Genomic DNA, 72,089 nt, shown 5'->3' on the forward strand with positions numbered 1-72,089 from the left:
AACTCAAATACTAGCATGAGTGGAGTTATTATAGGAAAACTCAACCAAGTATAACCAATAATCCCATGAATTCAACACATCATAAACAGAAATGGTGAAGATAAGTCTCCAACCACTTATTTACCTTTCTATCTATCCATCAATTTGTGGATGGTAGGCTATAGAGGGAGCCAACTTAGTGCACATGGATGTGAATACCACCTGTCAAGACTTACTCATGAACTTTGAATCTCTGCCATGAACAATCACCTGCGGTAATCCATGTAATCTAAAAATCTGCTCCATAAACTGACTAGCCACTTGAGAAGCAGTAAACTGGATCTTAGTTGGAATGAAATGGACTGCCTTGGTGAGTCTATCCACCACCATATATATACTATTCCATCCCTTTTTGGTAGTAGGCAAGCGAGTAATGAAGTCCATGGCAATGTGCGTCCATTTGCTTGTGGAAATAGGTAATGGCTCAGCAACAAGCCACCTAGCTTATGGGTATTGTCCTTATTCTACTAATAAGGTATGCACTTTATGATAAAATCTTTGACATCTTTTCCTAGTCCTTTCCAATAAAAGATTTTACTGATCCTATCATAGGTTTTGAAAATTCCAAGATGTCTAGCTAAAGGTGACGAATGCAACTCCTCCATAATTTTCCATGTGAAAGAAGTAGAGAGAATGACAATCTTGCCATTTAACAAGATTAGGCCATTTTGAAGCTGATAGTGTGAATTATCTTCCATGAGATCTTACTATAGTTTCTAAAGAATATGGCTGAGCTCTTCATCCAAAAGATAAGCTTCTTGTAATTCTTCAATCCAGTCACTATGTAGCTCAATCATAGCTGAAACTTTACAAGCCTACATATGAGAAAGAGAATCAGCCATAGCCATTTCCTTATCTGTAAGCTTGCGACTTTCAAAGGCAATCACTCCATGCTTTTGTAACAAAACAGCCCCTATGCCTCAGCCACTGGCATTACGTTGAATGGTAAACTCCTTCGAAAAATCCGGGCATACTAGAATAGGAGCAGAAGTAAGGAGTTCCTTGAAGCTACTATTTGCAAGTGCATCCCAAAAGAAAGCTTTCTTCTTCAACCTATTAGTCAAAGGAGCTACAGTAGCCACATAATGATTGATAAATCAGTGATAAAATGAAGATAGACCAAGAAACCCTCTAAGTGAAGTAGTTGTAGTAGGTGTTGGCCAATCTTTAACACATTGCACATTCTTGGGGTTAGCATGGATCCCTTTCTCACTGACCATATATGTCCCAAGTACTCCCCTTTAGTCTGCATAAAATAACATTTCTTCTCCTTAACAAAAAGTCTATGATGTCTCAATACATCAAAAACCTTCCTCATGTGTGATAAATGGTCCTGAAGGGTCTTATTGTAAATCAAAATGTCATCAAAGAAGACAGGGACAAACTAAAAGAGGAAAGACTGCAAAATCTTGTTTACGATACTCTGGAAGGTAGCTAGAGCATTTGTAAACCCAAATGGAATCACTAAGAAATGTAGAGCCCTCGATCAGTCCTAAAAGTAGCTTTGATTTCATCACCCTCTTGCATACGGATCTGATGATACCCTGACCTCAAGTCAATCTTTGTAAAGAATCTAGCCCCCTTAAGTTCATTACACATCTTGATTTTCATTGTGATCTTGTTAAGATCCCTGTAATCAATACGCATCTTGAAAGATCCATCTTTCTTTTTAACTAACAAGATGCAATGAATCCCATTTCAAGAAGCTCCTTGATTTGCTTATCTACTTCTTCATGTTCACACTTGGACAATCTGTAAGGTGGCTTATTAATTGGCTTTGAGTTGGGCTCCAAATCAATTGGGTGATCATTTCTCTCTTAGGAGGCAATGAAGTAGGCACTTCAAACAAATCCATGTACTCCTCAAGAAGAGCTTTCAAAGCTGGATGATTTGTTGAATTTGTGGACTGATCTTCGACCACTTTATTCAAGTACAAAACAAAGATCTGTGAGCACCTCTTATACTCCTTGTTAAGTTGTTGAATGATGATAAGCTGAAAATCTGATTTACCAAGAATTCCTTGTAAATAGATGAGTTGTCCATCAAAGATAAATTCCATATATAGCTATGAGAAATCCATAGTAATTTTTCCCAATGTCAGCAACCAATCACAATAGAGTATAATATCTATGGGCCCCATTTCCAAGGTTATCAAGTTTATTTTTGCTTCATAATTTTCAACTAGTCGTAAATAAACCTATGGGCATATTTGAGTGCTGATTTCTTCTTCACCATTGGATACTTGAACTCTTATGGGTTGTTGTAAGTTAGTGGTGGAAAGACAATTCAACTTATCCATAATGAACTTATTCACAAAACTATGTGTAGTGCCACTATCCATCAGGATAAGCACATCCTTCCCATGAATATTACCCTCCATACGAAGTGTATTAGGGCTCTTAGAACCTGTCCAAGCATCCATGGAAATGGAACAACTAGCGGCTGCAAGTGGCTTATCAAGATTTCCTCCTAGATCAAAAGGAACGCTTCCACCTAGATCAAAAGGAAAAGTGTCGGCAAGGTCATAAAAATGTTATTGCTCAACTTCTTCTTCAACATCTTCGTTTTTAGGAGTAGATACAAATGCATTGACCTCATCAATATCATCTTTAGAATCCTCAAAGACTAACATACTATGAACCTTGGCTTTTGCATTTTCGTATACACACTTTGTGACGTGATTAGCTTACTTTTTCCCACATTTGAAGCATAAGCCTTTTTCCTTTCGTTATTTGTAGAGGTCCATAGGAATAGACTTTGGATTTATATTAGCTAAAATAGATTTAGGCTTGTTGTCCCCTTGTTTAAAATCTACTCTTGGATTGTTTGCTATCCTAAAATTGCTTTGAGGACTTGAAGCATTGAAAAATGGATAAGTTGGGACTCTAGGCTCCCACTTGGTGCATGATTGCTGCCATAAACATTGCCAACTTGTCATTGTTTTAAAACAATCCTTGGCTATTCATAACTAGGCTGAAATGGGGACTTCTTTCTATATTTCCTTCCATAGTGCTCCACAAGTGTAATAGCTTTGAAGAGATTGGTAGGGTTTTGTGCCATGGCATCAGCTCATAAAGAACAATCTAAACCATAAATATACTTGTGGAGTTTAGCTACATCACTAATGCTCTCTATATACATCGTAAGATTGAGAAATTGGTTTGTATACTCCTATACACTCAAGCCTCTTTACTTTCATCCATACAATCTCCATGCCAATTTCTCTTTTTCAAGAGGAGAGACAAAGACCTTAGCCATAAGTGTCTCGAATGTATCCCAATTCTCTACAAGTATATTCTCTTTTTTAATGTATCTCCACCAAGTATGTGCAAATACCTCCAAATGCAAAGATGCAAAATGAAATATCAGTTCTGGGGAATATATCAAAGTAAGACTCCAATTTTGAAATCCATTCCTCTAGATTCGATGGTGAAGATGATTGACCATTATACTTTGCCAAAATGATTTTATCCTTCAGCTCTCTTTCATGAACGGGTTGTTGTCTCAAAATGGACTTCTTATGAGTATTAGGCATTGAAACTCCAAAATAAGATGGTACTCTCCCAATAGGTGACCGAGAACTAGTATGAAACCTTCCCATTGGTAGAGGACCTCTAGGAAGTTGGGTATTCAGCCCAAAAGCTTGAAAATTAACACCATTTAAACTGCCCAAATAGTCATCATGCCTTTGTGAAGTCTCACACCTACTTCATATTGACTATTAGGCATACCCCTTCATCCAATGATACCATGACCTTGACCATTTTGGTTAGGTGGCTGAAGTGGGACAAAAGGTTCATTGTTTGAATTTCTCCTTAGCTTCCTTTGTTTCCATTTGCATTTGCATCCATTGGGAGAATTGAGCTATTATTTGAGTATTAGATTCTACTAGTTTGTCAATTGAAGCCTTCGTTTGGATAGTGGAATCCACCAACTTCTCAATGGAAGAGTTCATTTGATTAGTAGACACTACCATTTGCTCCACTCTAGATAACAACTCCATATGCCTTTGGGCATGTCTATTCTCATGTTCACACATGGTATTATTGTGTGCACTGGTTTCACCTTGTATTTGAAGCTCTTTAGAGCCCTCTTGAGGTGTGTTATCCAACATGGAATCTTTGGTTTACTTGCCATAGTAGTGTAGTCTTGCAGTACCCCCTGTTAGAAAATTTGCTATAACTTGAGCTAGGAGACTTCGTTTCCCAAATTTTTTGATCCAAATCAAAGAAACAATGCCCTCTTCAAGATAAGCTATAGCACATCATAACATGTTTAGGATAGAAAATTCTACAATTCAATTTTTGACCCTGTTTTAACCTGTAAGTACCCTATTTCCACCAGTAAGACCAAAATGGTAGTGTCCAATGGCTATCAAACCTTGTAAGAAGTTGGATAGGACCTGTGGGCACCTTGTAGTATGTGCACTTATACTTTAATAATGAAGCCAGTACCTGTAATGATCTGTATATGCCCTGTAGTGTCCTGTAAATCCCCTACTTCACCTTGTTTTGCACTTGAAGGTACTTGAGTCTTTGGAAGTGCTTCAATCTTCAATTCTCCACTCGTTTTACTTGTGTGAGGGATAAAACGGTAGAACATGCTCCCTACACAAGCTCCAAATCACTGGGAGGTGGGCAAAGTTCCCCCCAGGTCAGTTGGTTGCACCCCTTTAGGATCTTTAATGAGAAGGAGGGTCACCTCTCTTTTGTCTCACTATCTCCCCTGACATGCACCTTTTTCCTCTATGGGAATATCAACATGGTAGTGGCATACTATTCTAATTAATCAGCATGATATGCATTACTAAAAATTTCATTCAACTCTTTTCATGAAATGTAAGAGAACTGAAATTTGTCAAAATAGATGGGAAGAGGGTTTTACCAATGCAATCCAGTGGCTCACTGATTGCTAGTACTTACCCTTTACAATATTTCAACCTCTTGGATACAATAATTCAACCAACCAAATCAAGATTATGTATAAAAACATTGTAAAATTTGATATCCATGATGGAATAAGATTGAAATGAATGCTGGGATTCAAAGTAATAGGCTCTAATTAATGGCAAGAGTACTAATCTTTGATTTATTGATCAATTTAGAGAATTAATTAACCAATAATCTCTCATCAACAAGTGAAAAAGCTCAAACATGTGGATTATTGAGAGTTTTCAGAGATTGAACAAGTGGAATACCTTGATTAAACTTAAAGAAGATGGTTGATGCCAACTGCAATCCAAATATTAGAGGAGCCTTCCATAATCCACCATGAATCCATCATAAAGCTTGAAAAGTCCATAAAATTAGGCTATATGAGCTCAAATATGAATGAATCCATGAAGAATCAAAGCCTTGGGCTTGCTTGAACACTTGAATGTCAAAGATTCAAGCTTCTTGAAGAAAAACCCCAAAATAATCCTTCAATATGAGCTTCAAGATCCTCAATAGGCTGAAATCGTTGCAATGCTTGCAATCTTGGGGTCCATCTTGCTTCAAAATGATGGTAGAGGGACTTTGGAGGTTGGGAATAGCCAAAGATTAAAGAAATTGAAGCTTTCCTGTTTGAAGTTATGCCTAAATTAGGATTTTAGAGAGAAAATATGAAGATCAGTGACTTCCAAGGCTTGTTCTTACTGCTAAAGACAAGGGCAAGTAGTAGCTCAATGGTTAGGCAATCCATTAGGAAGATGATTGTGGTTGGATATGGACCATGGTTTATTGTAGAAAATCACTGCAATTTTCGATGTATTTTTTGAGCTGCTCCTTGGTCTCAATGTTGCATCACCTATTAGACATTGGTGCTTTATCATCTGATGCACGAGGACTAAAGAATCATTGCCCCATGGTTAAACATGAAGAAGATGTCACTGGAGAGCAAGATTATTGCATTTCTTGGCAGCCACCATGGAAGCTTCAGCCAAAAGCTTGGGGGAGAGAGAGAGAGAGAGAGAGAGAGAGAGAGAGAGAGAGAGAGAGAGAGAGAGAGAGAGAGAGAGAGAGAGAGAGAGAGAGAGAGAGAGAGAGAGAGAGAGAGAGAGAGAGAGAGAGAGAGAGAGAGAGAGAGATCTAGTTAGTCCCTATTTTACCAAATACCTCCAAAATTTGCATGAAAGTTTGATGACAACTTACTATTTTGGCCTTCCATTGCCATATTTGTCCCAAAGATCTCCAGATATAGTCTTCTTTCAACTGTAGATGTCTTGCAAGCCACTTCTAGTCACTATCCATGTCTCGTATATGTAGCACTTGTTTGAAATTGGTTGTTATGATGAAAATTTGATTGAAAATGAAGAAAAGAAAAGAAAAATTGTTCAAAGACTAATGCTCTGATACCACTTGTGAAGAAGTGGACCAGAGAGAGACAAAGAGAAAGGAGTACAAAAGAGAGAGGAGTGAAGGAGAGAGAGAGAAAGAGAGTGACGAGGAGAGAAAAAGAGAGAAATAGGTGAGAAGCCATAGAAGCTGTGAGCAAGGTAATGAGGTAAGAGATAGTAATGTATTAATGTTTCCAAAAGATGAGAAAAATTACATGTCTCTCCCTTTTATACCTATGCCAATGTGACATGGTATTACTATTATTTTCACACCAAACAACTATTCTTCCCAACTTCTTACAATTTGTTTATATTCACCTTTCATGGTGGTGATTGGTGATTGGGGTTCATGTTGAGGAAATAAGAATACTCTTTGTCTTTATGACTGTTGCTTCACATGATTACTCTTCCTCTTTGTGGCCACTGCCTAGCATATGTATGGCTTTCTCTTTCTGGCTGCTATGTGGCATCTGCATGTCTCTTGATGATGTTGACTTTTTTGTGTTTCATATCAAGCTTTATGGTAATACATATTCGATAAGACTTATCATAGTTGACAAAGCATATCTTGCATAATCAACCATATAGCATCATGAAAGCATTGGTGATCGGGATTCAACTTATCATTCAATGTTTGAAAGCTTATCATTGTTGAAGCTAATGAAAGCATTTGTTTGTTATTTGAAATCTTGAAGTTGATCAAAGCGTGCCTATCATTTGAAACCTTATCTTCATTGAAGGAGGAACATGAAGTTGCAAACTAAACAATGACAGTGTTTTTCTATAAATTATCTTTCACTCATACAATTTCCATTGCAAAGCTTAAGGGGTATGTCTTTCAATTATTGTTGGTAGTGTATCGATTTGCCTAATATTTTGTATTCAATTCTTGTTTTACAAATCCAAACACAATTATTAATAAACATTTATTTATGTATTCATTATTTATTATTTATGTCATATTTTCATTATTTACATTTTGGATAATTAAAGTTTATTTATGTTAACTTTATTTATGATGAATGTGTAAAAATTGTATCAAAATTTTATATAATAAAGGTTTATTAAATTATTGCAATATGTGTTTATTATGCTGTCATGTAATATTTATTTTTCTATTGAGTGTATATGTGTGCGCCCACACATGCATTTATGCTTGCATCTCTGTGTGTGTGTGTGTGTGTGTGTGTGTGTGTGTGTGTGTGTGCATATGAATAAGTGACAATTGTTTGTACGCGAGAAAAGTAAGGCAACAAAGCTTTAGCATGTAGTACTAGTTGACAACCATGGAAATTTCTATGCGGAGGGAAAGAGAGTGAAGTTTAATAACAAGTGGGATTGTTTGTCTATAAGAAAAGGAAGGTAACCAAGTGGGATTGTTTCATTTGGGTAAAATGTACACCAATATGTGTTTTAACATGTAGCAATGACATGTAAAGGTATATGAGAGAGAGAGAGAGAGAGAGAGAGAGAGAGAGAGAGAGAGAGAGAGAGAGAGAGAGAGAGAGAGAGAGAGAGAGAGAGAGAGAGAGAGATCCTATTGGCATAGGCATGCTCTCGAGGAAGTTCACTCTTATCTTGTTATACGAAGCATGGTGCAGATCCCATTGGCCTAGGCATGCTCTCGAGGAAGTCGACTTTTATCTTGTTGTGCAAAGCATGGATCCAAACATGAAATATGAGAGAGAGAGAGAGAGAGAGAGAGAGAGAGAGAGAGAGAGAGAGAGAGATCCCATTAGCCTAGGCATGCTCATGAGGAAGTTCACCTTTACGTGGTTGTGTGAAGCATGCATTAGGATGCAAAACACACTCTTTTATTGTAACTCCATATGCTTGACGCGGCCTAGGTGCCTAGTGATCATTTCTAGTGCTTTGTGCAGCCTAAGCACGAAACACCTAATGACCTTTCAGTGTTCAGCTAGAAGAAAATAAATTATGAAACTGTCCAAAACATATATGATACCTATGGCAGACCAGAATTTTCAAGGAGCCATAAGAAACCATGGGAGAGCCTGCAAACATCGAAGATGGCTCAGCCAGTCGCTATACAAGCTCAGCGTCCGATCATGGTAGCCCACTACAGTATGCAGCTAGCATTGCCTCCATTCGAGAGGCAGAGGAGCGCATTCGACCCTTTGTGCATTTTACCCCCGTTCTTACATCCACCTCGTTGAACAAGCTGTCAGGTCGGGCGCTTTACTTCAAGTGCGAGCTGTTTCAGAAGGGGTAAGTGCTCTCCCTGCACGTCCAGTTATCTGCTTCGGTTTTCTGGTTGTGCTTGTGAACATGGAGGTGTGGGGTTGCTTCATGGATCACTGAATTCTGTCTGCTCCGTTATTGCAACGATGCATGCAGATATTGTCTCTGAAGCAGAACGAATTGGACATCTGTGTCGGTCCTATTCTTGTAATGATGCACACACATGTTGTCTCTGAAGCAGAATGAATTGTACATCTGTTCTATTATACAATGATGCAAATACATGCTGTTTCTGAAGCAGAACAGAATCGAACATCCGTGTCGCTCCTATTCTTGTAACGATGCACACACGTGTTGTCTCTGAAGCAGAATGAATCGTACATCTGCTCTATTACTGCAAGGATACATGTTGTCTCTGAAGCAGAATGGATCGCACATCTGCTCCATCATTCCAATGATGCATAAACATATTGTTTATGAAGCAGAACGAATTGCATGTTCCAAGAAAACATGTGTTCTCATATTCCGTGGTTGAGTTTTGTTTTTTATTTATTCAAACAGAGCGCTAACAGTGCCTAGGAAAATGAGCAGTGAGTGCTATACCCATGTGGATCCATGCGTGTACCACATCCATCCACAAATGCCCTGTTACTGCTCTTGAGCAAGAGCTTTATGTACTCCCTCTACAATCAGTGTCATTGATGTCTTATTGTTTGCTTTCTGTACTGCCTTATGTTTGTCTAACAATAACATTAATTTGTGCATTTTTGATATTTTTGTTTGCTGTATCTACAGGGGAGCTTTCAAATTCAGAGGAGCTTCCAATGCCATATTTTCACTTTCTGAAGAGTTAGCAAGTAAAGGTGTCCTCACTCACAGCAGGTGTTTCTTGTATAAATTCATCTCTGCTACTTTCTTATTGTGAATAAAGTTTGGCCATATCAAGGCGTAGGAGTTTCTTGGCAGCTGATCAAAAGTTTTGAGTAAAGAAGTTAAGTGAGAAACTTGAGTGAAGCATCCCCTTTTTGCATAGAATTCACTTTGAGCTTATCCAAGCAGGCTTTGCTTGTTATTAGTGGAAACCATGCAGCAGCAGTGGCTCTGGCAGCACAAATGAGAGGAATTCCAGCCTATGTGGTGATGCCTAGGAATGCCCCCAAATGTAAGGTTGAGAATGTAAAACGCTATGGGGGTATTGTACTGTTTTGTGACCTGATGATTGAGTCTAGAGAGGAGACAGCTCGGAATGTGCAGCAGCAAAGGGGGGCAGTGTTGATTCATCCTTTCAATGATGGGCGTATAATAAGGCAAGATAGCTGGTTTGACCTATGTTGCTGTGTTGTACATAATGCAATTGGTTATGTAAGTAGCAGCGGCTTTTTTAAGAGTTACTTATTTACTACCACAATGGGACAGTGGGCAAGGCACCATTGCGCTGGAACTCTTGCAGCAAGTACCACAGCTTGATGCCATCATTGTCCCCATAAGCGGTAAGTCTTATTTTACAAATTTCTTCTTCTTCCTCTTTATTTGAACAGTGTTGGATGCTGTTGTATAATGAGTCATTTTCCTTGCTCTAAATAATCTTTATTGTTAACTTGTTTGAAAAATTAATCTTGTACATTTGATACAAAGATGACAACTTCTATTGAGCATGAAAAAGACACATTTCTGTGGAGTTAGAGATGAAGATACTAGTACGTGAAGATGTGGGACCAGTCCTCTATTGACTCAAGTTCTCCATGCTTTTATTTGTATTTGGAATAACCCCGTCCCCCTTACAGCTACTTTCCATTAGAACATATATTAAAAAAAATACTGAATAATGAGTAGGTTGTGCCTGGAGCAAGGATGGGGCTTGATGAACTCAAGCTGGGACAATTTCAAAAGCAAGTTTGCACAGATTGTATCCCAAACAGAGCCTACAATTCTGTTGATGGAGCAAAGAGGGCGTGCAGGCTGGAGGGAATTCTATGAAATCACCATATGTATACAAGCCAATGAAGCGTTAAATTGGAAAAAGCTGAATCCGTTGAAGTTAATGGACCCATAATTGTTTGACCTACCATTTGGCAATGCTATCATGGTGCACACTAGTTTTCTTGTCCACATAGAAACACGTGATGGGGATGGCCAAAAGCAAGAGATGGTGATGTAGGAGTATCTATCTTTTGATACCGTGCTATCTAGGCACGGTACCTTCGTTTAACCACAGACCTTATTTTCTTGACTAAACATCTCAAACTTAGGCAAATGGGAGCTTTAGTAGTCTTTCATGGTTACCACAACCATCTTCCTCTCTAGGCTAGGGTTGTCCACATCCGACAGACGGGTCGACTTGTCGGAGCTGTCCAGTCTAGTCTGACTTGTCCAATCATGTCCGAAGGTGTTTGATGGCTTCACTACGCCGGTCATGCGTCCAAGGTCAATAATTTTTTGGTGACTGTTTTTTGCACTTTTTCCTCCCGTTTTCTCCAACAGCTCTCTCTTCTCTACCACCTAGTCTCCTCCAACAGTTCTCCTCCTCTCTCTCTCTCTCTCTCTCTCACACACACACACATTTCTACCTCTCTCTCTCTCATGACATACACAATGTGACAATGCAGCCACCTCTCATCCACACACATACATCCAAATTTTCTCTCTCTCTCTCTCTCTCTCTCTCTCTCTCTCTCTCTCTCTCTTTGTCTCCCCCTCCCCCTCCCCCTCTCTCCCCCCTCTCTCTCTCTCTCTTTCTCGTCTCATCAACTCTAAACCCTAAAACTATCTCCCTCTCTCCCATCTCATTCATCCTTGCTCTTATCTTCTCACTCGACTCGAGCTTCCCACACTCTCTTTTGCACTTACTTTTGAGTAAAGTCTCTAAATTTATATTTTAAGTCCGAATATTAAGTATAGCTTTTAAATTGTATGTATTTTTTTTTTCATCGGACATAGCATTAGACGTAGGTCCAAGATTTATATGTCGGATTAGCACCGTACTAGTATCAGACGGTACTAATCGGACTCCATTGGGCGTGACAACCTTTCTCTAGGCCTAAGCATTGTTGGATATTTATCTCCTCTCAGTCTCCTTGATTGAGTCGTTTGTTGGCCTACTTAAAAAGAAAACACCATGTAAGCCTTTAGAAAATAACTCAGTGTTTGAACTTATCCGTCAACACACATTAGTACATATATGTCATGTGGGATAATCCCTTGTAGATCTTGGGTGTTGATGCCAAAAAAGGAGGATGGAAGCCACAACTCGTCATGGTGTATGGATGTCCACTTAGTGGAGGGAGCAAAAAAGTAGTCCTCCGATGAATGATTGCAATGGACGGTGACCTTGTTTGAATCCCCCTATGAAGACAGAGAATCCAAAGACATGAATTATGGCCTCCAAGGATTTCATCAAGAGTGGTGAAGAAGGCATTTGGCATTGGGGCTGTTGTGGAGGAAACAAAATGCAGTCCTTTGAGTAGGTATTAGGGGTGGCCTTCCAATGTTGGGTAGAAGAGGGATGGGTATCACAAATGATGTCCTCAATACTCGTGGAATTTGTATCCATGGAGTCATATGAGGGAGTGGGAAGGTGTAACTCCTATGGAGCAAAAGGTGGCATAAAATTTCATTCCATATTGATTAGCTCTTTAAAACAGCCCCAAAACATGTACACCCAAAGTTTCATTAAATGGGGAGTGTTTCTAGAGAGTTTTTGCGTCCCATATGCAAAATCCTAATTTGGGAGGATCCTTGTGCATCTATAAATAGACAAGCTGCCCACCATTCAGCCCGATCATTGTGTGCAGGTTTCTCACTTGTACGTGCAGACCTCAGCCATCAGCCAGCTTCTTGCTGCTGTCCAGCCCTTGCCGACTGTAGCTCGACATATTCCAGCCCCAGTGTTCAATCTATTGCTGTCGCCTTGCTGCCTGGACCTTCTCCTCAGTTGTGCTTGTAAACCTGCCATTGCCAGTTGTTTTCCTCTCTTTGGAACCTTCCCGATCTGCACTTACACCTCCTGCTTTGGTGGATTGGTTGCTGCCCCTCTTTGACACCTGCTGCAGCTGCATTTTGCTGTCCAACAGGCTGCCTTCATCAGTACACCACTCCTACAGCTGTTTCTCTGCTGTCTACAGCTCCCATGCAAAGTTTTCATCTTCCAATCGACAGTACACCTCTGCGTTTACTAGTTTCTAGTCTCTTGACTGCTGCATTTTGGTGACTAGCTTGCTGCCGTTCACTCTTTAGCATTCCTACAGCTTTGACTAGTGGTTGCAACACTTGGGATTCGACTTCTATGGATGTCATCACTCACCACTCTACCCTTGAGTGTTCTGTACACTCTTACCTTCATTTATTGCATCGATTCATTCACTTCAAAGTTCTCTTCTCTTTGTGTTAGTGTTTTTGCCTTGAGTTTTGAGTCCGTGTTTTGCGTTTATTGCATTACTATTTGAGTTATTGTGTTTTATTTGTGTTTATATATTCTTGTTTTATTTGTGCAAACCCTAGTATAACTTCACATGGTATCAAAGTTGATGCTCTTTTAAAGAGTATCTTGTGGTATTGTGGAGGGGTTTGTGTTGTGAGAGTGTGCAACGGAAGAAGGAACTTGAACACAAAGGAAGAGAGTGACAATTTGTAAGAAAAGAAGAAAAGAAACGTACGCTGAACAAGGAACACATGCTAAATACAGGACTGATCAGTCCTTGCATGCAGCCCACAACATCAGAGAGGGTACCAGATTAGGCTGATGATGATGGCAGCACTAAAGATGGAGGAAGATGATAGAGTTAGAGAGTGCACTTGCCAAGGAAGGACGCAAGATGATGATATATGTGACTCCCAAGTGGAAAATGGCTATAAATAGGCACATATCCCAAAAACTGGTCGACTTGAAATCTGGGGCCAAAAATATGGCCAAGCAGCATTTAATGTTGGTAAAAATGCCAGAAATTCTCAGACAAAACTTGAAAAGGGTGGATAATGTCCGGCAAGTAAGGTAGGTTGAAGAATGCAAAAACTACTTAAGAAATGCACATAAAATCCCAACTAGAGGAGAAAATGCACTGAAATGCAATAAACAAGTGCTCTAGAATGAGCTACCTTCTTACTCGAAACAAATAATAGATAGATCAGAGCTCCTAAAGTCTTCATCTGACTTAGATTGAGCCTTACAGGCCAGAGATGACAAAGCATGACAAACATGACTCCTAACACTCCCTCTTAGATCCTAGATGTGGCGGAAGGCGAAGGGAGAAACAAATCCTGGGGTGGTAAGAGGAACGCCGATGTTGATGAAGTTCGTCGATGAAGATTGCCTTCGAAGAAGCTTCTCATGATCCTAGGAAACCCCCACTAAAACACTAGGGGCCAATAAATCCATAGCCACATCATTGAGATTGTCCCCCTTTGAAAGGGATGGGGGGTACGAGGAAACCATCAGAGGAGAGGGTGGATGATGGGAAGAAACATATGGAAAAGATGGTGCACGAGCGGGAATAAGTATAGCAATAGACAATAAGTATAGCAATAAGTATAGCGGGAAGAAACATATGGAAAAGATGGTGCACGAGCGGGAATAAGTATAGCAATAGACAATTGCCTCGGAGGACCCTGCATAAGAGGAGGAGAATGGAGCCTATAAAGCCTATCCTCCTACCAACTTGTCGCGAGAACAGCCCTTGTAGTAGAATTCTCAATACAAACGGCTTGCTCGGTGAAGGCAACCTGGGTACCAAGCCTAGTAAGGCCATAAATTGAGAGGAGTGGAAAGCCCAAGTCCGGAACATAAGGACTTGTGAAAGGGAGCTCAACGTGCAGTCGGAAAATAAAGGCAAAATCCCAACACTACGAATAGGCATCGATACAATGCCACCAACAATGATTGAACCCTCAGAAGGGCTTAGTTCCCCCTACAACAAATTACCTCGTGGAGTCATATGACTATAAGCTCCACTATCAACCAGCCAAGGCCTCTTAGAAGATGAGGCAACCACTGAAGAAGGCTTCTCAATAGTATGAAGAAACACTCACTCATGGGTAACCGTTGGAGTAGAGGCAGAAGGTTTGAATGCACTAGCTCCATCCTTCGCTCCCAGACAAAGGTGAGGGTACTTCTTTCAACATTTTTTCTCTGGATGTGTCCCCTTTCCACAGTATGGGCATTTAGACTTCTTCGAGGCAGAGTCAGGACCCGAAGAACTCTCTTATCTTTTAGCTTTTGACTTTCCTTTCTTCTTCGTTTCCCCTCTCGAACTTGCAACAAAAGCTTTGGTAGAGATGGATCCATTGGCTACCTCTTTGGCGTGCTTGTCATGCTTCAAAACAAGCGGGCAAGCTCCTCTCATAGAAGCTTCTCACAGGTGATTGATGTAAGAAGGCTGGTGTAGAAGACATCAAATTGGGGAGATGGCAGTTGAGTCAAAAGAATCATAGCCATATCCTCTGAAGAGATCATCCTACCAAGGGACATAAGCTCATCCCTCATATCCTCCAACTTGTTGATATGATCCTTCATGGAAGGAGAGTCATCAACACTGAGCAATCATAACTTCTTCTCGAGAGTAATTCGATGAGCAAATGTCTTGTGACGGTACAAAGAAGCAATCTTTGTCCACACTTCCGTTGCTTTTTGCAACGTGTGCACATGCACTAGGACAAAATCTTGTAAGCTCATAATCAAGAAAGATTGGGCTCTAGAGTTGAGCCAATCCCATAAGGCTGCATGATCCATCAATGATCCAATGGTGGGATCCTCCATTGGACGGGAAATAGGGTGGGTAACAAACTCCCAAAGATCAAAGGTATTAAGAATACACACCACCTTACATGACCACACAGTTGAAACCATCAAACCGGTCTTCTTTGGGCAAATAAGGAAGTACTGGCACTTGTATAGAGGGTGCCATGAATGGCATATGAGGGCCAATAGAATGGGTCTTTTTTGAAACATGGAGAGAACGGGGAGGAGAGGGACCCCATACAAACGGGCTAGGTAACCTTCGGTTGTCACGTGAACTAGCACGAAAATCTCTTGGTCTTTCAGAGAAAGGAACATAGATCTTATTCTCTAAGTCAGCAAAGAATTGGTGATAAGACATCTTCGATATCCTGCAAGACAATCACAAAAAAATCTGCATTTTGGTAGTAGACAGGCTTGAAATAGGAGGGAACGGCTACAGGATCACAAGGAAGGCGATGTAGAGGGTCCGCTTGGGGGAGATAGAGTGTCGCTTGCACAAGGACTATGTGCGTTGCTGAGGAGAGCTGTTGCCTAACTGAGGAAACTTGCCGCCTTCAGCAGGAGAGAAAGTGGGCAGCAAAACATGTACCTGTTACAAGAAAAGCGGATGCCTCAAAGCAAAAAGTTGCGTTTTTAGCAAAACGTTGCTGTGGCAAGGCTGCCTGGCAATTTGAGATGGTCTCCTCCATGAGAGGTTAGCTCTGTGTCTCTCTTAGATAGTAATACCATGCTCTGATAACATGTGAGTGCGCAAGAGAATAAGGAACTCAAACACAAAGGAAGAGAGAGAGACAATTTGCAAGAGAAGAAAAGAAGCCTGCACTGACAAGGAACAAATGTTGAATATAGGAGGATTGATCAATCCTTGCACGTAGCTCACAGCGTTAGTGAGGGGACCAAATCAGGCTGAACCGAAGATGGAGGAAGATGGAGTTGGAGAGTGTATCTACCAAGGAGGGAAGGTGACATATGTGATTGCCAAGTGGGAAATGCCTATAAATAGACAAATATCCCAAAAACTGGCCAACTTGAAATTTGGGGTAAAAATTATGTCCAACCAGCATTTAATGTTGGTAAAAATGCCAGAAATACTCAAAAAAATCCTGAAAAGGGTGGACGATGTCTCTGGTAGATGAGCTAGGTGGAACAATGCAAAAATTGGATGGGAAATGCACATAAAATCTTGATTGGCGGAGAAAACACTTTGAAATGTGATAAATTGAGTGCTCTAGAATGAACTACCTCCTTTGTCAAAACAATTGATAAATAGATCAGGGCTCGTAAAGTCCTCCTTTGTCAAAACAAGTGATAAATAGATCAAGGCTCGTAAAGTCTCCATTTGACTCAGACAGAGGCTCATAGGTAGGAGAGGACAAGGCATGACAAACATGAGTGCTAACATATGCAAGATACACATAGGACACGTAACCATTTCACAATGTCTCATACTCCTTCTTAGGATCCTACTATGTCTTGACCCTTATCAGGCTTCTCCATTACTGGAGGCCTTGAGGAGGCATTATGGACTTCATGAGAAAGATGGTGCTTCACATTTACTTGCACTTTCTTCTCCTTTTCCTGACTTCATGACAAATGAGGAGTTTGAAGAACTCATGTGCAACAAGTATGGTCCAACTTATCTCCCTTCTAGCTTTTCTACTACATCTGGACTGGTTGGTGAGGTTGGCCACCTTTGTGATTTGTGAGTTTCAACTAGCTATGGAGGAGAGAGAAACAAGAGTGAATAGTAGATGGTGTGAGCTCAAGAGAGTATATTAGCTCAAGATTACGCGACACAATGAAAGCACAAGGTATCTAACTCTAGAGTCTAGTGTCACTACATTTAAAGTCCTAGGCATTGCTCACCATTGGTAAATCCTAACACCCTCATGTAGTGCCAATGTGATGAAGTACAAGGATCATCAATTACCCAAGGGTAAAAAATTCAAGGACTTGTGAAAAGCCTCAAACTTTTTATGCGGTAACGTTAGGCTTGATCACAACTATTCGTCACATTTGTGCATTAGCAACTCAAAAATATTGGAATGTAGATTAGTTGGATATTAAAACTAAAAGGTGAGAAGGATTGAAGCTTGCTTGGAAATGAGCTATAGAGGAGAGCAAGAGCAAGAAGAGAGAGAGACATAAATGGGAACTCCAACAACAACGATGTGTGGCCGGGCCTTCCTTTATTCAAATTGTCACTAAAAGAATAAAAAATAAGTGACTGTGACGGGCACTCGTCACTTGCAGTGTGCAGTGGCGGGTACTGTTAGTGTAGTAATACACGGGCAGCTAGGCGGATGCATCTTTACTCCCAACAACCTCCTACTTAAAGGCGAATCTGTCCCAGTGAGAGAGAAAAAGAAAAAACAGTACAATATGTACACTTGTACAACAGGATGAGGAAAAAGACATCGTCTCATCCAATGCCCATCAATCTCCCGAGGAAGGCAAAGCGCTCAGTAGTGAGGCTCTTCGTGAGCAAGTCCGCAGGATTTTGCTCAGTCGGAATCTTGACAAGATCAATAGATTTGTTCTCAACGATCTCGTGAATGAAGTGATACCTTATCAATATGTTTCGTCTTCGCATGGAAGACCGGATTCTTGGCCAACTGAATGGCACTCATAGAATCTGAATGCAGTGTAGGCATAGCATCTGTCATACCAAGGTCTGCAATCAAATGACCTAACCAGATAGCCTCCTTGCAAGCCTCTGTGGTTGCAATATACTTGGCCTCTGTAGTAGAAAGGGCCATACACTTTTGCACCTTGGACATCCAAGAGATAGCCCCTCCAGCATAAGTGAACGCATAGCCAGAAGTGGACTTACTACTATTTTCATGCCCTGCATAATCAGAGTCAGTGTATCCCACGACTCCTGTATCCTGGCTACCATAACAAAGACACATATCTACTATGCCCTTCAGGTACCTCATGATACCCTTCACAGCATCCCAATGTTTCTTGCCAGGTGTAGCCATATAACGTGTCACAACCCCAACTGCAAAAGCAATATTTGGACGGGTGGCTATAATGGCATACATAAGACTGCCCACGGCTGATGTATAGGGAATCTTGGCCATCTCGGCCCTTTGCTGGCCCTTTGCTCATCTGTCTGCGGACAATCGGCCTGTGAAACCTTCACATGAGAAGGTAATGGACAGCCAATAGGCTTAACATCCTGCATACGGAAGCGCTCAAGGACTTTATGAATGTACTCCCTCTGTGACAGATAGAGTAGTCCCTGAGATCTATCGCGTGCAATGCGCATACCAAGTATATGAGAGGCGTGTCTCAGATCTTTCATCTCAAAGCTCTTGTTGAGCTGAGCCTTAAGAGCATCTAGCTCCTCATGAGCTGTCCCTGCTAAAAGCATGTCATCCACATAGAGTACTAAAAATAGTAAATAACTGTCACGGGCTTTCTTCGTGTACAAGCATGGATCCATAGCACTGTGGCTGTAGCCTTGTGACTGCATGAACGCATCAAACTTATGGTACCATTTCCTAGGTGCTTGCTTCAAGCCATATAGACTCTTCTTGAGCTTGCACACTAGGTATTCCCTGCCAGGGTTTGCAAAGCCCTTAGGCTACTCCATGTAAATCTCATCATGCAAGTCCCCATGTAGAAAAGCCGTCTTGACATCCATCTGGTACAAGTCCAGGTCAAGCTGTGCAACCAAGGCCAAGACTAAGCGTAGGGTGGTCATCTTGACCGCAGGAGAAAAGACTTCATCTAAGTCAACACCGTGCTCCTGTTTAAAACCCTTAGCAACCAATCGAGCCTTGTATGTCGGCTTGGGGCGTCTAGGGGTACTTTTCAGCTTGTACATCCGCTTGCATGACAAAGCCTTCTTACCCTGAGGCAAGGAAATCAAATCCCAAGTTTTATTCTTATGCAATGAGTCAAGCTCAGATTGCATAGTCCTCTCCCAAGAGTGACAATCACCCCTGCGTATAGCCTCATCATAAGTGAGAGGCTGTCCTGCATTTGTAAGCAGTACATAATTTATAGAGGGCGCAAAACGGTCAGGAGGTCATCTATCTTTAGTAGAACGCCTCAATCCAGGCTTTGCTGCCTGACCGACATCCTGTCTAACATCAGCATGTCTAGCATTTGGGCCATGAGCATTAGGTGATGCTGCGCGCTGTCTAGCTGGCCGTGGAGCGGGCTGAACGGGAGCAGGTGGCTCCTCCTGAAAGATAACTCTGTGTACCTCAACCACTTTCTCAGGCTGCATATGCATTTATCCTCATGAAAGATGACATCATGGCTGCAGATCACGTTCCGCGTCTGCGGATCCCATAGACGGTAACCCATCTCTCCTGCATCTCCATAGCCAATGAAAATGCATTTGACACTTTTAGGATTCAGCTTATTGCGTTTGTCCTTGGGCACATGGCAGAATGCCTCACATCCAAAGACACACAAATGATCACGAGAGGGGGGCTTGTCTGCCCATATCTCCTCTGCAACCTGAAAGTCAATGCAACTTGAAAGTTAATGAGATGCACTGCAGTAGTAATTGCCTCAGCCCAAAAGTGCTGCGGTAAGCCAGCCTGGCTAAGCATGCTACGGACCCTTTCCTGAATGGTCCTATTCATGCGTTCAGCCATACCATTCTGGGGTGGGGTGTAAGGGGTGGTCAATTAACGCTTAATACCCCGCTCATCACAAAACTGCTCAAAAGCACGTGATACATACTCACCCCCATTATTTGGCCTTAGGCATTTGAGCCTTTTCCCAGACTGGTTCTCTGCCAATGCAAGCAAACGTTGAAATGTGTCTATGACATTGGATTTTCTCTTTATGGGATAAGCCCAAACCTTACGCGAGTAATCATCTACGAAAGTAACAAAGTACTTTGCCCCACCAAGTGACTGACAGGGCATGGGCCCATATACATCTGAGTGCACAAGAGCCAAGGGCTCACCCATGCGTTTCTTACTAGACTTTTTATGCGTATTTCTAGTTTGCCTGCCATACAAACAATAATCACAAGAATGAAAATGCGAAGAGTCAATTGACGGAAGATACTGCAAAGTACAGAGCATTTTCATTCCTTTAAGAGACATATGCTCCAAACGAGCATGCCAAAGGGATACATGGGAAATAGAACCCACAGACAAAACATGATCCAATGTAGCTCGTGATACAAATAAGGGATAGAGGTTGCTAGACTTGGTATCTCTTGCAAGTACAAGCCTACCACGAGTAATTTTCCATGCAAAGTCTCCAAAAGATACAAAATACCCTGCATCATCAAGCTGTCCAGCTGACATAAGGCTGCGAGTCAATGTAGGTACATGGTGTACATCATGCAAAACAAAAGAATTGCTAGAAGGAAATTGCAGCCTAACATCTCCTATGCCCACAATGTCAAGAGACCTGTCATCACCAAGACACACAGAACCAGATATGGTACGATAGGTATGAAACCAATCTTGACAGGGTGTCACATGAAAAGATGCACCCGAATCCAAGAGCCAGCACCATAAAAATAGGGAACGGCCGTTCCAGCATGTAGGAATGGCCTAACGCGTTCCAAACCCTCCAAGGAGGTGAAACGGCCAGGGAACATTCCCTACTGTTCCCAAGGTTGTTCCCTGCCGTTCCCTGCCGTTCCCTGTTTGGAACGGCCGTTCCAGGCCTGTTGATTGAAAATTGACGTTTTTTCCGGTTTTTTCTTTTTGCTTGGGTCACGCTTCTTATACACATGTTCATTCATCTCCATTGCCTAATGTGCATACACTAATCTCTCTCTCTCTCTCTCTCTCATTGAAGATTCAAAGTGTCAAGACAATCCACAAGCTAATTAGGAGTACATGCAAAGTTCAAATTTGATGCATTATCAACTCTTGCAAATCACAATCAAATTTCAGCCTATCCTCAATCCCAAGGTATTCATCCATTTATATTGTCTAATTTTAAGGGAAATTGGGATAATTGGAGCAATTCAAGGCAATTAGGAGCTATGGGGATAATCGAGTCAATTTTGGGACATTTGGGTAAATTTCAAGCATTGAGGCGTATTGGGGCAATTAGAGGGACATTCTTTGGGGCAATTTGGGTCATGCAAGGCATATTTGGGGCACTTAAGACATGCGCTGTTCCCCCCCTTCCTGTTCCCCGACCTTGGACATTCCCCCTGTTCCAGGGGGTCCCATTCCCATTCCCGTTCCCCATTCCAGGTAACTATGGCCAGCACTGCGTATACATATTCTTGGTTGATGAGGATAAAGAATTGTGAGGTGTCTGAAAAGAAGGAAAAGAGAAATAGTAAGGATACGGAGGGGGATAGGGTGGATAGGCAAGTACAGGCGAAGAGGGACATAGGTGCCTATGGAGAAGGCACGAGGACACTCAAATCTTACATAATTGTTAGTTCAGGCATTGTAGCAAAACTAGATGGTCTACTAGGAATTTCCATATTGGTAAATTGTAGTATCAATTGGTCCACACTTGGGTAAGCAAGGGTGAAGACCCCATGTTGTGAATATCACAAAGGTGTGTAAGGCGGAGGTTGAGCCTTCTCCAAAGATGAGTAAGTACCATCTTGAAAGGACGATGCAAAGGTCCTAAAGGCTATGACTATGTTTGAAGAACCCGGGTATGGTGTGTGGTGTTTGAAAGGGGAATGTAAATGGTGTGGATGGTAATGGTGATGCAACAGAAGAAGTGGATGCAATGGATGGACTTTGAAATTGGGGTATAAATGATATAGATGTGGATGTGGATACGGATGCCATAAATTGATTTTATTGATTTAATGATGGAAAGTGAAATGAAAATCATAGAATATGAAATACCAAACTCATTTTGACTTTGAGAAGCATAATTCAAAGAAGGGAAAGTAGAAGACGAGTTACCAAATCTTTTGTTATGATCATCTCTTTGTGTATTTATATATAAGAATGGATCCTTAAGAGGACTTTTTCCATGATCAACATGTGACACTTTTAACTTCATTATGATCTCCATCAAAATGCTATAATGAAAAAGAGGTAAAAGAGGAAGAAGGGACAAAAGTAGAAACTTGTGCACCTTTCACTGGAGTAGATGGAAGAGTTTGAAAGAAAGGGACATGCTCTAAATCTCTTTCTCCAATAAGGGGGCCTATTTGTAATGGAGGTCTTGACGGCGCTACAACATTGTTAGATTTATGCGCAACATTTGATGAGAAAGAATCATATATATCTTCATTGAGTAGTTGGACAAGGACGTGTCTCTCTAGGGTTGTGAGAAGTATCTTCAGCCATGCTCAATTCTTAGCATAGGCTCCTTTGGGGATTGAGTTGGTGTGGAAGTGTTTGATGTCATCTTTCCTTTGTAGTTCTTGTTTTGAAGATGGAGTTTTCTGATCAAGGGTCTAGATTTCTTTAGTGAGTACCTAGCTCTGATACTATATAAAGAAATGCTCGACTATAGAATACAAACACAATCGTACAGCAAACGCACAGACTGATAAAGAAACATAGTTAGAGTTAGGTTAGTATAAAGACAATGAACACAGAAGATGAAAGAAATTTGAATAATGAATGATATGTAGCAAACACACTATGCAAGGTGAAGTACTAATCCTTGAATTCCCGTGTCTCTAGGATTGGAGCTGAAAAGATAGAAACAGAAGAGTGTCTCATACTCTGATGGATCTTGAAACGCAATAGATAGTCACCAAATATATCTGGCAGCAGCAAACCGGCTTGAAGATAGCTGGATTAGTGTCAGACGGAACATGAAGAGGTTGGATCAGCAAAATGCAGCAATGTTGATGATATGGCAGCTGAGGCACTGCTACAGACAGCAAAATGCAACCTAGATGGCGATGCAGGTAGGTTGGATGATGATGTCAGGTGTTCATATATGCTAGACTGCAGAAAACACAAATTGGCTAGGAGAAAACAGCAGTAAATGCAGGCTGAGTCGCGATTGAACAGGTTGGAAGCAGATCGCCAACTGTAGGGAAGGTCAAAACAGCATTTGCCAACAGTTTAGGAGTGTCTAGAAGTTGGCGCCAACAGCAAACAGTAGTAGGCAACAACTTGAACTGAGATATCCTCCTTGCGGGGTGTAAACAGTGTCACGATAGAGTTTTGGCACCAAAAATGTGCAAAAATGAGATTAAGGTGGAGTATGGGCACTCTATCTATTTACAGATGGTTGGGTCCTCCCCAAATTAGGGTTTGGCTTATGAGACACCGACTCTCTAGGAATACATTTCTTTTTAATGGAAGTTTGGTAATTTAATTAATTAGGCTTGTTTTGGGGCTCTTTAATGTGGCTAATCAGAATGTAATGAATTTTTAGCTCAACACAGTGATCTTATATGTACTATAACTGCATAATAAACTTGCAATGTTTGTGTAGGTGGTGGCTTAATTTCAGGCATTGCATTGGCTGCCAAAGCATTGAAGCCCAGTATCCAGATTTTTGCAGCTGAACCCAAAGGAGCTGATGATGCAGCAAAATCTAAAGCAACAGGAGAACTAGTCACTCTTTCACGTACAAATACTATTGCAGATGGTTTGAGGGCTTGGCTGGGATCTTTAACATGGTATGCTGCTAGAAAGCCCTCAGTTTGTGCTTAGTGGTTACAAGTTAGTCTCACACACTGAAGTGCTTTGTGCTTGACCAGGCCAATAGTCCGTGATATGGTAGATGAAGTGATCACAGTTGAGGAGGAGGAAATTGTGGGAGCCATGCAGATGTTCTATGAAAGATTAAAAGTGGCTGTAGAGCCAAGTGGAGCGGTGGGATTGGCTGCAGTGTTATCGGAGCAGTTTCAGTCCAGGCATAAGTGTGAACATGTTGGTATTGTGGTTTCGGGGGGTAACGTCGATCTTAGTTTGCTTGGTGATTTATTTAGTGGTATCTTACCAACTTAATCATCTGATGCATACCATTGGGATGAGAAACTGTATTTGATGGGCATTGCTAAATATTTTAGCTAGGCATTGGGAGAGAAGAGGAAGGTTCCCCCATCTGTTGCTATCCCCTGTCTCTCTCTAGCTATGACAAGGGTTTTCATCCTGGACTTTCAAACCTGGATTGCTTCTTATACAAAAAAAAAACATGAACAAAGGTTCAAAGTATAACAGTTCACCCATGCAACTCTGAGATTCTATAACTAGTGATGCACTTCAGGACTGGCTTCTTATGTATCATTTTCATGAGTATGTTTTCTTTTGGGTTTTATGTCTAGCAATGCAAGTCTCATTGACAAATAACTTATGCATTCTTACTAATCCTCACTTTTCTAAGGGATGGATAGTCAGACATTGATTTTTTTGATCGAAGAACAATCATTTGATCAATGAATGGGGCAGATTCTATGTAGTTCGTCCTAATGACATGTATTTTCACTAATCTTATCCACTTGCTGTTGTTGATAAGTTGTGATCTATAAGTGGTCAGCTCTCTAGAAAAAGTAATGTCTAGACATGACTTTTTCTTTTCTTGGAGAACAGTTTTCTCGAGCAATATGTAGGAATCCTCTCTTACCTAGACCAGCTAGAGCATTTAATAGATGAAGAAAGACACAAAAATAGTTTTCTTGCCAAAGATGTTGGAGACCAAAGATCAGGTACCTACATTTCCGAGGCAAATATATTTTTAGGTTGCAAAACTTTTCTTATTAAGATGTTACCAATGAAATTAGACATGTCAAAAGCTCATGTGCAGTCCAAAGTATCTCTTATAATTTAAGGTTTTTAACTTGTGCGAGTGCTAGCACTGGTACCTTATGAGCCAATGAAAAATTAACATGACTATTACAATTTACTCTGATTATGATTGTTAAGAATGTGGAGATATATGTATTGTTTTCTGTGGAGAATGCAGTGATGTTTCTAGGCCGGGTGTGACAGATGAAACAAATTACATTGGGTGGATGCAGGAAATTGAGTTTTACATAAGTGAAAAATGATCAGTACCATACTTGATGAATGGTGAAGAGAGGCCATTACATGCTGAGGAATCCACAAAATGGGGACGTGCTCTCCTTTGGCAAGGTGGATGAGTTTGGTTCGACGGCTGTTGGTCAATATAGGCTCCTCTAAGAAGGATAACAGTCTAAGGACAAGCGTTTGTTAAACTTACCATAGGGTTAGGTAGGAAAAGAGTAGGTCAGTGGAGCACCACCCATAACAATTGATAGCTAAGGGGCTGGCCTTTTTGCAAGGTTTGAGGATTGAACCTTTGGTTTGATAAGATGGGAAGCATTCACCATAATGTTTCCTTCAAGTCAACAAGTTGTATAGATGTGAATATATTATGCTTGGATTCTTCAAGGACGTGGGAATAACACACCAAAGTTGATCGTTCAAGTTACAAAAAACACATTTTGCTATTGTTTGCATTGCTCATACTTGGTTAGCATTTGTCCTCTAGGAGGTCATAGTTGGGTAAAGCCATCAGCCATCAGCCATCAATTGCATGTGTAGTGTAGCACAAGTGATGTTTTATATCTTGACCCCCTACAATTGCTAACTGGAAACAATAATGTCGTGGCTGCTCAATTTGTTCAGGAGGAAAACTTGATTGAGATGCAATGCATTAGGTGAATATATCTTTAAACTAGCAAAGGTTAATCCCACTTAGGCTAGTGATACTAGTGATATAGGTCATGTTGATCTTGCACATGGAAGTGTGGAGAAGTAGTGGCATCATCAATGCATGCAAAACCATATAAAATGCTACCCTTAGATCCTAGATAGATTGTGAGCTAGCATACTATTCGAAAGTCTATACATTGATATCAAAATATATATAGCTTTTGTTACAATCACAACGAAATGTACACACAATTATAATTGGTGCAATTCCTTCAATAAGGCATTACATTCATAATGCATCAAACTAAAAATACATCCTATTGATTTTTTGCTTCAATTCAATGGGACTATGAAAGAACTTTACAATATTTGCTTTTAGAAATAAATGACAGCCATTGTTATCAAACTATTTCACTTGAAAGCAATCATAAGTATATTTAATGTGAATAAGCGTTTAGATTTAGGTGACTTTGTGTAAGATGGACAACCACAATTATTGCAACCAATCTATGTTCAACGAGTAACCTCTCAATGCAAGAAAATTAGGTTTAGCTTATAAAAACTCAAATAATAATGATGTTTGTCGAAACAAAGGCTATAAAAGTTTTTAAATTAAAAAAAGTCAAAAAGTTTACCTCACTTGATTTAAACAAATGTAGTACTAGAAGGTGTAGGTCATGTTGATCCTACACATGGAAGTGTGGAGAAGTAGTGGCATCATCAATGCATGCAAAACCATATCATCAATGCATGCAAAACCATATAAAATGTTACCCTTAGATCCTAAATAGATTGCAAGCTAGCATACTATTCCAAAGTTTATACATTGATATAAAAGTGTATATAGCTTTTGTTACAATCACAACAAAATGTACACACAATTATAATCGGTGCAATTCCTTCAATAAGGCATTACATTCATAATGCATCGAACTAAAAATGCATCCTATTGATTTCTTTGCTTCAATTCGATGGAACTATGAAAGACCTTTACAATATTTACTCTTAGAAATAAAAGACAACCATTATTATCAAACTATTTCAGTTGAAAGCAATCACAAGTATATGTTTTGTGAATAAGCGTTTAGATTCAGATGACTTTGTGTAGGATAAACAACCACAATTATTGCAACCAATCTATGTTCAATGAGTAACCTCTCAATGCAAGAAAATTAGGTTTAGCTTATAAAAACTCAAACAATAATGATGTTTGTCGAAACAAAGGCTATAAAAGTTTTTTTTTTCCAAAAGTTCAAAAGCTTACCTAGCTTGTTTTAAACAAATGTAGTATTAGAATGTATGGGACCATTGGGATTTCTTCATGAGGTGATGACCATTGAGGTCATGAAACATGTAGTTCTTCACAAGGCAACTTGAAAGGAAACTCTTGGTTGCAAGGCTACTTGGTTCCTCACATGCGTTTCACCATCAATGTTGACTTATTTGGAATACGTCATATTCTTTTGTATGATCTTTGAACCATGGCTAATAATAATGAGTTTGTAAATTGCAAGTTGTCTTTATACTTTTGGGATATTCTATTTTGGCAACTATGTAGATATCATAAAAGGGAAGCTAGTTTTATCTGTTACACAAGTGTGTACAAAATGCTAAAATGACTTGGGCAAGTTGGGAGGAAAGTGGGTGGATGGTTGCCCAAATGTTTGAACCTTACGATGGGTGGATTGGATTAGTTTGATTTTTTTTTTTTTTTTTTTGCATCTTCTTATATCAATTTACGTGTAATGGTATAGCTTGAGTCTAATATGTTAAATAAATTACTTTTAAGCCTTTTTGGTGGTTGTCTTGTCTCAATGATAAAAAAACTATCAACATCTTTGAACCAAGTGCAGGGATTTATTCCTACCTAGCATGTTCAAGGGGGTGGAATTGTTTCTAGGTCGACTACGTTTCCTTTGTGAGATATGATCAATTCCTTTTGGTTAGATAAAACCCTATGCTTTAGAATGGATTGAGTGGATGTTAACTAGAGTATAATGTATTTGATTGATTGTTACAAGGTTTTCAACATGTCATAAAATGAAGATCTTAAATTCCTTAGCGAATAATGGAATTGATTGATTATTAAAGGGTGGTTCAATAGACTATAAGCTAGAGGATAATGGATTTGATTTACTCTCAAAGGGTGTCTAATAGACTATATACTAGATTTCAATACTAAAGGATTTTTGATAGCTTATAATTAGTTTGATGGACTACTATAGGGATTTTGGGAGGTTATAATGAATATGATTGGCTATTAAAGGGTTTCCTTTGGAGTAAAATGGATTTGATTGACTATCAAAGGGTTTGCAATAGATTATAAGATAAAGGACCTTACATGATTTCTCCATAGTTTCTTCTTCCATTACCTAAATCCCTTACCTTGCGGCAAGTATGCATCAAAACTTTTGTATTGATCCATACCTTAATAGCTTCCATATAACCACTTTAGTTACGAAGGGAAATTTAGCTACTAATTTCATACCTTCTTGCTTTCCCTCGGTGTATTCCTTGTTGATTAAAAGTTACTCCTCTATTAGTTACAATCACTTTGAGCATTAATTCAATATAGACCCTTGGTCAAAATTCCAAAATTTCATCCTTATGTACCTTGATCAAACTACCTATTAATCATCATTCTCTATAATGCAAGATATATAAGCATAATTGACAAAAAATGTTCTTTATGAAGGACAAGGTGCAAATCTTTCCATGTTTTAAATAAAATCTACTTTTGTATGCATTGAATTGACTTAAAGGAAGTTCCTCATATGATGCAAGTTAATGTTTAAGACAAGTACGAGCGAAAACAAGACATCATGTTACTTCTTAGAGATGTTTATCACCCTTACAAATTTTAAATTTCTAACTTTTCCTTCCTCGAAATGAGGTAGTAGTTTGTCTTCCACACGCACGCACACACACGCACACACACACACACACACACACACACACACACACACACACACACACACACACACACACACACACACACACACACACACACACACACACACACACACACACACACACACACACACACACACACACACACACACACACACACACACACACACACACACACACACACACACACACACATATGCACAAAGTCAATCCCCTTGTTTGTTGTATACAATGGATCATTTTCCACTTAATGTGATGCACATTTCTCTAATTTACAATTTGATTATGATGAACATGTTTTTTGTGAATCTTCTTTCAGAGTCTATCATGATATTTTGGTGGCCATGTTGTGAATTGATAGATGAATAACACTATATCGATTGTGAAATTCTTTGCTCTAGATAGTTGTGGTAAGTGTCTTAGAAAGTAGTGCTTCATTGGTTGAGAAGTTTCTCTCTTACATTGGATACACACTTTCAAATAGTGTATCTTGATTGTTATGGAAAGCACCACCTCATAAGATTCAAAGCTGCAACTTTGATCCCATAGAAAATAAGTAAAGAGAAGCACATGAACCAAAACCATTGAAGACACTCTTATCATTGCAAGTCCAAAAGAGGCAACAAGAAGAAGAAGATGCCACACATTAAGATTATTACTTTCTAGGATTTTAATTAGTCATATATGGTGTTTCCTTGTTTGTATTGTGTAAAGCACCAAGGAAAAGGTAAGTTATTGGATGGAAGAGAAAGGAAAGGAGATTGTTGAAAGATTTCATTTAATTTGTGTAAATCACATATATACACACACAAGCAGATGCAACAATGAATTGTCTATGCCCACAATGAAAGAACTTTAAAAGGTAACAAGCATGATATATTTCAACTTTAGTTGGTGTTAGTTTGACCATATGATTGCATAACATATATTTCCAACAATTCCTCAAAATGACAAAATATAATAAGTACACCTTTCTACTTAACAAGGTGGATTGTTTTGGTCACCTTGTGAAAGAGTTTGAGAAGAGGATTGGAAGATGACTTCTTCAAGCTAGATTTTTTTGTTTTGGGTTGGTTGTTGGCCTTGTTTGGAGGATGATTTTCGATGCTCGACTTTGATCTTGCCTCGTCAAGAACGAGGGATGCCAACTCATGATGTGAGATGGGCTTATTAAATGGAATTTGGCGTGGCACAGGGAGATCATGGATTGGCATGAGAGATGGTGTTGCTTTAGTAGTGATGGCACCACTGTGGGGACCAACATGAGGTGCAACGTTGTCACATTGCATTTTGTAAAGGAATTGGGCCATTTGGTTGCTTAGGCTCCAGAGTTCAAAGGAATCAAGGAGGTTGCTAGTTGCTTCCCATGATGGATGAGCCATGCCATTAGCATAAAAATAAGCAGCATAGGCGCTTGTAGGAGTTGTTCCCAGGGGCCAGGCATCAGCGCCAAAGCGGGGCTTGGGTCTACCGGGGGCTTGGGCAGGGAAGCTCTTGAGGTAATGATGGTGGGCAGCATGGAGGACTGAGGTGGTGGTGGTGGTGGATGTAGACTTGACTAAGGAGGTGTGGGAAGGTGGGTGAGGATGGAGGGGGGACTCCTTGTCATGGTGATTCTGTTGCTGATCTCTGTCTTGGGGACGGTGGTGATGATGGAGGGTTGCACCTGCATGAGAAGACATGAGCAGCTTGTTGTTCTGGCCTTTGGAGCTACTGCCTCTCGATGGGATGTTCATCTCTCTCTCTCGTCACTTAACTGCTGAGTACACAGAATAAGAGCTCTCTCTCTCTCTCTCTCTCTCTCTCTCTCGCCCCTTACTTAACAGCTGAATACACAGAGTTTCTAGCTAGCTATCCCGTCACTTAACTGCTGAGTACACAGAATAAGAGCTCTCTCTCTCTCTCTCGCCCCTTGCTTAACAGCTGAATACACAGAGTTTCTAGCTAGCTATCCCGTCACTTAACTGCTGAGTACACAGAATAAGAGCTCTCTCTCTCTCTCTATCGCCCCTTACTTAACAGCTGAATACACAGAGTTTCTAGCTAGCTCCCTCTATCCCGTCACTCAACTGCCCAGTACACAGCAGACCTCTCTCTCTCTCTCTCTCTCTCTCTCTCTCTCTCATACTAGCCGTGATGGGCTTTTGTTTCTCTCCCATGGGCCTTGCTGCCACATGACGACTCCTGTTGCTTACCGTAGCACCAACCAGCTTTCCAGCTCTCTTTCTGTCGCCCTCTCGAAAAAATACATAATGAAAAAGAAAAGTAAAGAACATATTCGACTCGCTAAGCTGCCAAGCCTTACGTTGTCATGTCCAATTGTTTGGGACTTGTCCTTTCCAAAACTCACAAAATGGGAGGTTCCACATCACCTTTTTCCATGTCAATTATTTTTGATGACACCTTTAACTCAAAATTTTGGAGGGATTTTCTAATCACATTATAATCGGTCAGCCCATAAAAACTTCTCATTAGACCTTACTTGTAATAGTATGCCTTTCCTAATAACCAACTTTAACAAATTCTACAAAGACTTTACATTAGAACATTTGTACAAAAGGAGAGAGCTACGTGAATGTTTGATTAACTTGGACACTGAAGCCTCCAAACCACAGGCCCTTGTGTTGCCCACATCCTCTACAGTTAAACATTAGAACATTATAACAATTTATGTTTTTCCTAATAACCAACTTTAACAAATTCTACAAAGACTACATTAGAACATTCGTACAAAAGGAGAGAGTTGTGTGAATGTTTGATTAACTTGGACACAGAAGCCTCCACACCTCAAGCCCTTGTGTTGCCCACATCCTCTATGGTTATACATGTCAACCTCATGTTTGCATCCATTTTTAGACCAAACATTACCTCAAATAATTAATTACTGGTCTTGTAAGTATCCAAACCTAAAGTTTCACAAGCTGTAATGCTACTTTGTACTATGGCTTGAACCCAAAACATAACCTTAGCATTCATGTCCAAACTTAGGGCTCTTACCTCCCCCCCTCAACTAACTAAACCCTTAGGATCAATATCCAAAGTTAGGTTTTTCAACTTTCTCTTAGCTAAATAAGACAAACTAACCAATCACCATGACAAGCATCTTTGTCAAGTCTCTAGATGAAGCCTACAAGGTAGACGAACTACCTTCTTTGATATGCTTAAAAAGTAAAAATGTCAATTTATCTTTGTGTAGGTACTTGGATATTGTGGGTTCTTTTGTTGAAATTGAAACACTTGCTAAACTCATCTTCACATGGCTTGCTTCAAATTCTAGCATCAAGGGTGGACCCCAAGTCTTCTTGCTTCATCATTTTAAAGTTGAGACTTCCCTACAAACAAGATGATGTGCTACTCTATCTCACTTTATGCACAAGCTTTCGTAAATCATACAAGCATGGAAAAATCTAGCTCAATGTCAAATTTGAGCCTCAAAGTACTACTAGAATATAAAAAATTTGCCAATTTTAGACAATAAACTTTTAGTGTGTACAAAATGCAAGGATGATAAGGCTTTCTCATAATATATGTAATACGTATGCAATAACACAATACTATGCTTGCCAACAATTGTAATGTTTAAAGTGCACAAGATTCTTTATGTGATCTTCCATACTTCTAATGTGACTTTTGATTGGTCACTTTGGAAGGGTGAATCTTTCCACTCTTGAACATTTTTGCGCCTTTTTGCATATATTGAAGCAAAGTCAAATATATATGAACGTAGAAAGCTCATATAGATATAAATATATGAAAGCTCAAAGCTCATATGGATAGAGTATCTTGATATGTTGAATATGCACTCGATCCTAGGTTGAGGCAAGTTTCTCCCTACCCACATATAACATAGTTTACACTTCACGACTAAAGGTTAGATTTGAAATAGAATATGCAATTATTGGGATGCATTTAGTACACAAATAGCAATCATTGGGATGAATTTAGTACATAAATAACAAAATATGTAGAACAAGGTGTTCATTAAGGATAGATTTACAAGAAGACATGTTCTCAAACCTTAGTTTTTTTCCATTGAACAAGCATTGAACCAATAAAAATTTGAGAAACAATGTATGAGAAGCATAATCTCTATAGTGACTTTGGTTGATCTACAATTGTGATTTAAAATTCCAATTGATGATGAAGATGTGCCTTAGATATCATGTTGCTAGTATTGTTCTTGTTTTATCAACACTAGTGCACATAATATCTTAGGGACTAGCCCCAGTTCTTGTAAGATTTTGTCATATTTAGGCACACTCATCTTTCTTTGTGCTTCATGCAATACACGTGCCACATGGGTTTGAAATATTTTCAAATGGAATTGTTGGTTCTCTTTTTGTGGCACGTGTAACTACAACTATCTCTAAATCTAGTAGATTGGAGGCAAGCTCCTAATTCTCTTGTTGGTTGTCTAGGTGGTATTAGCCTTGACAGGGGATGAACTGGGACAATCCTTAGTAGTGTGGCCTTCTCCTTTGCATCGATTTTGCAGGGGACCTTGTAATCCATGGATCCTTTAGGGTTTGGAAAATTTAGGGAGATGTGACCCTTCTCTCTCCGTATCTGTAGCACTCCACTTCTGATCTTTGCCCACCACCATACTATCTTCCTCTGCAACTTTAGGTGAGGAATCTCGGACCAAAAGTAGGGCCAAAATTTTTAGGCTTTGGTTCAATAACGTGGGTTGCTATCTTGGATTCTCGTAGGTTGAATCTTGCTTTCTCATCTTTCTTTCTCCTTTCATACATCTCCTTCAGAGAGAAGATATCCTCTATGTGGTTCTTTCTTAGGCAATAATAATTGAAACCTCCAGAGATAGTTGGATTTTGAGTACATTCAATGACTAAATATCTTGCTTGATGGCACTTTCCACACCATGTATTTAATCACATTACATCTCTTTCTGCTTCTACAGTGTTAGATATGTTAGTAGTATCTACTTTCAGTGTCTGCAACTATTATGTAATCACATCAGTTATGGTTGTTTGAGGCACTATTGTTTATGACCACTATGGATTCGATGCATTGTATTGCAGATAGTTTGCATCTAAGGATAGGGATAGGAAATAGTCCATGGGACTACATTTGATGGGTATACCATTCATGGCATTGGAGGAGATAGGACTCCTCTTTCGAAGGTCATAGAAAACCTTGCTTCAACTTCATCATAAAATCTTGCACATTCCATTGTAGCTTGCAGGTTGACTAATATTCTTAGCTCTACAAACTTATGAACTTTTGGTTGTAGGCCTCTAAGAAAAACTCCCCTTTGGATGCCTTCATCCAAGTTATGGTTGGTCTATCTTTTTGGATTCTATTTTGGAGATATATGGTTCCACCTGTTCTCAAGAGGATTGACTTAAATTCATGAACTCATTTTGCATTCACTTTTCAAAACCTTCATGCCAAAATTTGGTGAGAAAGGCCACGTTCCATGTGTTGAAAGCTCATGCTACTTGTCTCTCATATCATTGAAACATTGCACCTTTGAAAGTGGCAAGGAATATTGCCAACCAATACTTGGGGATTCTAGCATTGTTGGTTACACACCCTACCATGAACTTGACTACATGAAAATTAGACTTTTCATTGTATTCTCCCTTAAAGATTGGCAACAACAAGACCACATTCACTAGCTTGTCATCAACATTTCCAGGATGGATTTGGATTGGAAGGGGACCTTGGTTAGCCATTGGGACTTTTATAAAGAGTATTGCAAGGGTGTCAAAGGAGGCTTTTGCTACTAGCTTGTTCTTGACTTTGGTTTTTACATTCTCTATTCTCACATACCTTTGTATTTGTTCTAGTGCTTGCCTCTTTATCACATCATTTATTTGGGAGTTGGCTCCACCAATTTTTCTATGCTCAATAGAAGGGGATTAGAGGGGCTTCAGTCTTTGGAGTACTCTCTTGCCAACATTTCTTCTACCACTTTTTTTTCAACATATTTGAATTCTGCTTTCATGCCAATATATCGAGGAAGATATTTAGTTTTGAAGGTATCAAAATTCACTATTCTAAGGATCAACATAGTGCCATTGTCTTAATAGTACCAACTGTGAAGAGTCTCAATAGTGTATGTTGTAAAAAACACTATGTCTACCAACTTTCAATGCGTTGCCAATTGAAAAAACATATTAGGAGAAATATGGACTCTCTTTTTTGCCCCTTAAGGGGCTTCTCTCACCACACTCTCAATAAAATATTATAATAAGATATCTTCTACAATCAAGTAAATCTCGTATTTATATTTTTAATAGAATTTATATATTACTTTATACCCAAACTATAAGATAAGGTCACTTTTTCTCGAAATCCTCATAACTAAAAAAACACAATTCTATTTTCTCCAAAAATGAAGCCAATCATTGATATATGAATCTTTAATATCCTCATGACTTTTTAACATTAAAATATGTTAGAATGATTATTATTCTCCCTTCTTAAAAGGGCGAAAGTTAAAAAACGGTATAAGTTAACGTACACATCATATTTTAAGATTTTTAAAACACAAACACATCTTTTTGACTCAAGAGTTTCTTTGTAAATTTTTATATCTTTTGGATAAGTATATGCCAAATTTTAGGCATTTTTTTCTTCCCTCTAAAAGATCTAGTTTTATCCCAAATTTTGTACATTCTTCTCTTTTCCTCCAGAATATGGTTTCTTGCATATGAATTCTTTCAAAGCAGCATTGAGGAGTGATTTTGATGCCATTTGCTGAAATCAAATAATCTCCATCTATATCACTCTCTACACTACTACAAGCAATCTTCCTTTTCAACAGTCTATACTACAAACAATGAAGTGATAGTGGAGGTATCTTTATTTTTTAATCTTTGTGTGATGTTATTATTCTTTACAATTGTTGTGTAATTCTTAAGCAATAATTCATGTAGAGAGAGAGAGAGAGAGAGAGAGAGAGAGAGAGAGTTCTGGATAGAGTAGAAGATAAGATTAGAGGCTAATTAGGGTCTATTATAACTAAAAATCAAGTGAAAGAGTCAAGATCTAATTAGGTAAAAAAGAATATAGATATCATGAATCAAAGGGGTATGATTTTGTAATTTGAATGTTAATCCAAGTTAAAATTATCATACATTTTTCTTTAGAGAACATAAATGCACGACAACGTACTAAGAGAAATAGAGATATATTCACTTCCAATTGGAGGATGAATATGTACCATTGTTCAAAAGAATTGTGAAAAGGGATGATACAATAGAATACATGATGAACATGAAAGAAATGCATGGAAAGAAAATGTGGGTCTTTGGGTTAATGGGTGCATTTATCCTCCCGATCCAGTAACTCAAAAGCCACTTGTAAAGTTTGTTTGTGAAGGCAATGAAGGATTGTATGGATACACATGTAGACTTATAACACAAGTATTAGCAAGGGCTCATCAAGCCTTAACAAATATGTAGACAAGATTACAAGGGTATGTAGAGTCTTTGATTGAAAAAGATAGATTGTTGGCTAAGAAGGATAGGGAGAATTGAAGTCTACAACAAGCAATGTCTATCATTGAAGATGCTATGCATGCTACACATGTACAGAATATGGAGTTACAATTAAAAATTATGGAGTTGGAGAATGAGAATAGAAACATAAACAGAAGCTCATCAAAACTTTGGAGATTGGACCCGCTTTAAAAACCAAAGAAGCATGTTAGCACATCCGATTAGTTGAACCAATTCACCAATTAACCAAAGGAAGTGGACAATATCATAGACGGATATATGCTCAATTTGCTACAACGAGGAATGTGTTTCCTTATGCAGAGAATGACACTATAGCTAAAGTCCTTTGCAAGGACATGGCAAAAAATGCATTGGAAAGTTGCAAATTCAGGGATATTGTGGATGATATTGCAAGTGGATGTAAGCAACTTATTTACTGCTATAGATGCTCAGGGATTATGAGACAAGGTGGGAATGAGTTTTGAGTCATAGAGTATCCTCTATCAACAATCGGATATAGATTTTAAGTAGGTCTTCAAAACTAAGTGAGTAGTGCCTCTGCAAAACCATTTCACATGAACAAGACTCGAAAATAACTAAATGAGAAAGTTTTAGACCTAATTGGTGAGTCTACACATTTGGAATACACACACATACTGAACTATGGTTCCAAAGAAGTTACCTTTGTATTGAATGCATATAATAACTTTGTATTAGATATATGTAGGGTGTAGGTGGCTATGGTCAAGTTCTACAATATATCAATGGAAGAATGTAGAGGCGTCCTCAAACTTGAGAAGAGTGAGAGTATCAAAGGGGAAAAAACTTGTACATGTGAGTATACCACTTATGAATTGAGCATTGGATCTTGATATTAATAAAAACCATCCTTTATTCTTTAGTGTGCAATCAAAGAATGAAATATGGTAGATTGCATCATTTGAAGTACCAAAGGAGGACCATGAAGTACTCAAAGTATTTTTAAACCTCACCAATATATCCAATGTTACTCAACACTAAAATAATGGAGCAACTTTACATGTCAAAGGATTTGGGGATTTATATGTCAAAGCAACACTAAAATAATGGAGCAACTTTACAGTGTTATTCAACTTTACACTAAAATGCTTTGTTAGTCCCAAGGCTAGGAAGTTTGTATCACCACCTTGAGATGAGGAAGGCAATATACTTGTGAAACAACCAGAGAAGTATGAAGCATGGAAAAAGTTGTACCTTACGGTTCTAGATTGGAGAAATGGGAGACAAACGAGGATTGTAAAGAAAGAAGTGTGGATACACCTAGACAGATTAGCAACTCTCTTATAAAAGTTGAGGTCTAGGGATAGTGATGCTGATACATTTAAAGAGATAGTTGCTAAATTTCACAACTCTATGGTGGAGGCATGGGCTTCAAACAACATAACACAGTACATGGTCAATATTGTCACCATTACAAAAATATATCATCATTGTGAATTAGTTTGTGTTTCTAATCTCTCTTTCTTATGCAACACATAATTGAGGCACATGGTCCATATTTTGCAGGTCAAGGAAGTTTAGTAGTATGGTCAAGTCAAGGCATGGAACGATCTCATTGGCACGCTTGCAAAAGGCAACTGATCATGGAGGTGGCATTGATGATTCCAATTCTATGAGGCAATTATTCCAATGGTGATAGGAGATTAGAGATATGATACGAGGAAAAAAAATAGTCCAAAACCTCTCAAGCAGAATTTGTAAGTAGGTCAATATATGAAGTGAGAAAAGCAAGATATGAAAACAACATAGCTAGACAACGCCATGAAGATTGGTTGGCAACCCAAGAGAGAGATGGCAAGAAATGGAGACCTAGATAAAGGGTATAATTTGGATGCAATTAGAGTCCAAGAGAGAGTACAAGTACTAAGGATATGACTCATCAATACTCCTATTTTAAACATGAGATATCTTAAACACTTCTATCTTAAGCTTTGGATAGTTTGTCTATTTGAATTTGACTAAAAAAACATTTTATAAATTTTTTTAAAAATTTAAGAGGTTTGAATTGTGTTTTTTAAAGTTTTGATATTGATTGCTCTATCTTTTGGGTCTATAAATCTTAAACCACACTTCTTGGGAGAAGGGACAATGTAACAATGCGTGTCTTAGAAAGTGAAGTTTAAGATTATCTCTACTTGAGTTCTTTATTTGACTTTACATATAAGATATTGTTAGAACTTTCAAAAAATTAAATTTAAATTATAAAAAATAGATATTAAAATCTTAAGACAAAGATTTGAAAATTCCAAACCTTGAAACATTCACTAGCCTAGAGAGAGGGGCATGAGGAGGGGTGGTAGGAGTTAGAGACAAGGAGATGAGAAAATCTCATAAGATTGCCAACTGGATTATTCCCAAACCACCATTCTCTAGGTTGGTGCGAGAAATACTACAATATTTGTAGTCACGGCATCATCACAAGGTCTTTTCAAGGAACCATGCAAGGAATGTGGGGCGATGGTTAAGCCAAGCCTTGCTTGCTCTCCAAGAGGCAATATAAGGCTACTTGATTGATCTCATGAGTGATGGTCAACTTCTAGTCATTCATACTTGATGTATCAGTAAAGCCCATAGATTTGATTCTCGTTCATTGGATTCACAACAACAAAGATGCAGTCAACAACATGCTTTGAGAAGCTACCTTGTAAATGAATCTATGGTTAGCTCAAGTCTGGTTATAGATTTTATGGACCTTAGTTTTTGGTTATCCTTCTAGTAGAATTTCAACTATTTAATAGCAGTGGCCTTCAAAATGGAGCTAAATGTTTCCTAGCTCTAGTTGTACTTGGTATAATGTACTCTGTCTATTGTTTATTTTGTGGTTTCATAATGCTATATTTGATATGTGATATTCTATTTTGTCCATGATTTCCATTGTGTAAATTTTTAAGTTTTCAAAATTGCAAGTATTTTCGTTGAGATAAATTTAATATGCACACACCTACATGTCAGTGAATGGTTGTACTTGGATTGATGCACTATACCTTTACTGTATTTTGTAATTTGGCAATACTATATTCAATATATAATATTCCATTTTTCCCATGATTCGTATTTTGTGAAATTTTAAGTTTTCACTGTCGCACATAGTTTGGTCAAGAATACATATAATATGTAAGTACATACACTCGATGAATTTTTTTTGTTCTTAATGAAGTATAATCTAGTTAATGTATATTTCAAAAAAGATTAAACTATTAATTTTATAAATTAAAATTTGGTGAAATTTTACCGATATGATGGGTATCATAAGAACTCACAAAAAATAAAAAATTAGCCCTATCACAAGCCTCTAGGACACCTGGCCCATAGAGGCTCGTGTGTGGGGCCTTGAATCTAGGAAATCAAGGCCCCACATGTGATCCTCTGGCTAGATATGATCCTCTGGCTAGATGTCCTAGAGGCTTCTGATGGGGCCAAATTTTTTTTGGGTCATTGATGTATCCTAGAAGAGTCCACAAGTAAAGTTGTAAGTCAATTTGATCACTAGTCATATTTTTTTAAAATCTTGATATATTGATTCAAGTTTATGAATTTTTAAAAAGTTTGGCTATAAGTTGAAAGTTTCACCTCATTTTATACATTTGAGTTTTGTGTTTCAAGTTCTCAGTCTCGGAAGATATGGCACACACCAAGCAAGTGGCCTAGAGATTCCCCCCCAGAACTCCCACATAGAGGCAACCACCCCCTGCTCCACTATCACCACCACCACGGCACCATTGCAAGCGTTGATGGAAGCCAGGCACTGTGGCTCTTCGAGAGATCTGCCATTATCAGAAGACCATGCACCTCTTGATATCAAAGGCTACATTCCAAATGGTGGTGTGGGAGACAATGCATAACATACTGATTAGAAACAATAGGAGGCCATTTCTCGATAGTTCAAGTGTGGATTGACTTGATTAGTGGATTGCGCAGGCCCTCCTTGCACTACAGGAAGCTATTGAAGCCTTCCTCATTGACTTGTTAAGAGACTCAGTCTATGCTATTGTAGTGTATGCAACAATAGGGGTCTACTAGTGGAGAGCAACAACAATAGGGGTCTACTAGTGAAACATCTAGCTTCTTCTGAAGCGATTTTGTAAAAACCTGCTTGTATTGGATCCTTTGTAAATTGTTATGAATATGAATATAAAATTTTTGGTGCATATTATTTTTATTTAGTCTCTTATTATTTATTTATTTTATTTATTTAAGTTATCCTTATGTACCTTTGGATAAACAAATATTGTGTACAAATTTAATAAAGCATTGTGTGCTAAATTTAAATAACGAATCATGTTGTGCATAAATCTGACAAATAAGCATTATATTTAAATAAAAACAATAACAAATAACACATATCACAAACTACATTGTATGCAAATCCAACAACATCAATTTTATTAATACAAGAGAAGATTACAAATTGCGTTACATTGCAAAAGAGGCATTATTAGGTAGTAAGTACATCTAATTTTTCCTAGGCTTCTTGGAGCTATGCTCCCCATGGTCAAAGTTGCTCTTTATCATATGCAACAATACATTTTGCCCTGGAAGTTCCTGCCTAATGGCAGTGGGGTCTTCAAATCTGGCAATCATGCAACGGAACAGTACCATGGAGAAAAGTGGGCTAGACCTAGTACTTGTGAACAAGTAGAGTAGCTTCGAATTTTGAAGCAACACTACTTTCTCCAAGATGGAGTTAGTCGGGATGGTTTTGAAGGGGCCAAACTTTGTCAGTGCCCTCAGCTTCAGGAAGTTCTCAGTGAAAGTAGAAGAACATGTCTTATGAAATACTACTATGTTGCTGACAAGCTAGCCAATATACTTCTTCAATGCCGAGTCCTGTACCCTTCCTTGGCCACTAGATTGCCTACCTTGCCTAGATGAAAGCTCGTCTATATAGATAATATCATGTGCCATAGAAGTTCTATATCAGACTCACTATGCATGGATAGTGCTAAAGATATATACTTTAGTTTTATGTGCAACTTCACCCATAGGGCCTCTAGGGCACGTGGACCCACCATATGAATTTTGATTGGGTTGGACCCCTACAAGAGCCCAAGTCTAGAGGCTTGGGGCTGGGATTCAGGTCCCCAGATGTGTGAGCCTCTAGCCAGGGCTCCTGCATGGATCTGATCTTGGTCGAAATTCATATGGTGGGTCCACAAGCCTTGGAGACCCTATGGGTGAAGTTGCACTAAAAATAAAAAACATTACCTTCTCTACATTATCTATTTGCCCGTGCTGTAATGGAGCATCCAGATCTACTCCTGCAATTGGGCTACCCTCTTGGGAAGGTATCATATAGTTGGATTGAGGACCAAAAAGGCTTTCTTGCAAGTGCTCAAAGTCCTTGTCAGAGATGTCATACTTTGGCACCACATCCTCAATTTTCTTTTGGATGCTCCCAATGGCAAAGATGTTAGCAACGCTCATGCCATCATATTGAGCTACCTCATCCATATGTGGTGGGGCATCTTGTACATCAAAATCTATAAAATTATCTAGTGCATCATGCATCACGATACAATATAGTTCTTCTTCTCTTATCTCCAAAATCTCCAACACATCTTGGATGAATAGGTATTCAACTCCCTCAATGGTGACATCATGGAGAGAAGCAAGGGGTGTCTCATTGCTCAGCATCTCAATAGGGTAGGAAGGTGGGTGTACAATAGCTAAGCTCTGTGCTGCCTCTTCGCTTGGATTGAGAAGCAACTTCCTCAGGCTCCCTCTCCAAATACTGTAGTTGTGGCTAGCAGGATGCGTCGATGTCTTCCTCATTGTCCTCTTGCACATCAGTGCAAAAAACGTAGATGGAAAAGGCTACATCACGCTCGATGAGATCCATCGTGGTGTGGTCTTGGGACAAGGTGGGTACATCTCTAGCATGGAGTTGTTGCCCCACATGCACCAGAGCTTGATTTATGACCTTTTCATGGCTCAATTTGGCATGTACACTATACAAAAAATCTATAGAAATCCACCTAAGAGCAAAGTTTGGAATGGAGCAAGTGAGAGGATTCACCGTGTCACAAAATGATACTACTATGCTAGAGCTAGGATCTATCCTGGAAAGTGAGCTCTCTAGATTCAAGGTCATGCAAAAACTCAGGTAAATTTGTTCTCCTATAGGCACATAGCATGTGGAGCTAATCTATGTGGCAAAGGAAGGAGTACTAGCCATGGCAGAGAGAGAGAGAAGGAAGGAGAGAACAAGTATAGAGAAGTAAAAAATGAAAGTGAAAATGAGTTTGGAGATCTAGCTTTTCTATATCAAGGGTTTTAAATAAAAGTTCTTATAAAGTTTTTAACCTTAAAGTTTCAAATTAAGACCCTAACCATAGATATTTTATTTCAATAATTTAAAGCAACAATTAAAATTACTCAAATAGACAAACGCTTCATTACACTTCATTATATCCTCAAATATGTTTGGATCATTGAGTATGTTCAAGTCTAACTAGAGAAATATTGAAATTTTTTTAGAAAAAAATCTAAAAGATATTCAAAATCCCTTTAGATCAAATTCTTAGGAGAGCCTTGATTTACTCACTTTGTTTCATGTGTTTAACTTACTTTTCCTAGCAGAAATGTTAATGAGCTCATTGACAAAACTTTACCAGAACTTTGACTCTTTGGGATGGCAGATGTATCACATCAAGTGATTATAAATATTTTAATAGATATCAATCATGAATAAGAAATCTAAAACTTGTTGTGTGATGCATAGTTTTTCCATACACCAACCATATAGCAACAAACACCTTATTAGCAAATCAACTCAAGCAACATGGTTATAAATTACTATTGTCACTCAATAGACCAGTATAGGTTTGTTAAATAGTGAACTAACACAAAATAATTGATTCCATTTAACAACAACTAGAAATTTAAATGCTTCCAACACTTTTCATTCCTTACAACAATAGAGAGAGTGCTCAAAGAAATGAGTAGAAGAGATGAGCTCCAATATATCATTATGCAAAGACAATATTCCAAAGGCTATAAACTTTAGTCTACAATTTAATCGTGATTTTAATCAGTGTGATTGACTAATTACAACATATATACTCACATGCTTGGATCACAACAAACCAAAATGATCAAAATTAAAAGTACACAGAAGTTTAAAAAAAGTTTGTATTCTCTCTTTATAAGAATTTTTACAAGGATTCTACTATCTCATGGATGTGTGGAGAAGCACATTGCTTACATGTCAGGGATTGTTCACTACGAGTCCTAACTTTTCTAGTATCTAACTTGAAATAGAAGTTGCACAAGGGCTCATTAGACATTAATTGAAGCTCTTGTCTCAGAAAATAAATGGGATAGTGACTCTCAACAACCACATCTATGAGAGCTATATGTGTCTCAGCTCAGGTATCTTGATCATCTAAGCTGATCCACTCCCCTCCACAAAAGTCACTAGCTTCTATATCAAAATAGAATGTACATAGTTTGTTTAGCGATTAAATACATGTAATTAAGACAAAAAATATGGTAAGTAAAAGTGACTAACATAACAATTCATCTAAGAAATACCTATATCAATTAAATCAAGGTATACAAATCAATAAGAAAGTTTTTCTTGAATGTAAGATTTGATTGGTTGACCTTGCACTCACTCATCTCATCAAAATGTGTTCTTTTGATCTACCATGGCTTGCCCAATAGCTGACTTAATCTACCATGGGCCAAGATATGACTAAAAGATTCATATTACATGAATTTGGAATCCCAACTTTCTTTATTCATAACTCATAGACTAAAGTCTAGTCACACACACTTAACAATCTAGTCTACTAATTGACTATGCCACTTACTACAGTTGAGTCTCTGACTCATTTATTAGACACACATGACAGATGATGACAGCTAAGACAATGACTATCAAGGTAGAGTCGATGTTGTCAATGATCCTGAGCTTGAATCTCAACAGTCCCCCTCAAGCTCAAACTAATTTGTACTCCAAGTAGCTCTATGAAATGAACAAACTTATCTCTACTAAGTGATTTGGTAAAGATGTCTGCTACATGGTCTTCTATCTTCACATGAAGTAGATCAATTTGTCCAACAAGTACCATTTCCCTAATGAAATGGTAATGAACCTCTATGTGTTTAGATTTTGCATGATAGACATGGTTGCTAGCCAGCATCATGCTACTAAGATTGTCACAATGCAATGTGAGTTTGTTGTCCAATTTAATACCCAAGTTATGTAGCAATTTCACAAGCCAAATTTCTTTGCAAGATGCTAAGGTTGCACCCATGTATTTTTCCTTTGTGCTAGACAATGCAATGGTTGGCTATTTCTTACTAATCCAGCTAATCATATGGCTACCCAAGCTAAAAGTATAACCACTAGCTGATCTTCTATCATAAACACAACCAGCCCAATCAGCATCTGTATAACTTGTCAAGTCAAGTGATTTCCCATGCTCATAAAATAATCCATAGTCAGCAGTGCCTTTGACGTACCGCATGATTCTCTTGAACAACATCTAAATGTGGCTTACGAGGTTTTTGCATGAATAGGCTAATCAATCCCACTGTATAACTCAAGTCAAGATGAGTGATATTGAGGTATATCAAGTTGCCCACCATCTATCTATACATAGTGACATTCTCTATTTCATTCCCAAGTTCAATTGCAAATTTGACATTTTGATCCAATGGTGTTTCCATGGGTTTACATTCCATCATCCCATATTTTTGTAGCATATAATGAGCATACTATTTTTGGAGTATCCATATACCATGAGGTGTAGACACAACCTCAATCCCAAGAAAGTACTTCAATTATCCAAGATCTTTCACCTTGAACTTAGCCTATAACATTGCTTTAATTTTAGCAATCCTATGATCATCATCTCCAATGATGCTCTGATCATCCACATAAACCACCAGAAAGACATAACCATTTTTTTTCTTCTTCATAAATAAGTTGTAGTCTCCCCATGACCCATTTGAAAACCAAGCTGCTGCAAATACTTTGCTAATGCAAGCATTCCATGCTCTCGATGCTTGTTTCAGCCCCTATAAGACATTTTTTAGCGTGCCCACATGTTTGGGATAGTCAAGGTGTACATACCCCTTAGGCTATTCCATATAAATCTCCTCAACCAAGTCACCATTTAGAAATGCATTTTTCACGTCCATTTTCCAAAGCTTCCATCCCTTTGAAGTTGTTAATGCAATTATTGTTCTCACTATTGCCATCTTGGCAACTAGGTTGAAAGTTTCCTCATAGTCCAATCCATATTGTTGTGCATATCCCTTCGCAACTAGTCACGCTTTATACATTTCAAGTGTACCATTTGCCTTACACTTCACTTTGTAAACCCATTTATAGCCAATGGGTGTTAAATACAAGGGATCTAGAGCATGGCAGATGCGGAAGCTATGGAGGTTGAAAGAGGAAAAAGAAACTCATGAAGACATTGACCTTGACTAGGACAAATTGTTACACAAGTGAATTAGGCTCCAAGATTGAGACTTGGACTCATAAACATAATCTTGTGTATTGACAATGACATGACACTTTACTAGAAAGAAAAGAGTACTATCATTGCATTAGAAAAAGAGTGCAAGTACAATGCTTTATATGAATTGAGTGTTGGTACTTTCTCCTACTGTGCATATGGGATTTTGGTCCTGAGCCCTCATTGCTCCTCACAAAGGGACTGAAGTAGATGTGATTGCAAATATCTCAACACCCCTTCTCAATCAGAACCAGAAGTACAAAGCGTATAGAGGCTTTAGTGAAAGCAACACCTACAAAGTGTGGGCACACCATAAACATGGCAAAACACTAGAGGTTGTCGCAGAAAAGGATAAGTATGGGTACCACAAACATGATGGACATCTAGAGGCTATAGCAGGGGCCTCACAAAGTGTACAAAGGCTGTAGTACAAGGCTAAATGAGGAGTTTACAAGTTTATGTCTGAGGCATTAGGGCTAGAAAATACAAAACTAAAAAAGTTTATCTGAATAGAAGGACTGATGAGGTTTGTCCTTCTCCTGGTGGTCTTCTTCTTCTTCTTTTTCTTCTTCCTTTGCTCCGTTTTCTTCTTCTTCTTTGACTGCAACTAGATAGGCCTTTTGGGACCTCTTTTTGGCATGGCAGAACTTCTCAATGTGTCCGATGTCACAGAAGAGTTGATCCTTCTTGCCTTTGTACCTGTTGCCAACATATAATGCATGTTCATCTCTAGAGGTACTTGGTTCTTCCTTAGTTTTTAGCTTATTTTCCTCCTCTAACAGTGATGCCTGGATATCAACAAGTTCATGGTTTGGCATATTAATTAGAGTTGTTGATACATTATTGTATTCAGGAGGCAAACTCTTAAGTAGAACACTAATGCAAACATCTTATTCCATTTTAATATTGATTCCTGCAAGTTGGGTTAGAATTCCTTCCATATAATTTAGATGTGTGGCAAGTGATGTGATGGACTTCATTTCAAGCCTGAAAAACTCAATCAGGAGACCATACTTTGATGATTTTGACTGTGCACCGAACAAAGTGTCAAGTCTCTTCCATGTATCCTCCTGTGAAGTCTCACAGTTATCCGCATGGTGGATATAGCTATCGTCTAGCTCTAGTTTGATAATGGCCTCTCCTTTGTCATCAGCTTTTTGCCAGGTAGATGCTAGGGCAGCATCTCGGGGCTTCTTCTCTTGTCCATTAGTAATGGCCAAGAGACCCTTCTTCATTAAGATGAGTTTGATGCGGGCCTGCCAGGTGTGAAACCCAACTCCTTTGAAGCGAGCAGTTGGAGAGTCTTTTCCCATGTTAGAAGGCTGGAGCAACAGCAAATCAACACTAGATTTTAGCAGCAGAGTAGTTGAGTATAAGTGCTAAGAAGCAGTAGGTGAGTGTCAATGGACGCTATGTCCTTGAATCTTCAACCTTTCAAAAAATCCTTCAAGATCTTTCAAACCTTAGTCTTCATTATTTCCATCAAGAATCAATCTTGAAACTTTGAAATTTTTCAGTAGTAGAGTTGATTTTTAATGTGTCAAAAGACACAAACAATGGTAGTGTGAAAACACACTATGTAGGTACTATGATTAAACTTGCTGTTAAGCTTTGTTGTTTGCTTCAAGTCTGCAAGATCTTTCCTCCTTAGTGATTTGTTGCCCAAATGTATGCTGGTTACTGAGTAAGAACTCTGAATCAAGTGGCAGGAACTCCAATTGACTAAGAATAATTAGAAAATGAAGTGGTTTTGAGCTTGAGCTCAAAAGCTATGGCTTCTCAACTTTAGGGTTTACTGCAGCCACTGGTTTTTTCTTTGCAACAGTCCGACGCATCAATATCTTGATGAGATATTGGTGGGAAGGTGCCTTAGTTGTCAATCTTTGAAAGCCCTATGCTCTTGTCTGACATCGTGATTGTTAACCCTTAGATGAAAAAGGTGGAAAATCTGGAAAAGCTAAAGCAAAAGACAAAGACCAAGGCAAAGTGAAACGGAAGACGAAGGCGCGACATGAAAAATATGGAAACACAAGAAGTCCAAAAAAGTCCTAAATAAAGGAAAAATTCACACAAGAAAAAGCGCAAGTCAATACTTTTGTAAAAGAGCACAAGCGCATCATGATTTAATTTAAAGAGTGCCGGGCTCTCACCCGTGCAATTTGTAAAGGTAGATGGGTGGTAGGAAGGAAGCTAGGAAGATAGGAGCACAATGGGAAAAAGGGCCTAGGCCACAGTCGGCCATGTAAAAAAGGGGTTAAGGGGATGACCGCCTAAAAGGGATTTAGGGTTTTGTATATAAAGTTGAAAAGTGAATGAGAAGCTCATTCTTGTGTGTGGCCAAAAGTGGCTCTCCTTTTCTTCTTCTTCTTCTTGTTCTTGCTCGCTTGAGCTTGTGCTTGAGAGAGGGAGTGTGAGAGTGTGAGGGAGTGAGTGTGTGAGGGTGAGGGACTGGGGAGGAGAAGCTCTCCATCTTCTCCTCTCTTCTTCTCTTCTCTTCTCTTCTCTTGTCTTGGCGGTTGAGCGAAAGCTCCCACATTTTGGTTCCGTTGCCGAGACCAACGGATTCAAGCCTTGAGCGCTTCATACTTCGAATCGAGCATTGAAGTAGGGTTTTCCCCAGACCGGTGCTTGAGGTAGATAAGTAGGAAGCGAGGGAGTTTGAAGAGGTATTCGATCTCATTGGCAAGTAGGTTTTTGTTGTTTTGGACTTGGGAAAGTATGATGGAGTAGTATAGGTATCTTTCTTATGATTTTTTCTTGCATTTAGGAAGGATAGGAGCAAAACATTGGAGCAAACAGTAGGGTTTTCTGTTGCTGTATAACAGGCTGAAACAGGAAAAAGAAGGGCTAAAAATGAAAATTTGGGTTAAATGTTAGTAAGGGAGGCAAGACTAAGGTGAGTACAGGCTTGGGCAAGGTGATAAGGGGCCAAGGGTGGCAAGAAAGGCCACATTGTGCATTGTAGGGTTTCAGGAGAGCAGGAGAGAGGGAGAAAGCTTCGTCGCGTAGATTTGCTTCGATCTGGCCATCCAAGAGTTATTTGCCCAGCCCAGGTAATTCCACACCTTCCCCTACATGAGTAGGTTGGATCTGTAGGTGCTCAGCAGGTAGGAAGCCCTCGATCGCTCGGTGCGACGAATTCTTTGAAGTCCGAAAAAAATCGCATCGCGCTCAGCCCATCCGAGTGACGACGATTCTGGGCCGAGTCCCAGAATCGGCCCTCAGTCCACTACCACTTGAACCACTTAACTCGGATTATTTGACTCGGCCCTCGGCCCACTCGGCCACTTGGCCCTCGGACCATTCGACCATTCGGCCCACTACACTCGGACGCCTTTCACTCGGTCCGTCCGAGTGAAGCATTCAGACCAACTTTGAAATTCGGCCCTTGGCCCTGCTGACTCGGCCCAACCCCACTTGGACAAGTTTACATTCGGCCCTTTCTACTTGGCCCTCGGATGGGCCAAATTGGGGATTTGGCCCCTGCAACTCGGACTTTTTGGGCCAAATTTGGATTTTTTCAAAATTTAACCCGTAGACTTGAAACTGACCGAGAGACCATATAGAGCCGAAACCACATCATAGATCTATCACTGGGCTGAAATCTAGAGCAAGTAGTTAAAAACTTGGTCAAAAACAGTCCTTCAATTCACGCATGGTGTTTACCGTAATGACCTTGCGGGCCGGGGGGGACTGCCCCTCCCGGACCCCTACAGAGGGGGCCCCCTCCGCATCTCCCCCAAGTAGGTTGGAGAGAAAATGTGCATCGTGACAGGTCCTCCAAATTAGACCCTAGTGTAGTAATGGCTTTACATGAGCATGGATTCTCACTTGCAAAAGAGCAACCAAAAGCCCATGCCCGCAAACAGAGACCCTAGAACCTCAATGGGCCAATCTAGCCAACAAGGGGAAAAAGGCCACACTACAAAAACACGTACGTGTTGCATTCGGACTGCATCTGGTCAAAGCGAAAAGCAACACCATCAAGCTACAACAGCGAGGATGACTAGATACGATAGTCCTAACGATAGATGCACCTTGAATAGCACTGCATAGGCGATGCAGGACATCAGTGGAGAATCCACATTTGGTTGTGCAGTTGGGGACTCAAGGGCATTTGTTAGAAGGCTTAAATTTATAAGCCAAGACCAGGAAGATGAAGACATGATACCACCTGCTTATCTTAGGGTCAAACTCACTGTGAAAAGAGAGCACACTATCGATGCTCTGATTGATGAAGGAGCAAATTTTAATATCTTGACCTATGAAGTATGGACCCTACTAGGGCAACCAAAGCTCACACCGACTAATGCAACTCTTAGCTCTTAAGTGGGACACCCACAAGCACTCATAGGGAAGTGCAAAATCCTTGCGAAAATTGAAACTGAAAGCTTGCCTATCTTATTTCATGTTCCTCCAAATAGTGCTAATTGCGGGAAGGAAACCCTCTTAGGAAGACCCTTCAAAAGGGCGACCAAGTGTGAGGCCGACTATGTAGCACAGAGGATACACCTGACACTACTGGGTGTGAGGATAGTCACAACCTTTAGCAAGGGTGACCTCATCGAACCTCGAGGGAAAGGAAAGGAAGGTGCTGACATAACAGTCAAGCATGCTAACGAGAGCAAGGACTTGTTGGAAGAGTTGATAGAAGCATAGGTCGAACAACGAGAAACAAAGAGTGAGGAGGTGCAAGAAGGTGGCATTTTTAAGAAAAACGTAAAGATTATTAAAAGCTTTATAGCATAAAGACTTTCCAATTAGTTTTGATTAAAGCCTTTAAGATTTAGTAAAAACATTAAGCATTAGAAATGCTTATAAAGCTTTTCAAAAGGCATATACAAGTGGTGTAAAAAACTATATAAATGGCTAAAGGGAGGTGCAAGGGGCCATTGTCCATTCTTTGAATGTTAGTTAGTATCTTGTGATAAGAGGGTCCCATACTTGTGTATGGATAATTGTGTATGCAGTTCAAGCTTTGCGACGATTTGATGGTCAGAAGTCAAAGTTTCATGAATCATTTTCCAAAGAGATACGAAGTGTCTATTTATTTTTGAACTCAAGATTTTATGTCTAGATGTTGATCCTCTACTTTGGGGTTGATTTTAGACGTATTTGAGGCTACTAGAGGCACTGTTGGTTATTTGGTTTTGTGTGTGGCTTGTGTGGTGTTCCTAAAACTTTAAATTTTTCCCTTGTTTGTATTGTTCATCAACAAACTCAATTACTTACCAGCACTCCTTAACGTCTCATTATCAACCTATGAATGAGGCTTGTTCTCGATCACCACTCGCTTAACATATTTTTTTTGTGCCCTCGCTGAGGAGTGCCAAAAAAGTTCACTTTGCATATGATTTGTGGATTGATTTCTTGTTTGAGATTGTTTTCCGATGGCTAGTTCTTTTCATGAATTTTATGAAAAGAAAGGAGAGGATCCTCAAGGATTCCTAAAAAAATTGGAGCTTGTATGTATTATCCATTGAATAAATGTCTCAACCTTGAAATTCCAAATTCTAAAATTTCGGCTTTTAGATGAAGGTCGCATTTGGTTTGAGGATTATGAGAAAACTCTCTGAATGAGAAATCCTCCTATTCCTATGGAATATGAAGCGACCAAGTAGGTGTTTCTTGACCGCTTTAAGGAAACTGAAACTTCCCAAGACCTTTGGAGAAAAATAGAAACATGTTAGAAAAAAGAGGACTAGACCATAGAATTCTTTGCCTTAGACTATACGAGACTTTAAGATCGTTGGAATGCATTCCTAGGCCCATAAGAGAGAGCCCCGAAAATATTGAGAAAAAAACATTTTGTTGAAAAATTGCAACGAGAGGTGAGAAAAAAAATTGAAAATTAAGGATCCAAATACTCATGAGGAAGCTGTAAATGATTGCCATAGAAAAGGAGAGAAAAATTGAGAAATTTAGAAAGAGAGAATTATTTAGAACACATGTTCAAAACAAGACCAAAATTGGCAAGGGGGTGAACAAAAAAAATTATAACGAGATAAAATGCTTATTTAGCACCAGAGGTTGAAGATCAATTGTTAGGTCAAATGCAAAATATGAGATTAAGAGCTTTTAGAGGAATACCTTGGGGAAGAGGAAGTGGAGGACTAGTAGGACAAACCAATCAGGAAAACATCGGAAGTGAAAGAGGGGGAAATGGAAGAGGATATTTTGAAAGACCAATGGTGACATGTTTTTTCGAGTTATATCATGTAAGCAAAAAGTGTCCTTATTCGCTTAGAGCAAGAGGGGATATGTATCCTTTACCTCAAAACCTAGCAGACAAAATGATTTTGGGATAGAAATTATAAAAAATGAATCTACATCTCAAGTGCCTAGGTAGACTAAAGAAGAGAAAGGAAAAAGTGCCATAAATTGTATTCTTCTAGAAAATCAGAATGAGGAAAAGAAAATTGTTGATGTAATGCTTGCAATAAAAAGAAGGAGAGATACTAAGAGAGATGAACCTGAAACTAATAAAGCTAGTGAGGAAAGAGGAAGAAAAAGAAAAAGAGGAGATAAGAGAGAGAAGAGAGAGAAGAGAGAAGAAAACAAATCCAGAGTACTTAGAAAATATTATCATGGTGCTGATATTCCATTGGGGGAAGGAGAGAGTGATTATTACCTTAAAAGAGATGTGATGGGTAAGAAAGCTAATATATCTTTTTCCCAATTGAGGGAGTTGTGCCCTAAGATTAGAGGACAATGGAAGAAATTAGTGAATCTGAAGTATAAGGAAAAAAAGAAAGGAGCAGTGAGAGTTTTGAGTGTAGAAGAGTTACCTGATATTTGTCCCATTGTTGATGCTTGGTACAAGAATCAAAACATAGGTGAAGCATATATTGATAGAGGAGCACAAATTAGTGTGATTACTTAGGCTTGTATAGAGAAATTTGGAATTTAAATTGTTGAAGGGTCTAAGTTTTAAATTGGGCTTGCTAATTTTGCTAAAGTCAGGTGCTTAGGTATCATTCAAAATTTGAAAGTGAAGGTTTATGGAGTGTTGATGAAAATTGATTGTCATGTTATGCCAGCAGGGTTGGGAGCTTTTTCGCTTATATTGGGTAGACCTTGGCTTAGGAAAGTAAGAGCAATACAAGATTGGGGAAAAGGAATTATTACAATTTATGACCAAAGAGGAGTAGCAAAGAAATTTGATATGTCATCAAGAAAGGAACTAGTGAATGAGGATGATAGTGAAGAAGAAGAAGAAGAGGAGGAGGAGAGTGATAGTTTTGAAGAAGATGATAGTGAGGAAGAGAGTTTAGAAATTGATTCAGGTCGGGAGGTGTCATCTATTGCAGTGGAGCTAGTTAATTTTGAGAGACATAGGGAGAGACAAGAGAGTCGAGAATCTCTTGATGATAGATTTGATTATTTGAGAGAAGAAGAGAAAATTTAGGAGGATTTTTTTAGTTTTTTAGAAAACCATGAGGGGGAGGGCTTAGAAACTGTAAGGTTCCAAGATGAAGTTGAGGGTTCAAATTTGTTGCCTGATGAGGTTGTTGAGATTTGTAGTGAGTTTGGTAGTGAGTTTTTTTCTCAAGAGAGTTTTGAGGTTATGGGTTTTGACTCATGTTGTGATTTTGATGGTGTTGGTGTTGTTGACTTTGATGAGTCTTGTGAGTTGTTTGATAATGGTTTGAGTATCCATGGAGAGGCTTTTGTTTGTGGTGTTGCTAATGTTGTTTTGACTAGACGTGACCTTTTGCTGCTTGATAGTTGTATGGATGATTGTATGGTTGATATAGGCAACAATGACGAAGAATAAACTTCATCTAATAGTCTTATGGTTTCTTTGAGTTCTCCTAAAGGTTTTGATGATGTTTGTGATGAATTTAATTGGGGTTTCCATGAGAGTGAGATTGATGAGAATGTGAGAGGTAATTTGAGTACGACTATGGAAAGGATTGAAAAGTTAAGGGAAGAGAGATCTAAAACTCAAGGTAAAGAGTTTGAAAGAGATTGTAAGGTTGAAGTTGAAGAAGATTTGACAATTGGGTGTTTGGAAAAGGACCATGACCTTAATGTGTTGCCTATGGTTTCTATTTGTGAAAAGTCTCTTGAGTTTGTTTGTGAGAATGCTATGGAAAGGGTTGACAATTGTGTTTATGGAGTTGAAGAGTTGGAGTCTTGTTTTTTTGAAGAGATGAATTCTTATTGTTTGGATGGATATCTTGAAGAGGTTTCTTGTTTTGATGAGTTTTTTCAGGAGATGTCTCAGTTTAATGTGGATAATGGTGTGGTTAGATGTTTTCTAGTGATGGAAGATGTTTTTCTAGTTTTTTTTGGGATGTTTGAATTTGGAAACATAGAAAGAGTTATAACCTTATTTAAAAACCCTAGATTTGTTATGTTTTCCCTTTGGGAGGATGTGAGGGGTATGTGGATTGTTGTGGATGATGAGATGTTTTGTAGTGTGGGATGTTTTGAGAATTTTGGATTTAAAAATTTCATGGATTTTAAAGAGAAATTTGTGGATAAATTTTGTGTGTTCCCTAAGTAGTTGTTTGAGAGTGATGTGCCATTGATTTTTTTGATTTTTGAGTTTGAAGAACTCAAGGATGGAGTGTTGGACCACTTGATTTTAGATTGGCTCATAAATTTTGCATCGTTCTATGAAAGCAACTGATGCACATGAATGTTTGCAGACTAGGGGGAAGGCTAAATATGACAATACTTTTTAGAAAAACTGAAAACCCCTAAAAAATTGTAGATATGATGGAGTTTTGTTAGCTTACTTGTTTGCGTGATTGTTTGTTTTGTTGTTTCTTCATAGTTGGATTTTATGTGACTGTTTAGGTTAGGATTTGTTTTTGTCATTTTGTTTGATTTTTTGAGTGTGGAAACTTGATAAGCCTTGTTTGAGATTGGTATTTTTTTGGATAGGTTGGAGTTAAAGTTTGATAGAATTTGAACATCATGGAATAGGTATGTTTTCTTATCGAGACTTTTGCATATCACGAGGATTTTGGATTCACGAGCACTTCACGCTGTACTTATTCTATGCACTGCACTCAGGGGTCATTTCATGTTCTTATCAAATATTTCCATGATATGGATTGGGTTGATGCACGTTTTGCACTATCATTGAGCACTAGCATGGCATGGGCTTATTGCAGCTATATCACCGGGAATTCACTAGTAGTAATAAGGAGAAGTCACCTGCATGGAAGAAATATATGAAAATACCCCTTATCTACCCCCTATTTATGGGACCTTACCTTATAAAATGTACCTTCCTTCCCTTAAATAACCCCCTCCCTTACACTCACGTGGTACCATACGGTAAACCCTAGTGGACACCCAAGGAGTTATATACAGTAAATTTTAGAACCGCGTGCACTTGAGAGAGCATCTTCAATGAGCATGCACTGTTTTTGCATGCACAAGAGTTGGGATTTTCATGACCAAGTTAGGAATATCTAGTTGAGTGAGAAAGGTGGTTGAGTGAGTTTGAGGGTCATGAAGGACACTACTAGTTGTGAGAAGGGTTGTTTTCTTGGTCAACACCTTGAGGGCCATCGTTTTTTGAGTGATAGTGAGATTTTGGGTGGGAGGAGCGGAGTTCAATGATTTTTTTTCTTGAGTGTTGAGAGATGAGGTTAAGGATTAATTTTAATCAAGGAACTATGTTTGTATCTTGCATAATGCAAAAGCACATATAAATAGGCTAGGTACTATTTTTCTAGTCCATCCATAAGTTGCAGGTGGAGCATCACTTATTTGGGTGCATGGCATGGATTTGATGTTGCATCTCTTCTCAAATCAAGATTGATTAAGCACGATGTACTTTTTTTTGAAGCATGTTCTCTAGGACACATTGCACAAACGAAACCAGATACATATGGAAAATCTCAATCTTTGAAGACTCAAGGAGGGAAGTTAACATGAGCCAAAGCTATTGATCTTGGAGGAGTTTTTTTGAAAAAAAGGTCGGAGTTGGTTGCATTGGTTACTATATTCAAAATTGGATTTTGAGATTTATGGAAAGCTCTTTGGAGGTGAATGGTGATTATAATGCCAGAGAGAAGGAAGAAGAATGTGATGATAGTGCAAGGGGGGCTGATTTGATATAATTGTCTAGAAGGATTTGATTGTATTATATTTGGGGAGGAGAATCTGAAAGCAGTAAAGAGTATTTTAAGGCTAAAGATTTGACTTGAGATATGTTGTGTGGAGGAGACAAAATGTCGTCATGAAGATAGAAGGAGCTAATCAGATGGAATTTGTTGCCACATCCAATGTTAGGGAGACTACAACATAAATGGAGTGAAGTTTCTTGGCCATATTGTTCACTATCTAATCAAAATAGCTGGGCATTAAAGAGAGCTGACTTGATATATTTTGGATAAAAGATTTATTTGTGAAGTAGCAACAACTTAGCATTCAGGGTGGCATACATCAAATTTCAGGGATGTAGATTGAATATTGGAATACAAAGGAACGTTGGAAAAATTTAGAAGAAGAGAGAGCTTATTTGTATCCTTGACACAAAGATTAATCATGTTACATAGGGGAGTTGGATGGAGTTGGGTGATACCAATGGAAAAGAATTGTACTTATATCAATGAAAGACTTCACCATTATCTAAAGCTAGCTGTGTAATTTTTGAGTGTTGATTTTGGAAGAGATTTATGACATTGTGATCTAGACTATATCCAATTATATGGGGAATGAAGATTTACATGTGCTGGCAAGGCTCATTAGAGAAGAACAACATCAATCTAAATGTCTCTTCGTGTTGAGAGGTTCACATAATTTTAGGGACTACAACAAAGCTTAGTGTTATGAAAGAAGATAACACGGGGTTGTTTTTTATTAAATTGATTTATGAGTAGCCACCAGCTTATCCCACGACACGCATATTTACTTCCAGTAGTTTTTGGAATTATTATTTTTGAATGGATGGAGGACGATAGATTGCAAAAGGGGGATCGAATGATAAAAATGAAGAATTAGCACCAGCTTTGCTTTGGTTATTTTTTTGAGGTGCCATTAATCTTCTTGAGTTGGCTATCAACTTAATGAAAGCCGATTTCAAAGGAGGAGACGTGGAAGGTGGTGTTTTTAAGAAAAATTCTTATTAAAAGCTTTATAGCTTAAAATCTTTCCAATTAGTTTCTATTAAAGCCTTTAAGCTTTAGTAAAAGCATTAAGCGTTAGAAAAGCTTCTAAAGCTTTTCAAAAGGCATATACAACGAGTGGTGTAAAAAACTATATAAATGGCTAAAGAGAGGCACAAGGGGCCCTTGTCCATTCTTTCAATGTTAGTTAGTCTCTTGTGAGAAGAGGGTCCCATACTTGTGTATGGATATTTGTGTATGGAGGTCAAGCCTTTTGACAATTTGATACTGAGAAGTCACAGTTTCGTGTATCATTCCCTAAAGAGGTACAAAGTGTCTATTTATTTTCGAACTCAAGATTTCATGTCTCAGTGTTGTTGATGCTATACTTTGAGGTTGATTTTAGATGTATTTGAGGCTACTAGAGGCACTGTTGGTCGTTTGGTTTCGTGTGTGGCTTGTGTGATGTTTCTAAAACTTTAAAAGTTTTTCGTGTTTGTGTTGTTCATCAACAAAGTCAATTACATACAAGCACTCCTTAACGTCTCGTTATCGGGTCATGAGTGAGGCTTGTTCTCGATCACCACTTGCTTAACAACAACTGAAACATTCTTCTTCCTCTTTCTTCCACTTGCACATGAAAGAACTTAGTCTAAAACATTAGAAAAAACTAATATCAAAGTCCTAGATTATATGTACATGTGATCATTAAGTGTGAGTCCACTAAGAATAGATGATGTGGCAAGCTCGGAGAAGTTACTATATGTATATCCTCTACATTACGTGCATTCAAGGTCTATTTATAAACATCCTTATCTATGAGTTTTTCTTGAATAAAACATGACCCTTTTCTATTCAATTTGTAAATGACCCCTTTATATTACACCCTTTTGTATGTAAAAAATGTATAAAATTGGTATTTTGAAAATACCTTATGTTGAACCCACATGATGCATACACATATTCATGAGTAACTTACCCAAGGTGACAAGATTAATGTGCCATAACCAATATTGGACTATGTGGTGTAGTTCATCTATAGAATCGCTAGTATGTTCTCCATGTCAATCACCTAGAAAGACAATGAGTAAAGTAGTCCCACATCACTAAGGCACGTGTACTGGGTAGTTGGTCATGTGAAACTCGACATCTCAACAAGCAAGACTAATTCAGGAGGTAAAAGGACTAGTGAGCATTCATCTCATTAGAAGAATATTAACCTTGAAAATCCTACTATTAAATACCGGCCTAAACTAAAGTGTTGGAAGAAACTCATGTAGCCTCCTTTAAATCTCTTTAGTTCTCACCACACCCCCCCCTCTAGTTTCTAAAGAGAAAGGATGAGTAACTAAGTAGATAGATATTGACGTTGAAGTGCATGAAATAAATGCAACAAGTAACGATATTGAGAGCAGTGATTTTTGACTCAGTGGAGTGCTTAAAATTTGCCAAAAAACCCAAAGTTCAGGAGAAAATTGAACCTCGTCAAAAAAGGCGGCGGCTACAGTCAATTCGATTTTAAGCGGCAAGTTCGAGACTGGTTTTGAAAGTGCTTCAAGAGATACCAACTGACGGTTGCGGATTTTTCATAATTTTTTCGACTTCCAGATTGGACTTTAGAAAATGCCCATCAGTAGGGGACTTCGAGACGGGCGTGCAAGATTTTCCACATAGTGAATCGGAGTCGGAAAGTCGAAGTGGGGGAGGCCGGACATGCCAAAGTCAATAAATGGTCAACATTAAAACTAATTGGGCATGGATTTTGGAGGGGGCATTGGGCATCATTTAAAAAAACTTTAAAAAAGAAAAAAAAATTTAGAGGGGGAGGGGGCGCCGTTTTGAAACGACGGCCTATAGATTGCCACCCCACTCCATAAGGCGATGATTATGATGATAGAGGGAAGAGAGAGGCAAAGAACAACTGCCCAATGAGATCACACAGATGATTTGCTGCAATTGTTAACTCTCCATCACCTTTCTTCACTTCTCCAATGGTTGCCCGATTGCTGAGTTCCTGTTCTAGTTTTTCTCTCTCCTCCCTCTCTCTCCTCTCTATGAGTTATTCATGCGCACTACCTTGAAGAAGGAATCGGGAAGGAGATTGAAGAAAATGATGATGGAGATTAATGGAGATGCTGAAGATTGATGTGTAGCATGGAATCGAGAGAAATGGAGGTTGCGTCCGCTGGTCATGCAGTCATTCAATCGTCTTGGCTTTCGTAGAAACATGGTATGACTATTTTTTATGAAGGAAATGAAGGTTTTTTGACATTTTATGATGGAAATAATGTTCTTATGCAATAAAAAATTGTTTGAGTGCTAGTTGCATCATGTTTAATTTTTTTAAATCAGAAAGATATGATTTCGTAATGATTTACATGCGCTATTTAAATCCCGCAAAACTTGAAATGCGATTTTTAAGGGTAAAATGATAGTTTTGTCATTTCGAGTGGGTGAAATGTGTTCTTATGGGAAAAAATGGAAAATAAAATTTAATTTCAATATGTTGAAATGATTGGTATGAAAAAAATCAGAAAATAATAGTGATTATTGATAAATAAATGCTAAAAATAAAAAAAATAAGAGAAAAACTAGAAATATTCTTCATAATAATAAGGAAAAATATAATAAGTGTTTGCGAATGCATAGTAGTGGGAAGCATGATATTTAGCCTTGGGTTTTCCTATCTCTTTGTCAAAGTTTGTGATTTATCGCTTTACATACATCAAAACATGACAAAGTGAACCCTTACATATATGCAACAGAAGCAATACCTAAAAGTAGGGGGTGGGGTGTTTGAATGATGCAATTTGGGTGATGTTTATTGCTAATTTTACTAATTCATATCATGATATAGGATTTTTTGTATTTTAGTTAAGAGGATAGTAGCATGGACGTTGTCTTAGTGGCTATCATTACATCGCCGCAACAAGTTAGTAAATGAGCATTGGAAGGCCTGATTGTGCATGTCACGTTTCTGATTAAAAATTATGTTTGAGCACTTTAGGATCATCCACTTTTGTATGTGCATATCAACCATGGTATCAGAATACAAAGAACTGGATGCATAGCACATGCTTTTCGTTATGATGACCTATGCTTGAGTGTGTGAGACGGCCTAAGTTGTAGGTTAGTCGATTGTTTTATTGGGAAATTATTTGGTAATGACACATGGTATCTCCTGGAATACGTTCAAAATGAAAATGTGGAGCCTGTAACGTGTGTACTTTTTGTTAGAGCGATACATCTTGGGGCCAATCCTCGAGGTGTAGGAGAGTCGCAGTGTGGAGCCATGACAATCAGCCGATGGGGTGCCTCCTATGTATGTTCTTCGTGGTATTTATTATCGATATGTATAGGATACTCTATTTTTTGGAGTTTGGGAAAAGGGCCGTTGGACTATATATCAGCTACTACAAATGTATAATTTAAGTATATCTAGTGTACATTTGTGTATTTTAGACACTCCTGGCCCACGAGGGCATGTGGTGGGGTTGTCTATTGTGTGCATGAGGTCCGACTAATGCCATAGCCAATGCTGGTCCATTTTAGGTCCCATCAATATCCTAAAATATATAAGTAGTAGATGTAGAGTAAAACATGTCTTCAACCTATAATTATAGTCAACAAACCACGGGCTACTAATGTACCAAAACTGACCATAAATGGTATATAGGCAATAAATGTAAAGATGCACTACTATTGTCCTAAAAAGGAGGTCACCAATACCAAAAAAAAGTCACATGGTAAAAAATAACTAACTACTATGTAACACAATAGAGTAACAATTCTATTTGCTTGTAAACAAGCCGCCCGGCAAAGAACAAGTGCCGCCCAACCTGGAAATGTGCCAGCCCAGCTAAAGAAGGGTACCTTGCTATATAAAGAATACATGAAATGCAAGGCTTGGTTTTGCAGCAAGTGTGTTGAGGGATGCCTCTAGAATGCGGGCATGTATGGTACCATCAAGCTACTAGAGTGGCCGCCTATAGCCTGTTTGATGCCATTCGAGTGGAGTAATGGTGACTCCTAGCACAACATGTGGGGATGACACCTGGCAAGTTTTATTGCAGACAACATTCTCCTCTTCAAGATCTCTGGCTCTCATGCATGACTATAATACCATATGAGAGTATGCAATGGAAAGAGGAAAGTGAACATGGAGAGAAGAAGGGGACAAAGAGCAAACAAAAAAGAGTCTAGAAGGAACAATGTGAATACAATGGCTTAAGATACAAAGCTACAACCATTAGCCCCAACGTGCAGCTCTACATGATAGTGTGGAGACTAGATAGTAGCAAAAGGGGATGAGAGAATGAGGAGGGATAGTTGATCACGAAGGATCAATGATGGATAATAATAGTGGGAGGACATTCCACCTATATATATATGGGTAAAAAAGTGGTAAATTCCTAAATATAGTCAAATCCCTAAAAATGGCAAAAAGTACCCAAAAGAAATGCACCTCCTAATATCCTCGTTTGACTTAGATTAAGGCTCACATGCAAGAGATGGCTACATAAGACACATGTGATTGCTAACAATTATGAGTTGGACTAAAGCATGATCAAAAGATCACTTGACTTGGAGGTGATTTTATACAAGTCTTACCGGTTGCAATGAAGGGCTCTCATGAGGATATTCTCAATACAACACTATGTTTCTCTCATTTTTGGCAATATATTAGGATGTTAAGGCTTCTTAGAGATATGTAGATGTCAATGGTTAGTAATGTGGTTAGTAATGTGATGGATAAGGAGTTCATTATTTGGATTCAAGGGATAAGGGATGGAGTGAGTCTTATAGAAAATTGTGATAAGTTACATGTTCCATCTAGCATAGTGTCAAAAGGTCACTCTATCAATACCTTCGTTAATAGTGCATACAATGGAGTATCCACTATTAGTTTTGATCATATTTAAGTGAGCATACAATACTTGCATCGCAAACTATAGAGGTGGATGCTTTGAATCATCATGACTACAATTGATGCTAGGAGAGGTTATCCAATACTATAATGTAGATTCAACTATAGAGGAAAATGATAACTCATTTTTGTACTCTCTAGAGTACTTAAATACACTAGATCTTGGAGGTAGATTTCCTCCTCATCTATTATTGCTAAAGATAAATTCACCTATTATTCTCCTTGTAGTGGGTCACTCATGAATATATGTGCATGTAACGTGGATTCAACATAAGAGATTAATAAAATGTCAAATATGTATATTTTTTATATGCTAAAGGGTGTCATATAAAGGGTTATTTACAAATTGAATACAAAAGGGTTGTATTTTATTCAAGAGAAAATCACATATAAGGTTATTTATAAATTATAGGCCTTGAATGCACATGATATAAAGGATATATATATAGTGGACCCCCCCAAGTATTCTCCTTAGAAACTTAAATCTAAAAAAAGATATGTGTAATGGTACATGGTTGATATGTAAGTTGTTTAATAGAAAAGTGATAGATATTGAGATAATAATAGGAGCAAAGCAATTTACTATGAAGCAAAGATAATTTCTTGTTTGACTGTCGTTCATCTATGACAATCAGCAAGTCACAATAACAAACTTTTTTCATTGTTGGTATCTATTCAAAGGCACCAATATTTACACATGGATAATTATATGTTGTATTTCCAAGGGCAAAATCCTTGTGTGGTGTGAAAGTACTGTTAGTAGATGAAAATAAAGGAGATATGAATGTCACAAGAAACATTTTATACAAGGTTGTACTTCAAAAGATTCAATGGTATGTATCACCTTTTTGCAGACATGTATACAAGGATGTACTTCAAAGCTTGAATTATATGTATTACTTTTCTAAAAGATATATCTATTGAAATTTGATGACTCCGTGAAGCCACAGCTTGGCACATATGTCAAATGTTGCTTGTGCTAGGTTTGGTTACCATATACTTCTCTAATAGTAGTGGATTATTTTCCATATTTAAGTATTAACTTGACTTTTGTAGATGTCTATGGGAATATTAGCTAGCTTTTGAATATTAAAAGGAACTACACATAATATTATAAGAAGAATACTCGCAAGAGTGATTAGGTGGTTATACTTTGATGTCAACATAGAGATCATGCTTCCAGGTTTTATTGAGGTCATACATTGTGAGTATATTCAGTGTTTCCAAGTACACACAAGTGAGATTGACTAGGATAAGAGGTCCTGATGATGTCATATTGATAGGATACCAAAGCGGGTGGCCGAAGTATGAATTTAAGGGCATGGGTTGCTTCATGACATTGTAGTAAGCTTTAACAATATCTAGTGAGTGGTTTATGGATGTTAGGCTAGCTATTATTATTTTGGAATGAAACGATCTTTATCAATTGTTTTATGTACCTATTTTTACATTATGATTTTTAAACAACTTGTCTTTGTCAATTGTTAGATGTACCTATTTTTTATTGCAATTTTCTACAATTTTAGGTGCAAGAAAGAGAGAAAAGACTATTGTATCTCATGTGCTATCACCAAGGCAAACAATAGTAGTAGAACTTGTTTTGCATGTTCATGTTGTGTTGGAGGATGAGAAATTTTCCAATGATTTCTCCAAGAAAGGAAAGCTTAATTTTGGCTAGGCCTCTTGGAAAAGTTTTTTGTATTGGCATCAAGACTATTTTTGTAACTTCATAAATTATTCATGTGTGTTTTATAATTGACATTAGAATGGCTCATATCTAACTTTATGGTGCAAAGTTCTTAGTATAATATCCAAAACAAACTATAGTCTCACATTTTACTTCACCTATTGAGTACACAAATAAATCCTCAAAAAGAAGAAAGCTCCATTTTGGTTGGCTTGCTTGGAGAAAGGATTATTTTTTATTAGCATAGAGAGTGTCTGTCTAATGCTTAGATACACTTAGTCTTTATGGTGCATTTCATATACCTTTATTTTATGGTCCATTTTAGCATAGCAATGTTAGTTCTAATTGTAACACTAAAGGGACATATATCATGCAAAGTTAGCATATGATTTCTTGCACTCAAGGATACAAACAAAGAATATGTATATACATTATAGTTGTGTATATGTGTATAGATATAAGTTTACAAGTTCATGCATTAAAGACACTTATATACAAGTCTCTATATACCTGAAAGCAAATGCATGTCTAGCCCTTTATCTTTTGTTCATAGCATAAATGCATACTTTAAAAAGTTTGAATAAATAAAGGTAGGTTTGCAAAAGACCAAAAGATTTTGTGGTAGAGATCTAATACTAGAACATATTATGAATTTAGCATGTTATACATTTTTTTCTTTTCTCTCTCTCTCTCTCTCTCTCTTATTTTAAAATTTTTTCTTTTATATATGTCTCTCCTTTTCTTCTCTCTGTGCTTTTCTTCTCTCTCTCTCTCCTCTCTTTTCCTTCTCTCTTTCTCCTCTTTTTTATTCTCTCTCTCTTTTTAAATTTTATATTTCTGCTTTGCACACCACTGCGTAATCCCCACCCCACACCACTACCTAATCCCCCCACAAATTGTGCAAGCTATGACACAAGCCTTTGCATACTTAAGTACAACACTCCACATGATATCTTACTTGATTGTATGGACTTTTGGTGCATAAACTTTATCCTCACATGTCCTTTCTCTTGATATCAATACCTTAGCTATCAACATTAACTACTAATGTATAGTTATCATATTAATTATCAACATATGATCAACTATGACATATTACTGTTGTCAAAGAGTTTTTTTGTTCATAATATAAATCATAGAATTCTTATGTTTGTAGAAGAACTTTATTAAGATTCACATGAGGAACTTTCATACATAATTTAGTCATTGTTACCCAACAATTGACTTAAATATCACTTAGTTTCATAAGTTCTTTTGTAACTGTCATACAATTTTCAGTTGTACCATGTATATTGACAAAAATTAAGTCTATGGGAACCCACAACTTGATCAACTGGAGGTAATTGATAGTTTCAAGCTAAGTCACATTGGTTCAAAAGGAAAATTTGGTTGGAAATCAAGAGAAGTGCCAAAAGTCCACTAGGTTTGTGTGGGACTTGAAATAATGGTCTTATATGACTTATAAGTGACCTAAATGGTCAAAATGAAGAGTGGGAGTTGAGGAGGATGCAGCCCGCATTTTTCGGCACAAAAAATGGGCCCACATACCTGTGGCAGATGGAGGATGAGCTGTGGGCTATGGTGCATGCTCCAAAGCATGCAAACTCAAGGCAAACTGAAGCTGAAGAAGGAGATACAAACAAGGAAGGTGAGAGCTCTTCTTGCCTGTCCATTTTGGTATGACAAAAATGAGTGGTATGACAATCCATAAAAGGGGGAAACCTAAGAAAGAGTATTCAGCCCGCTCTTATGTACGTCTTTTCTCATTCTTTTACCATATTCATGGTCCAATGAAGCTTGTCTTGTACCCAAGTACTTGAGTGACTTTGGGGGCAAGCAAAGGGGAGGATTTTGAAGGTGTATGGGCTGTTTTGGACTGAAAAAACCAGTCATAAACAGGGCATCCCACTGTTCTTGTCCATTTTGATGAGTAAATAAGTGATCTATGTGGTTGTAAGAGAAGGAATTGACATCTTAACATCAAGGCTTCATTTGTGAATGATTAGAGAAGCTTATTCTTGGGATTATGTGCACTTTTGGAGCTTGATTATGGGCTGAAAATTACTGTTTTAAAACAGGGCTGAAGTAAAAATTATGCTTTGTCAATGCATTTCATGAGTTTTTGATCTATGTCTTGGATGTAATTGAGTCTACCATCAAAATACATGTATCTTGGAGTTGTTATCCATTCATATTCATGAAATAGAAACCGTTTGAGCTTGCATTTGGAATATGCATTTGGATTAAATTTGAGATTATCCCTAAATATATTGGCTTATTATCCGTATATGCATTTGATGTGATCAAGACAAAGTCTTTCATTCCATTCATGTATGCTAAATAAAAGAAAAAGCTTGAGATCTTCTTCTTCAACTAAGTCATCTCAAAAACCCAAATCTTATCAAACCCCAATCTTTTCTCCTTCTCCTAACCTTGAATTCCACACTCCTCTTCTGCTTTAAACCCCGGTGGAAGACCTTCAACCCCTAACACGACGAAAGTGGTAAACTCGACGTGAAGGTCAGCCCCGCCGTGGAAGAGGTAGTATAATGGGAGAATCATCAAGTTCGGGAGGAGATGCCTTGCAACAGTTGGTTTGTCTGATGCAAGAAAGCCAACAACAATAATTGCAATTTTAGCAGCAGTTACAACTGCAACAACAGCGGAGACAAGATGAAGAGCGGAATGATGCCGTTGCCATTAAGGCTTTGGAAGCAGTTGGGCAGGAGCTCAAGCAATTTCATGGGCAAAATGTGTCCTCTTTTATCTGCCTCTATACTGACAAGATGGTCTTCTTTGGAGTTCCTCATCATGCTTGGAGCCGACACTTTGCCCGTTTGGCTGTGCATGGCCTCCAGGACCGGATTCATGGTCTTTTTCAAAAAGATGCAGGATGGTCTGCATTCAAGAAGGCTCTTCAAGAAGAATTTTTTCTTGAAGATTCTGGCCTTATGACGAAGAAAGTCTTCAATGGGTTGAAAGGCCCAATAAGGGACTAATCGCTCTTCACTGTGAATTTGAAAGAAAATTTGCTCAATTAGATCCTGACGATCAGCAGGGTATGGAAAGCCAGAAGATTGAATTATTTCTAAAGGCTGCGGATCCTTTTCTTCAAGAGAAGCTAACTAATTGGCTTGAAGATCCTGACTCTGAGATGGGATTGAATACTGCTTGGAGTGATGTCACTGAAGCAGTTAATATGATTCCTCGAAGAGAGCAGATGTGCCTAAGGTGGGGATCTACCTCTACACCAACTGAATCCATCCTGTCTCTATGGCCCAGCAACCAAGAAATCCAGCTGTTTCACCTCCAAAGAAGGATGTCATGGACGAGCTGATCAAGAGCATGTGAGATCTCCATCTTAATCTAATGGAGATTAATTCCAAGGTGGAAAGGCTTGATGTGAAAGTGGAAGAAAGAGGACGGACAACTGCCCAAAGACCCGTATGAGAAGGCTTCAAAAGATGCTGTATCTGGTGTGATAGCCTATAGCATGATAAGAGGGAGTGCATTACATTCCGTGAAGCTGAAGCACAAAAATTAGTGTTTTGGAAGGATGGTAAAATTCATGCAATCAAAACCGGGGTTTCTCTTGAGCCAAATTTCGGTAACGGTGGCATGAAGAAAAGACTGGAGGATTTGGCAACAAGAACAGCCTATGTAGATGTTGGTGCAGCTACCTATGGGCTGCAAATTGAGCCAACTAATGAAATTGTTAAAGCATGTAAAACTGATGCAAAATCTAAAGTGTGGATGCAGGCCTTAGATTGTATGGAGCGAGGCAAGGCAACCAAAGATGATTTAACTACTGCTAGTCAATACATCCGAGGAAGAAGTGGATGGACCGAGCCAGTTGATTCATTTTCAGCTTTCGCTCCGTTGGGTGAAATTAATAATCATGAAGCTATGATAGAAGAAAAGAGAAGAAGAGATGAAGATGTTGCCGGTCCCTCCTCTTTGGGGCCAACTAAACGTGTGACAAGAAGTAAACCGGATCAACAGAAGGCTGCTGAAAATTCACCATCGCCAAAGCTTGATATGGGGAATGCCCCACAAGCAAAGAAAATGGAAGGAAAGAGAAAAGGCAAACATCCCGGCTACAAGCTGCAGTTTGACATAGAGACTGTAGCGGATCTCAAGCAGATCCTAGAAGAAAGGATTCTTGGAAGCAGAATTGAATTTACATTAGGTGAAATTCTCGGAATTGCAAAACGAGGATTTCATGGTGTAATAATTGATGTAATTAAATGGAAAAGACAATATGTTGGTGAAGAAACTGAAGAATCTGTGCATGCTTTTTTGCAAGCACTTCATGTGTATTTGCAAGATGAAGAGAAGCTGAAAACTCAAGGGATTCGATTGGAGGCAATCAAAGAATTGATTGCAACCATAGAAGCCAAAGATGAAGACATCTATGAAGTAGAAATTGAAGAAGCTATTGCAGAGAATGTTATGGTGGGGTCTTCTCAATCCAAAGAGCAGCCCATGCATAAGAAAGAAGCTCGTCTTCACAACATGCAAGAAGAGAATGATGCTCATTTTATTCCTAGTAGTCACTACTCCCATACCCATTGGGCAAGGGCAACCGCCGAAACCGTTGTCAAGATTGGAGAAAGAGAGACTCCATGCATTGCCCTTATAGACCATGGCTCGGAAATCAACGTCATGTCAAGAAGTCTTTATGAGAATGGTGGATGGCCCATAGATGTGGACCCAGGATGGCGCATGAAAGCAGCCAATAACTCCTCTTGTGATCTCTATGCAGCATGTCCTTATGTACAAGTTACTATTGGTAATGTAAAAGATGAATTTCATTTCTTTGTTCAAGATTCCTGTAGCTATCCTATCATTCTTGGTCAATCTTTTATTTCTGAGTCTCGTTTGGAGACAAAGGCCCTTAATGATGGTTCATCATATGCTCGGATAAGAAGTAAGGATAATGACAAAGCTGTCCAATTCTTGACTATATGTGTAAATCATCATCGGAATAGAGATCGATTGAGAGATCATCCTGTACCTCTTAATGCCCGAGAATTTAAGGGTTTTCGGGTAGCACTGCTGTAAGTGGAGGCTATGGCGGTGCTTCATGTCATAAAAATTTACCTCCACATGTAAAGGAGGCTATGCCAAAAGCTGACTTGCAAGTTTTTACGGTCAACAGTATGGGTTGTTATAAACAGTTTTCAGCCATGAATAGGGCTGAAAGAAAGCATTTATGTCATGTAGAACGAGAGCTGAAGCAAATTGATGTTTTGGCTGAAAATGAAGAAATTTCAGGGCTATTTCATGGGTTGATTTATAATGATACATTGGCTGAAATACATGCAGCTGTTCATGCAGAAAATCAAGCTGGAAATCAGTCCATACAGGTATGCACATTGGATATTTATGACATAATTCAAGAATTTGCAGATCAAGAAGTTTTTGGACAGCCAAACAAGGATGAGGTAAGAGTAGAAACAAAGTATAAGACAGTTGACAAGAAGGTAAAGTTGGTGGCTACTCCACTACCTCTCGAAAGTGAAGGACTGGCAGAAAGGGCATCCAAATAGCCAAGCCTTCGTGATCCCAAAGACATTAGTCACCAATTTATAGCTGAAAGTTTACAAGAGCTAAAAATTGGTGAAGACTCTTTTCTCTTGCTAGGCTGAAAAGCAAATCTTCATGCAGATATTAAAGAAACATGGAAAAGCTTTTTCATTTTAGCCACATGAAATTGACTATGTGGATCCAAGTGTTGTAGCACCAATGGTGATCTTCACGGTCCCACACGTTCCTTGGAATCTTAAACCAATTCTGGTACGAAGGGCTCATTTGCATAAGTTACTGGAGCTTTTAAATGAAAATATAAAGATGCGAATATTGGAGCCATCTTCAGCTCCATATTCCAACCGATGGTTTATCGTGCCTAAGAAGAATGGATCTTTGCGATTCATTCAAGATTTACAACCTGTCAATAAAGTCACTATTAGAAATGTTGGTTCGGCGCCAATTGTTGATGAATTTGCTGAGGCTTTTACAGGTAGAGCAATTTATTCCATGGGTGATTTATATTCGGGTTATGACCAATTTCAGCTTGCTTTGGAGAGCCGAGCCATTACCACAATGAAGACGCCTCTTGGTTTAGTTCGCATGTGTACTCTACCTCAAGGAGCTACAAATTCAGAAGCTCACATGATGAATGCCATGCATAAAGTATTGAGAGATTTTATATTTCCCAACTAACTCTTCCTTTCCTTGATGATGTACCAATCAAAGGATGTGAAATTCATGAGAAGAATGAAGAACTCAATGAGCTTGGATGTTGCAAGTTTGTTTTCGATCATATTAATGATTGTGCTCAAATCTTGTCTAAATTGGAAGAAGTCCATCTTACTCTTTCAGGTGCTAAATCTGTTTTTGGAGTTGAAGAAGTTCTTGTGGTAGGGCATATGTGTGGTCCATATGGCCGAAAGCCTTCTCCAACCAAGATTGATGCTATTAGCAAAATGCGGGAAATATGCACAAATATTTCGAAGGTGAGAAGATTTCTTGGAGTATGTGTTTTCTATCTTATTGGGATCCCACATTTCGCTCATGTTGCTGAAAATCTTTATCAACTGCTAAGAAAAGACCAAAGGTTTATATGGGAAAAAGAGCATACTCAAGCTATTCAAAAATTGAAGAAATTGCTGATTTTTGCCCCCACCTTAAAGAGGGCTAATTACTCTAATGGACAGCCTATCATACTCACAGTGGACACAAGTCCTATTGGAATAGGATGGGCAGTCGGTCAAGATGACCTTGAGGGCAATATATATGCAATTTGCTTTTTGGAGCAAAGGTTCTTAATGAACGTCAAAGAAGGTATGCTCAAATTAAAAGAGAACTTTGGGGAGTTGTAACTGCATTGAAATGTGACCGGGAATACTTCATGGGCGCACATGTAATAGTTGAAACATATTGTCTTCCACTCTTGGGCATGATTGCCAATTGCTCCACTCCCGACATAGCTATGCTAAGATGGATAGCCTATATTAAATCCTTAAATCCTGATTTGAAACATATTGCAGGAAGAGATAATCCAGTTGCAGACATGCTTTCGCGTGCCAGATATAAGGACGAAGAAGAGATGATGGATGAGGAAGAAACAGAGTCTATATTTGCTAAAAATGATGCTATAATTGCAGGTTTAGATCTAAAAACAGCAAGTACAGCTGCGTCTAATGATGGTTCAGCTGTCAAAAATGTAGGTACATAATTAATTACAACAAGTACAATAGGTTTAGCTGCTGTAACAAAATTTATAGTAGAAAAGAAAGAAGAAACAACCATGGAAGGACGGTGGGCAGCTGAAAGACAGCATGCTCAATGTTTTGTTTTGGTTTATTCGCACTTTAAAGAAGAATATTATGCAGGTGATTGGCTAAAAATTGACCAATTTCTAAGCACTATGACAAAGAAGGAAGATTGGACTAATGAAGAGTTCAAGAGAATCAAGAGAAAAGCTTATGGCTTCTTTCTCAAAGATGGCTACCTTTGGAGGCATGCGAAAAAGAAAGGAAGAGCGCCTGTTCGTGTCTTAGGAGACAAGAAGACTCAAAGACAGGTCATGCAAGAATTTCATGAAAGCCTATTGGTTGGCCATAGAGGCATATAGGGCACTTTTGCCAAAATAAAAGAGAAAATTTGGTGGCAAAACATGTATAAAGACATTGAGCATTTTGTTGAGTCTTGTCATGTTTGTCAAATGTACTCTATGGTCAAGCATAGAGATGGGCTTCAGCCTACCTTTCCTTTATCCATTCATTACAGATGGGTTATTGATTTAGTAACCATGCCTACAGAAATTTGGAACATGAGATATCTAGTACTCGCTAGAGAAGATCTCACAAATCAGGTGGAAGGAAAAGCCTTGACAACAAAGTCCATTCAACCCGTTTGTAGATTTTTACTTGAAGAAGTATTTTGCAAGTATGGCTGTGTTGCCAAAGTAACTGCTGATAGAGGAGAATTGGATGCCGATGAGGCTCTGCTCAATTGGGAATCAAGCTATCTCTTACATCAGCCTACAATCCTGAAGGCAATGGTAAGAGTGAAAGAGGCCATTAGCCAATTCTCAAAGCATTGGCAAAATCTTGCATAGGAAAGATAAGAGAATGGCCTAGAATGCTTCCATTCGCATTATGGGATGATAGAACTACCCATAGTGCAGTAACAGGTTATATGCTGGTTGAACTAATATATGGGCAGCCACCTATTATGCCTATTGAGGAGTCTATTATCACATGGAGTATCTTGCCTTGGGATGAAGGCATAAATAGAGAAGAGCTGCTGATTTTGTGCATAAGGCAGCTTGAAAGAAGGCCAGAAGATGTCAAGACAGCCATTGAAAGGCCGAAGGTAGCAAGATTGAAGAATAAGAAGAGGTTTGACAAGCATCATCGACTCCGTCCAAGAGCTATTCAAGAGAATAATTGGGTACTTATCTATGACAGCAGCCTGGACAATCAATATAGTGCTCATAGGAAGTTAGCCAAGTGATGGTTTGGACCATATGTGGTGAAAATAGTACATGATAATGCTACTTATACTTTGGCTGAAATGGATGGGACCATGGTCAAGGTACCAATAGCCGGTAAACGTATCAAGCTCTTCAAATTAAGAGAGTCTTCTACTTATGAGCTTGATGACCT

At 38.6% G+C, this 72,089-nt stretch overlaps 1 protein-coding gene across 2 annotated transcripts; it reads left to right on the forward strand.

Annotated features, from left to right (window-relative positions):
- The first annotated feature begins 8,084 nt into the window (after positions 1 to 8,084).
- On the forward strand, positions 8,085 to 24,696 carry SR (serine racemase). Of its 2 annotated transcripts, XM_087671875.1 has the most exons (7): positions 8,443 to 8,581; positions 8,711 to 9,228; positions 9,350 to 9,436; positions 9,631 to 9,861; positions 9,971 to 10,044; positions 23,655 to 23,841; positions 23,923 to 24,696. In XM_087671875.1, exons 2-7 carry the CDS (start codon positions 9,170 to 9,172, stop codon positions 24,170 to 24,172), a joined length of 888 nt encoding a protein of 295 aa, XP_087528001.1. In that variant the 5' UTR covers positions 8,443 to 8,581; positions 8,711 to 9,169; the 3' UTR covers positions 24,173 to 24,696. The 2 variants fall into 2 exon arrangements, with proteins under 2 accessions (XP_087528000.1, XP_087528001.1); XM_087671874.1 differs by lacking the exon at positions 8,711 to 9,228 and having other exon boundaries at positions 8,085 to 8,581; positions 23,923 to 24,683.
- The last annotated feature ends 47,393 nt before the right edge of the window (positions 24,697 to 72,089 follow it).

This window comes from Lygodium microphyllum, chromosome 29, assembly GCF_053477565.2.
Source record: "Lygodium microphyllum isolate KBCC chromosome 29, Lygodium_microphyllum_v1.1.10, whole genome shotgun sequence".
In the NCBI taxonomy this organism is placed as follows: Eukaryota; Viridiplantae; Streptophyta; class Polypodiopsida; order Schizaeales; family Lygodiaceae; genus Lygodium; species Lygodium microphyllum.

What these genes read in the sequence shown, in the direction of transcription:
- SR (XM_087671874.1), top strand. Translation starts at nt 8,358, where the DNA reads ATGGGAGAGCCTGCAAACATCGAAGATGGCTCAGCCAGTCGCTATACA. An exon ending in TGCGAGCTGTTTCAGAAGGG is followed by an intron (nt 8,582 to 9,349) that starts GTAAGTGCTCTC and finishes CTGTATCTACAG; the next exon opens with GGGAGCTTTCAAATTCAGAG. An exon ending in GGTGTCCTCACTCACAGCAG is followed by an intron (nt 9,437 to 9,630) that starts GTGTTTCTTGTA and finishes GCTTGTTATTAG; the next exon opens with TGGAAACCATGCAGCAGCAG.